Source organism: Panthera pardus, unplaced genomic scaffold (assembly GCF_024362965.1).
Source record: "Panthera pardus isolate Hobbes unplaced genomic scaffold, ASM2436296v1 HiC_scaffold_8, whole genome shotgun sequence".
Lineage (NCBI taxonomy): Eukaryota > Metazoa > Chordata > Mammalia > Carnivora > Felidae > Panthera > Panthera pardus.
The window spans coordinates 50,168,066-50,240,154 of record NW_026527013.1 but is presented as its reverse complement, the minus strand read 5'-3'; positions in this window follow the sequence as shown (position 1 = coordinate 50,240,154).

Sequence of the window (72,089 nt, the reverse complement as noted above, 5' to 3'; positions counted from 1 at the left end):
CCACAGCATTGGTACCTTTGCTGGGTTCTCTCAGACATCTGACAACATAGCACATGTATATTCCAATTTGACTGCAGAAGGAAACTGCACATCTTGGAAAAAGCTGCAGGATTTTGCAAAGATGAAGGGATGATGAAGAATTTCTCTAATCACATGCAAAATAATTGACAAATGAGGATCTGACAGAGTTAGACCAGTTAATAATTGAAGAAGAGAAAAATCGACAAGGAGGATGACACGATAGGCTTCAAAGGAGAATAATTTGATGATTTGAATATCAAAGGATACAGGGAAGCCTTTGGGAAAATTGATGAACTCTCAGTGTTTTTTTTTGCAAGAATGATTCCCTTTACATTGGAGGGTATCATGGGCATGCAGTTACGTAATTCCTTTGGAAAATGATCTCAAATGTTCTTTGTTAATTTTAATAATTGTCAAATAATTGCAGTATAATTTATATTTTTATTAAATGTAAAATTAACTCCCTTTAATACATTTTAGTTTTATTTTCTCAAGATAAAGTCTTAAACTTTGTTGCCCTCTTTTTCCAGGAAATATTAGTTCCTATTTTTAGTGGTCTATTCTGCCATTATTTTTTATTTGTGCAATTATGATTTCATCTACCTATTATTTCCTTCTCCCTTTTAGGCTCAGGGAACCTTTGGAACTACTCCTTATCTGGAGATTTTGGGAACTGAAGCTTCCAGTGGGCCAATGAAAGCAAGAAAATAACAGCACAAGGTCCAGAATCCAGAAGACTGCCCTGGACACTTAGGGGTGAGTTATTTTATGTGACCAGCCAAATGAACTTTTAAAATTCTGGGAAGGTAAGGCAGAGCTGCAAAAACCTATCACAGACTCACTCTTTTTCATAACTTCTGTGTGACTTCATCCAGGAGACATCACTGTGAGCCTTTCCTCCTTTCTAAAGGGGGAATGGTAATATTTACTCTGAAGGAGATTTATGAGGACTGAATGAGATTATAGACAATAAAGTATGTTGGACAATGTTTTCACAGTAGACACTCAAAGAACTTCATTGTGATTTTGTGAATACAAAAGAACTCACTGTGATTTTGTGATTTTGTGATACAGCCATGGTGGCTTGTATCCCACTAGGATGATTCCCTTACTTCTTCATCTCTGACATCCTATGTCTTGAGCATTTGTATGTACACTCTAGAATTTTCCTCTAGATTTTCTTTGTGTCCTGTGCTTGGCCCCACAAAATGTACATTTTGGAGGACAGCATCTTATATCTGTATTTCATTCTTCTATTGGGCAGTGTGGAGGAAGAGCTGCTTTAAAATCCCATTGAGCACACTAAAGGGATAGCAGGAAGGAGGAACGAGGGTCTGGGGGTGCCTGCTGGCACTAGACATAGAAAGAAACTTTGCCTTCTCTACGATTTGTGTTAGCATCCTCTACGTTGGCTTCTTTTCAGCCTTTTACACAAATACTATACCAAATAACACCAGCGTGTCCAGAATAATTTTCAGAACTAGAATCAACTCAGTTATGTTAATTTTGTCATACGTGAACTAACATGACAATAACTCTGTGAGCTAATTATTTTGTAGATAAGGAAAAAAAAAGGTTGATAATTCAGTTTGAGGAACTTATGTGAGGTCACACCTATGGCCAGAGTTGGAGGTGAGATTTAAATCCTGCGGTGACTTCCAAATCCCTTCCTTACATGTAACCACAAAGCTCTACTGCTCAGGGCCAATGAGGGTACCACAGGAAGCACCTTGAGATTTTTATCCCTAGTAGACTATATATGATCATATTTATCAAAAAAAAAAAAAAAAACAACCTTGCATTCCTAATATAAGTTTTCACTTTTTGGTTATTTCACAAGAGAAATGAGGTATAAAGATTTCCATTTTATTAATGAGTTTATGTGATTTATCCAAGGTCACCTATTTAGCTATCAGTGGAGCCAGGACTGTAACCGAATACCCTGACACTTTTAACTGTACTTTATATTTCTCAGTTCTCTTTTTCAAAGCACTTTTCCGAGTCTCAGGATCTTTGTGTTGTGTTTCTGTGGCTTCCAGCTGGGAGATGGTATACCTTCAGAGCAGATAGATGGAAAGGAGGAACTCTGTCCTATGGAGTTGCATCTCCTCTCCACTCCATAGAGCCCCATCCATCAGTTTGTCACTGCAGAGACCCAGCCGATGCATGCCCAGGAAGGCAAAGGATATATAAATATAATGGAAATCAGTCAGGGGCCAATTTTCCCCATTGAAAAGGGAATTGCATTTCTCAGGCATGTGGGCAAAGAGAGGTTGATTAAACATAAAGCATTTCCACAAAGGGGTAGCATAAAGGAGAACTCAATCCCCACATGTTTTGAGAAGGAATTCTCCCACACTAAGCCCGATTGAGTGCCATCTGTGCTTCTGATAATTTCATCTGACTGCCTATCTTGTTATGGGGTTGCTGATTTGAGCAACTTGAAGGCATTTACATGACCCGTGTTCCATGATCTGATCTGTCACAAGATTCTGAAGTGTCCAGAACAGGATGTAAAATGTGAAGTCATCCAAGAAGTAGCAGAGTGGTTCATCCTGTACTTGGTAATGTCACTGGATTTTGACAGAGTTCAGTAGTTTCTTTTAAACATAGCACCATTGGGGGGGGCACCTGGGTGGCTCAGTCGGTTAAGTGTCTGACTTCAGCTCAGGTCATGATCTCATGGTTTGTGAGTTCGAGCCCCGCGTTGGGCTCTGTGCTGACAGCTCGGAGCCTGGAGCCTGCTTCTGATTCTGTGTCTCCTTCTCTCTTTGCCCCTTCCCCATTTGTGCTCTCTCTCTCTCCATCTGTCAAAAATAAATAAATGTAAAAAAAATTTTAAACATAGCACCTTGAGTACTGAATGCTGCTTTACTTCATTAACAGAGTAGTTTTTGTGATTGACAAACAGAGGGTAGAGGGAAATCAATAAATTAGTACTTGATGTTCAGGTAGAGGGAAATCAATAAATTAGTACTTGATGTTCATATAACTGACTTATTCACCACTCAACACATGAGAAATCTAGAGGGTGAACACAGTGAGAGACAATTGAAAGTCATTCTGTAAAAAAGGCAAACAAGGCTAGAGAGTTAATTGTCTGGCCAAGGATTATATGGAACACAGGGTGGCAGTGTTAGGATTTGAATGCAGACCTTCAGTTCCCAAATTCGGCATTCTTTTTATCATTGTATCATGCTACCTCTCATTCTTCTCATACTTATTCTCATATTTATTTCTATCACTACTATCTTATGATTCTTTTTATATTTGTTTTTATCACATGCTGCTTTTGTACCGGCATTTTTTGAGTGCTTTTATGTTTTGACCTTAAATGTCACCATTGCAATTATTTTTCCAAGTCTCTCTGGACCCTGTTACCCAACACTTTCCAGTATAGTGCTAAATATATGACCATGCCACACAGGTGTATTTGTATTGATGGATTTGTTGGTTAAGTGGTCCCTTTATTACTATTATCCCTATTTGGCTCTCTGAAATTACCACGCACCTTTATTCAGCTAATAATTTAATAAACAATAGTTGAGTGCCTATGAGATTAATCATGTGTCTTCTTTTTTTAATTCTTTTTTTAATGTTTATTCATTTTTGAGAGACAGAGCATGAGTGTGGGAGAGGCAGACAGAGGAGGAGACACAGAATGGGAAGAAAGCTCCAGGCTCTGAGCTATCAGCACAGAGCCCGATGCGGGGCTCAAACTCTCGGACCGTGAGACCATGATCTGAGCTGAAGTCGGACACTTAACCGACTGAGCCACCCAGGTGCCCCTTATCTTACATCTTCTGATAAAGCACAGAGAGTAGAGAAAATAACTCATGGCCCAGGGCTGAAAGTATAAGTTTAGGTGAAAGAAAAGCATACACAACAACTAGAAAAGCGTACACAACAAATGTGTCCATTGTTTTTGCTCCATTCCCAAGTTTCTGGATCTCCAAAGACCAGATAGCCACAAATGAAAACAAATGAAATTTATATTTTGACCTTATGTCAGGGTTTTCCATAAAAATAGAAGGAACAGGATGTGTGTGTGTATGTACATTCATATATGTATGTGCACACACAAACACACATGCAGATTGATTGGTTGATTGATTGATTTTAAGGAATTGGCTCATGTGCTTCTGAAGACTCCGTGAATCCACAATCTACCAGATGGCTTGGGAGGCTGGAGACTCAGGGAAGAGTTGCATTTCATTGGACAAAGCAGTCTGTTGGAAGAATTCCTTCTTGCTCAGGGGACCTCAGTCTTTTTTCTCTTAGCTTTTTCTTCTCCTTGAACTGATTGATTGAAGTCCACCTACATTATGGAGGGCAATTTGCTTTACTCACATTCCATCAATTTAAATGTTTATCTTATCCATAAAACATCCTCACAGAAACTTCTGGAATAACATTTAACCAAAAATTTGGATATCATGGTTCAGACAACTTGACATGTAAGGTTAATCATCACAGACATCTTTTAACCACACAGACTCTCTTGCAGGGTACATATTGGAATCACCAGGAAGAAAAAGTAGCTCTTTATTCTTCCCTCACTCCTGCCACCAGTACCCCTGCCATACCAAGAAAAAGAAACAACATGAACATATACCACCATGAGAATGAGTTGATCTGTTAGGAATTTAATGTTAATTTATTATTTTTTTTTGAGAGAGAGAGACAGACAGAGAGAGAGAGAGAGAGAGAGGGAGAGACAGACAGAGAGAGAGAGAGAGAGGGAGAGAGAGAGAATGAACAGGGGAGGAGTAGAGAGAGAGGGAGACACAGAATCTGGAGCAGTCTCCAGCTATGAGCTGTCAGCACAGAGCCTGATGCAGGGCTTGAAACCACAAACTGTGAGATCATGAGCTGAAGTCAGACGCTTAATTGACTGAGCCACTCAGGTGCCCCATCACTTATGAGTTTAAATGCTGAAATGCAATTCACTGGTTTAAAGTAGATGACATGGAATGTGATTTATTCAAGTTTTAATATGGATACATCTAAAAAATAGAATAGTGAGCCAAGGTGCATGCGTGTGTGTGTGTGTGTGTGTGTGTGTGTGTGTGTGTGTGTGTATGTACAACTTGCTTAGAGAATATATTTTAAAACACAAAAAATGTATAGATAACAATAAAAAACACATGTCAATGTAAACTTTAGACTCTGGAGAGTAAATATGTCTTGGAAAGAAGACAGGTGAATGTGTGGTACAGGTGGGGTCCTTAGAGAACATCAATCACATCTCTGATGTTCCCTTTTATTTCTACTAGATCTGATACAAGATAAAATATTAAGATTTGGCAAAGTTTGATAGTGGACGTAAGACTGTTAGTTTTATTATTTGTATACATTTTTATATGCTTGAAATATTTGGTAGTAAAATTGTTAAAATGTTTCCTTTTTTCTCTCAAGAGTCCTTGGCAAATATAAGATGCCTAACCCACCCTCTTTGCCACTGCTTTATTTATCAAGGCCTCAGACCCCACAAGAGTTACAGTGTCTTTTCAGAGTGGGGTGAGAAGGAGAGGTAGAGCCCTTCTTCAGAGGAAAATTCCATCAGGGTTCTGTGTACTAATCTATTCCTGTGGCTGGGCCCAGACTATTTAGTGCTCAGCAGTCAATCTTGAACATCCCAACAGGGACATACTATGTAAATGTTCTGAGGAGAAAACTAGGAATACGTAAGCAGTTAACCCATGTCTCTTCATTCTGAGCCTTCTCAAGTCCCAGATTAAAAAGGCTATAGTGTATCAAGAAAGAAGCTCTATTTAATTTTACTAACCAGAGGATTATATCAGTAATTTTCTGTGTTAAATTACTAACACAACCCAACAAATCCGGGGTATACGATATCAGCCCTAATTCAGTTAGTCATAATTCCATGCATGTAGAATATCAGTATTTACACAGTTATCAGAAGATCAGAGATGTGCCACCATCTTTTTCTTTTTTGGGCAATTATGCTCATCTCTCTTACAATGATGAATTTTGAATTAATCTGTCATAAAATAAATTTAAAAAGAAAACACTTTAAAGTGAAAAGATTAAGAATGGATATTTTTGGAGTCTAATTTGCAAATTTCTATTTGTTTTTTTTAAGTTTATTTATTTTGAGAGAGAGTAAGAGAGCACGTGAACACAGTGTTTGTGGAGGAGAGGCAGAAAGAGGGAGAGAGAGATTCCCAGGCAGGCTCCAGGCTGTCAGCACAGAGCCCAACATAGGTGAGATCATGATCTGAGCCAAAATCAAGAGTCAGATGCTTAACTGACTGAACCACCCAGGATCCCCAGGCAAATTTCAATTTTTTATTCATAAAACAAAAATATTTGCATGCTTTTAAGATGGAAATGAAAAGGCCTGTTTCAGATGAAACCAACTAATACTGAGGTAAAATTCTAATAGAAGGCACTCAGATCACTTGGGTACAGTCCTTTAGCTACATAGGGTAGAAGGCAAAGTATCTACAGGAGCCCTGCAGGTTACCACTGGCCTATTTGGGGGACAATTAACTGTTTCCTCTACTGGAAATAAAGGAAATAAAATTTTGAAAAATTTTAGGGGTGCCTAGGGAGGAGTAAGTTGGTTAAGTGTCCAACTCTTGGTTTCAGCTCATGTCATGATATCATGGTTTGTGAATTTGAGCCCTGCTCTGGGCTCTCTTCTGACAGTGGGGAGCCTTCTTGGGAATCTCTGTCTCTCTCCCTCTCTCAAAATAAATAAGTAAACGTTAAAAAAAATTTTAATGATTTTTTAAAAAGTTTATTTATTTTGAGAGAGAGAGAGAGAGAGCGAGCATGCAACAGCAGGAATGGGGCAAAGAGAGAGGTAGAGAGAGAGAGAATCCAAAGCAGGCTTTATGCTGTCAGTGCAGAGCCCAGTGGAGGGCTTGATCCCAGGTACCGTGAGATCATGACCTGAGCCAAAATCAAGGATTAGATGCTTAACTGACTGAGCCACCCATGTGCTCGTAAAGAAGGTTGATTTTAATCATGCTAATTGTGTATGTGCTTGGGGCCATTGATGAGTAAAGGAATATTAACTTCTTATAATATGAATAACCAACTGCTATTCATTTATTTAAAAAATACTTATTGAACACTTACTATATGCAAAGACTCTTAGGTATTAGTGATAAAGATGATAAATAAAAACAGAATTTTCCCTGTCCTGAGAGAGCTTGGGTAGTCACAAAGCAAATATAAGTTAGATGTCTCAAAAGTGCTATGGGAGGAGGTTGGAAGATGGCGGCATAGGAGGACGCTGGGCTCACTGCGCGTCCTGCTGATCACTTAGATTCCACCTACACCTGCCTAAATAACCCAGAAAACCGCCAGAGGATTAGTAGAACGGAGTCTCCGGAGCCAAGCGCAGACTAGAGGCCCACGGAAGAGGGTAGGAAGGGCGGCAAGGCGGTGCGCGCTCCACGGACTGGCGGGAGGGAGCTGGGGCTGAGGGGCAGCTTGCCAGCCAAGCAGAGCCCCTGAGTCTGGCTGGCAAAAGCGGAGGGGCCGGACGGAGTGTGTTCCGACAGCAAGTGAGACTTAGCCTCTGGGAAGTCATAAGTTAACAGCTCTGCTCAGAAAGCAGGAAGGCTGGAGGACAAAGGGAGGGAGAGTTGCTGAGCCCCCGGAAGACAGAGCTCAACTTGGCGGGGAACAAAGGCGCTCGCCAGCGCCATCTCCCCCGCCCATCCCCCAGCCAAAATCCCAAAGGGAACCAGTTCCTGCCAGGGAACTTGCTCGCTCTGCACAAACACCCAACTCTGTGCTTCTGTGGAGCTAAACCTCCGGCAGTGGATCTGACTCCCTCCCACTGCCACAGGGCCCCTCCTGAAGTGGATCACCTAAGGAGAAGTGAGCTAAGCCTGCTCCTCCTGCCCCCGTGCACTTTGCCTACCCACCCGAGCTAATACGCCATATCCCCAGCACCACAAGCCTGGAAGTGTGCAAGTAGCCCAGATGGGCCACGCCACCCCACAGTGAATCCCACCCCTAGCAGAGGGGAAGAGAAGGCACACACCAGTCTGACTGTGGCCCCAGCGGTGGGCTGGGGGCAGACATCAGGTCGGACTGCGGCCCTGCCCACCAACTCCAATTATACACCACAGCACAGGGGAAGTGCCCTGCAGGTCCTCACCACTCCAGGGACTATCCAAAATGACCAAACGTAAGAATTCCCTCAGAAGAATCTCCAGGAAATAACAACAGCCAATGAACTGATCAAAAAGGATTTAAATAATATAACAGAAAGTGAATTTAGAATAATAGTCATAAAATTAATCGCTGGGCTTGAAAACAGTATAGAGGACAGCAGAGAATCTCTTGCTACAGAGATCAAGGGACTAAGGAACAGTCACGAGGAGCTGAAAAGCACTTTAAACGAAATGCAAAATAAAATGGAAACCACGACAGCTCGGATTGAAGAGGCAGAGGAGAGATAGGTGAACTAGAAGATAAAGTTATGGAAAAAGAGGAAACTGAGAGAAAGAGAGATAAAAAAAACCCAGGAGTATGAGGGGAAAATTAGAGAACTAAGTGATACACTAAAAAGAAATAATATACGCATAATTGGTATCCCAGAGGAGGAAGAGAGAGGGAAAGGTGCTGAAGGGGTACTTGAAGAAATAATAGCTGAGAACTTCCCTGAACTGGGGAAGGAAAAAGGCATTGAAATCCAAAGGCACAGAGAACTCCCTTCAGACGTAACTTGAATCGATCTTCTGCATGACATATCATAGTGAAACTGGCAAAATACAAGGATAAAGAGAAAATTCTGAAAGCAGCAAGGGATAAACGTGCCCTCACATATAAAGGGAGACCTATAAGACTCGTGACTGATCTCTCTTTTGAAACTTGGCAGGCCAGAAAGGATTGGCACGATATCTACAGTGTGCTAAACAGGAAAAATATGCAGCCGAGAATCCTTTATCCAGCAAGTCTGTCATTTAGAATAGAAGGAGAGATAAAGGTCTTCCCAAACAAACAAAAACTGAAGGAATTTGTCACCACGAAACCAGCCCTACAAGAGATCCTAAGGGGGATCCTGTGAGACAAAGTACCAGAGACATCACTACCAGCATAAAACATACAGACATCACAATGACTCTAAACCCATATCTTTCTATAATAACACTGAATGTAAATGGATTAAATGCGCCAACCAAAAGACATAGGGTATCAGAATGGATAAAAAAACAAGACCCATCTATTTGCTGTCTACAAGAGACTCATTTTAGACCTGAGGACACCTTCAGATTGAGAGTGAGGGGATGGAGAACTATTTATCATGCTACTGGAAGCCAAAAGAAAGCTGGAATAGCCATACTTATATCAGACAAACTAGACTTTAAATTAAAGGCTGTAACAAGAGATGAAGAAGGGCATTATATAATAATTACAGGGTCTATCCATCAGGAAGAGCTAACAATTATAAATGTCTATGTGCCGAATATCGGAGCCCCCAAATATATAAAACAATTACTCACAAACATAAGCAACCTTATTGATAAGAATGTGGTAATTGCAGGGGACTTTAACACTCCACTTACAGAAATGGATAGATCATCTAGACACACAGTCAATAAAGAAACAAGGGCCCTGAATGATACATTGGATCAGATGGACTTGACAGATATATTTAGAACTCTGCATCCCAAAGCAACAGAATATACTTTCTTCTCGAGTGCACATGGAACATTCTCCAAGATAGATCATATACTGGGTCACAAAACAGCCCTTCATAAGTTTACAAGAATTGAAATTATACAATGCATACTTTCAGACCACAATGCTATGAAGCTTGAAATCAACCACAGGAAAAAGTCTGGAAAACTTCCAAAAGCATGGAGGTTAAAGAACACCTTACTAAAGAATGAGTGGGTCAACCAGGCAATTAGAGAAGAAATTAAAAAATATGTGGAAACAAACGAAAATGAAAATACAACAATCCAAATGCTCTGGGACGCAGCGAAAGCAGTCCTGAGAGGAAAATACATTGCAATCCAGGCCTATCTCAAGAAACAAGAAAAATCCCAAATACAAAATCTAACAGCACACCTAAAGGAAATAGAAGCAGAACAGCAAAGGCAGCCTAAACCCAGCAGAAGAAGAGAAATAATAAAGATCAGGGCAGAAATAAACAATATAGAATCTAAAAAAACTGTAGAGCAGATCAATGAAACCAAGAGTTGGTTTTTTGAAAAAATAAACAAAATTGGCAAACCTCTAGCCAGGCTTCTCAAAAAGAAAAGGGAGATGACCCAAACAGATAAAATCATGAATGAAAATGGGATTATTACAACCAATCCCTCAGAGATACAAACAATTATCAGGGAATACTATGAAAAATTATATGCCAACAAACTGGACAACCAGGAAGAAATGGACAAATTCCTAAACACCCACACTCTTCCAAAACTCAATCAGGAGGAAATAGAAAGCTTGAACAGACCCATAACCAGCGAAGAAATTGAATCAGTCATCAAAAATCTCCCAACAAATAAGAGTCCAGGACCAGATGACTTCCCAGGGGAGTTCTACCAGACGTTTAAAGCAGAGATAATACCTATCCTTCTCAAGCTATTCCAAGAAATAGAAAGGGAAGGAAAACTTCCAGACTCATTCTATGAAGCCAGTATTACTTTGATTCCTAAACCAGACAGAGACCCAGTAAAAAAAGAGAACTATAGGCCAATATCCCTGATGAATATGGATGCAAAAATTCTCAATAAGATACTAGCAAATCGAATTCAACAGTTTATAAAAAGAATTATTCACCATGATCAAGCGGGATTCATTCCTGGGATGCAGGGCTGGTTCAACATTCGCAAATCGATCAACGTGATACATCACATTAACAAAAAAAAAAAGAGAAGAACCATATGATCCTGTCAATCGATGCAGAAAACACCTTTGACAAAATCCAGCACCCTTTCTTAATAAAAACCCTTGAGAAAGTCGGGATAGAAGGAACATACTTACACATCATAAAAGCCATTTATGAAAAGCCCACAGCTAACATCATCCTCAATGGGGAAAAACTGAGAGCTTTTTCCCTGAGATCAGGAACACGACAGGGATGCCCACTCTCACTGCTGTTGTTTAACATAGTGTTGGAAGTTCTAGCATCAGCAATCAGACAACAAAAGGAAATCAAAGGCATCAAAATTGGCAAAGATGAAGTCAAGCTTTTGCTTTTTGCAGATGACATGATATTATACATGGAAAATCCGATAGACTCCACCAAAAGTCTGCTAGAACTGATACATGAATTCAGCAAAGTTGCACGATACAAAATCAATGTACAGAAATCAGTTGCATTCTTATACACTAACAATGAAGCAACAGAAAGACAAATAAAGAAACTGATCCCATTCACAATTGCACCAAGAAGCATAAAATACCTAGGAATAAATCTAACCAAAGATGTAAAAGATCTGTATGCTGAAAACTATAGAAAGCTTATGAAGGTAATTTAAGAAGATATAAAGAAATGGAAAGACATTCCCTGCTCATGGATTGGAAGAATAAATATTGTCAAAATGTCAATACTACCCAAAGCTATCTACACATTCAATGCAATCCCAATCAAAATTGCACCAGCATTCTTCTCGAAACTAGAACAAGCCATCCTAAAATTCATATGGAACCACAAAAGGCCCCAAATAGCCAAAGTAATTTTGAAGAAGAAGACCAAAGCAGGAGGCATCACAATCCCAGACTTTAGCCTCTACTACAAAGCTGTCATCATCAAGACAGCATGGTATTGGCACAAAAACAGACACATAGACCAATGGAATAGAATAGAAACCCCAGAACTAGACCCACAAACGTATGGCCAACTCATTTTTGACAAAGCAGGAAAGAACATCCAATGGAAAAAAGACAGTCTCTTTAACAAATGGTGCTGGAAGAACTGGACAGCAACATGCAGAAGGTTGAAACTAGACCACTTTCTCACACCATTCACAAAAATAAACTCAAAATGGGTAAAGGACCTGAATGTGAGACAGGAAACCATCAAAACCCTAGAGGAGAAAGCAGGAAAAGACCTCTCTGACATTAGTCGTAGCAATCTCTTACTCAACACATCCCCAAAGGCAAGGGAATTAAAAGCAAAAATGAATTACTGGGACCTTATGAAGATAAAAAGCTTCTGGACAGCAAAGGAAACAACCAACAAAACTAAAAGGCAACCGACGGAATGGGAAAAGATATTTGCAAATGACATATCGGACAAAGGGCTAGTATCCCAAATCTATAAAGAGCTCACCAAACTCCACACCCGAAAAACAAATAACCAAGTGAAGAAATGGGCAGAAAACATGAATAGACACTTCTCTAAAGAAGGCATCCAGATGGCCAACAGGCACATGAAAAGATGTTCAACGTCGCTCCTTATCAGGGAAATACAAATCAAAACCACACTCAGATATCACCTCACGCCAGTCAGAGTGGCCAAAATGAACATATCAGGAGACTATAGATGCTGGAGAGGATGTGGAGAAACGGGAACCCTCTTGCACTGTTGGTGGGATTGCAAATTGGTGCAGCCGCTCTGGAAAGCAGTGTGGAGGTTCCTCAGAAAATTAAAAATAGACCTACCCTATGACCCAGCAATAGCACTGCTAGGAATTTACCTAAGGGATACAGGAGTACTGATGCATAGGGGCACTTGTACCCCAATGTTTATAGCAGCACTCTCAACAATAGCTAAATTATGGAAAGAGCCTAAATGTCCATCAACTGATGAATGGATAAAGAAATTGTGGTTTATATACACAATGGAATACTACGTGGCAATGAGACAGAATGAAATATGGCCTTTTGTAGCAACGTGGATGGAACTGGAGAGTGTGATGCTAAGTGAAATAAGCCATACAGAGAAAGACAGATACCATATGGTTTCACTCTTATGTGGATCCTGAGAAACTTAACAGAAACCCATGGGGAAGGGGAAGGAAAAAAAAAAGACGTTAGAGTGGGAGTGAGCCAAAGCATAGGAGACTGTTAAAAACTGAGAACAAACTGAGGGTTGATGGGGGGTGGGAGGGAGGGGAGGATGCGTGATGGGTATTGAGGAGGTTACCTTTTGGGATGAGCACTGGGTGTTGTATGGAAACCAATTTGACAATAAATTTCATATATTAAAAAAAAAGTGCTATGAAGGAGGGATACTTAGTGGCTCATCCAAGTAAACGTCTGACTCCTGATTTCGGCTCAGGTCATGATCTCCAGGTTGGTGAGATCAAGCCCTGCTTTAGGCTGTGCACTGAGAGCATGGAGCCTGCTTGGGATTCTCTCTCCTCCTCTCTCTCTGTGGTTCACATACACACACTTTCTTAAAATAAATAAACTTTAAAAAACAAGTTCTGTGAAGCAGAGGGACTTTGGGTCTGTCATTAAGGAAATTTACCAGGGAGATCAGTGAGGGTTTTTCTGAGGAAGTGATGTATGAACTATAGCTTCAAGTTTTAGGAGAATGGAAGACCAGCATGACAAGAGCATCTACTTAGTTAACATATTTATTGAGCATCTGTTATATGCTGGGCTTTTTTTTTCTGATTGTGTGGGATACATGAACAAGACACACTAAGATTACAGTCCTTGAGGAGCTAATATATTTGGGAAAGGGAGAGTCAGTGAATAATAAACCTAATAATGAAATTATATAGTACATTAGAAAGTGGCAAGGGAAACAGATGGTGAGGGGTAATGAGAATCATGAGTATCTCCAGGTGGGGGCAACTCCTGCTTTTGAAGGTACTGATAAAGGGGAGCCTCATTATGAAGGTGACAGTCTGAAGGGTGAGGGGTGAACTCCACAGATACCCAGTGAAAAAGTGTTTCAGGTAGAGAACACAGCCAGGTTAAAAGATGGGAGTGTGCTTGTCATGTTCAGGAAAGGTTGCAGGCTGGCATGGTTGGAGCAGAGTGGACCAGGTGGGGAGTTAGTAGGAAATAAGCTAAAAAGATCTGGGTGGTGGTTAGATTACAGAGGGCCTTCTGGTCTTTGTTGGGCTTTGGCTTTTGCTCGGAGTGAAATGGCTACTGAAGGGTTTTCAGCAATCAGGACATGATCTGACTTGCTGTTTAAACAGGATTTATCTTCCTACTCTACTGGAAATAAAGGTTTGGGAGCCAAGGGTGGAAGCCAAGGTAATGAGGAGGCTATTGCAGTAATTCCAACAATAGACAGCTATGGCATAGGCCAGTGGAAGGCAGTGCAGTTAGTGAGAAGTGGTCATTCTTCACTTGTACTCTGAAGGTGAGGCAATAGGGTTAACTGATGGATATGGATGGTGGGTATGGATAGACAGACACTTCTGCAAGATTTCCAGAAGTTTGGATTTGCGTCAACTTATGTGAGAAAAAGTCCAGGGAGAGCAAGATAGAGAAGGAGGGGACTAGGAGTTCGTTGCTGGACATGCCGATAAGATTTGCATTTTATATCCAAGTGGAGATTTCAAGTAGGGAGTGGGGAGGGAACAACTAAAGACCATGAACATGGACAAATCTTTCAAGAAGTTTCATTGCAAAGGAGAGCACAGAAATGGAGCTGAGGCTCACAGGAGGAGGTAGAAGAAGAGGAGAAGAAATTTCATTTTCTTGTAATTTGGAGAAAATATCAGATTTTGTGTAAAGATGGGAATGAGAATGGTGAGTAATGGTTCTAGCAGCCAGGGGAAGGCCAGGCATTGGGCTCTCATTGAATCTTCCAAGGAATGAGGTTTTTGATTGTGGCATTGAAAAACTATTGAGATTTTGAGTGGAATGGTGTGACAAGGTAGAATTTACATTTTGAATGGACACCTCTGGCTAGGAAGCCCAAACGGTTGGAAGCTAGTCAAAGTAGTTGCAGGCAGACTACTTGATTTGTACTAGCAATGTGCTAGACATGTCATCTATCTTAACTAATTTGGTCCTCACAACATAACTTTGTGGTAGGTGACATTCTTACACACCTTTTACAGGTGAGAGCAACAAGTACCACTATCCTGGTCTTTCTGCTATGAGTTGTTGGTCAGACTCATGTACTTTTTGAGTTGGAGGGACTTTTAGAAGTCCCTGCCTAGCCTAGCCCCTCAAGTAAACTAAATTTGAGGTATTGAGAAGAAGTAGCTTGCAAATGGAATTATAGTTTAAATGCACTAGGGGGAGGTTGCTATTTAAAGTCCTCTTCTGGGAAATCCTTTGTAAAGTCGAGAATCTTTTTGTAAAGCAAATAATCCACTTTCCAATTTAGCTGTGGAGAAAATGCTGTTCTTCAAACATCAGCTAAATCTATAAAACTAAAAAGTGCCAGAGAGTGTTCTTATTATTCAGGGAGAGGAACTGTGACAAGGTGGCATGGGGAGATGGGAGAAGAGAAGGGTGCCTGGGGACTAGAAGAGTGGAGTCCTTGGTTTTGTGTGTTGGAGGGTACACCAGGTTCTAGACAGACTCGATGTTATAGTTCAAATATTTCCAATCACGTCAGCACTCAGGGGTCCTAGAATCCACGTAATGAATCTGTGAATCATTGCAGAGGGCATAATGCTACTGTCCGCCCAGTATTCATTTCTCCATCCCAGAACTATTGCTCTCTAGCCCGTCCCCACCAGGTGATTCTGATGGAACTGCCAGTCATAAGGTTTCACCTGCCCCCTGGTCCTTGAATTCAGCACATGATTAGGTCTAGCTAGTCAGAGCCTCCCTAGACTTTTACCTGAGCTATTTTCCTCTGGATTATGAGCAGATAGCCAGCCCAGGGAAGGGGACTTTGAGGATAAATCCATACAGTGAAGAGAAAAGTGGAGCCAGAAATGGATAATAATTAAAGCAGAGTCCTGGTGAGATTGCCTAAAGATCTAGACCAGTCATACCTGAATCCAGTAGGATCATATCCTTGGAATATTTCAGGTACATTAAACAATGAATTCCCTCTGTTGTTCTATGCCTCAGGTTCTCACCTCTAAAATGGAGATACTAATACTACCTACCTCATAGCATGTGGCAAGGATTATATTAAATAATGTGTGTAACACACTTTAGGTAATGCTTGGCACATACCAGTTAACTATTGCTACATAATAAACTACCCCAAAGTTAGTGACTTAAAACAACCATCAATTGAACTTATGATTCTATGGTTGGCCTTTTTTTCTGGGTTCTGCTGGGTGGTTATTCTTGTCTCAGATCTGCTCACTAATGCGTCTGTGGTAAGTTTCTGAGATGGCTTAGTTTATCTCTGCATGGTCCCACATCCTCCAGCAAGCCCTCCCACATCCTTTCTCTCATGGTGCTTAGACCAAGCAAGTCATGAGGCCAACCCTCATCTGTGAAATGGAGAAGTAGACTACCTTTTCATACGAAAATCTGTCACATTGCAAAGAGTTTAAATGGGGGGAGAGCTAGGAGTGATTATGGTCACTTTTTCAATCTACAGTAAGTATTTAATAAATCTCACTATGTGTTGCTATTATTATTATTATTATTATTATTATTATTGCCTATACTAGTTTAACTTTCTTCTTGTCACTTGCTACAGACATGCTCATCCCTGCTGTTAGATGTTTAAAAAGATTATCAGTAAAAGCTCAGCAATCACCTGTCTTTCTTGAACTTCTTTTTTTTAATGTTTATTTATTTATTTTTGAGAGAGACTTTGGTCTTCTCATTGAAACACAAATATAGTTTACCTCTAGAAATATACAGTTTGCCTTCTGAAAATGCTCCAAATGACACTGTTTGTCATTACCAGAGTACTGCAAAAGGGAGGGACTATAAATCCTCATGTTGTAAATAAATAATACTTTATCTGTTCAGCAAACCTTGGAAATTACTAGGCTTTAATGATCTAGTTTACACAATCCATCATTTGTTTGTGAGTTTTTCCTCAGTGGTTTTCATTTTGTAGTTATTAATATTTCTTCGTGGTTGGTTCATCTTTAATTGCCTTATATTTGAGGGAGAAAATATTGAGATCACTCAATTGTTCTTATGAGGCCATAATATTTGTTCTTTTCAGAAATAAAAACATTGTAGACTTTCATGCTTATTAATTTTTGATTGTAGAGAATATAATATTATTCAAGGTGTGTAGTGAATACATTTAAATTTATTACTTAAACAAATTCCATCAACAGTATTAATGCCAATTTGATGATTTTCATTATTATGTCACTAGCATACCGCTACATTTCACTTTCTTTGGTTTCTAAATCCAGCTGAGGATTAGTATAAGCTTTTCCCTTTGTTATTGTAAAGGCAAGCAATGTAGAAAGGACGTGGATTTTTTTGGTGTTGTTGTTTGATAGGTAGTGGTTTTATTGCAGAGTTAGAGGGATCTATAGTAGCTTGTGAAATCAGTATGTCAAAAGAAAATATAAGCATTGCATTTTCCCACTGTAACCAGGAGGGAATAAACTCATTGCCAGCCAATGGTAAAAATGTGCTACTGTGTGCTTTATAAGTTATGGCACCATTATCATTCATAATTAACAAAAACATGCATTTATGTTTTTATCAGATGTTACCTTTGTTTATATTAGATTGAATATCAGTGTTAGTAATTCATAATTGAGCACCACCTCTGCACATTGGCCTATTAACTAGCTAGATACTAGGTAACAAATTATTCAAAAAATTCAGTGGCTTATAGAATAATAATTGACTATTTTATACAACATATGTAGATCAGGTGTTCTGGAGCATCATGACTGTGTAGTTCTGGCTTGAATATATCATGAGATTACATTCAGACATTAGCCAGGATTACAGTCATTTGAAAGTTTGATGGGGGGGGGGGGGTGCCTGGGTGGCTCAGTCGGTTAAGCGTCCGACTTCAGCTCAGGTCACGATCTCACGGTCCGTGAGTTTAGGCCCCGCGTCGGGCTCTGGGCTGATGGCTCAGAGCCTGGAGCCTGCTTCCGATTCTGTGTCTCCCTCTCTCTCTGCCCCTCCCCCGTTCATGCTCTGTCTCTCTCTGTCTCAAAAATAAATAAACGTTAAAAAAAATTAAAAAAAAAAAAAGAAAGTTTGATGGGGACTGGAGGATCCAGTTCTAATTTGGCTCATTCATGTAACTGATAAGTTGATGCTTGCTCTTGCTGAGAGACCTCTGTTCCTCTCCACGTGGGACTTTCTATAGGGCAACTTGAGTGCCCTCTTGACATGGTGGCTAGCTTTCCAGAGTAAGAAATCCAAAAGACCAAGGCAGAGGCCACAACACTTGACCTCCATGACTTAATCTCCATAGCAAAATATTACCACTTCTGTGTTCTGTTGGTCACTCAAGCCTCCCCTGGTTCACTATGCAAAAAGAGTGCAAAAAAGTGTAGAAACCAGAAAGAAGTGGTCATTGGTTGCCATTTTGGAGGCTGGCCACCACATACTGTCACCAAGCGACAATAGAATATCTACTAGGCCAGCTTTCTCAACCATCAAATACTGGGTACACTTTTATGATGTATGTGCTAGGTATGTCCTGCCCCATGCATAACCAGGAAGCCAGTGACTTATATCTTCAGGGCCTCTGTTTGCCTGTAATTGTCTGAGTCCTTTACTATAATAACAACCCTGTGTCTTATCCAGAAGAATACAGGCATTTTCTGGAGCTCTTCCCATAGTAATGGTATCTTTCTCACAATATTTTTAGGGTCAAATAACCTTCCCAGAATCTTTATAGATTAATTTTCAAGAAATTATATTCACACACAATTTTACATATAGTTTTAGTAGATTTAGGAACATCCTCCCCCCTCAAGCAAATTAATACTCAGATTGAGTTAAGAATTTTTTTTCCAGAAGAGGTTGAAAGATTCCTTGTTCTTCCTATCCCATATTCTCTCAAGTGGCTCATTTTCTAACTCCACCCCCTGCTACTTTTTGCTTTCAGCTTGCACACATTTTTCTGTCTTATCTCTTCCTTCTCTTCAGATTTTTAATTTATAAATTGACTTAGCCTTTCTTGTAAAGGACTTTCTTACCTCAACCTCCCTAAGTCTTGTTCTTCCTGCCCCTTCAGTAATGATTCTGTCACAAATCCAAATAACAGTGTGGCCCTGATGTTCTTTCCTGGAGAGTGGTAGGTGTTGCAGGAGCAGTGGGGGAGAGGAAGAAGAGCTGGGGGGTGAATATAGCATTTTCTTTGTCCTCTGGTGGAGAGGGAGGTCTAAAACATTTGATACTTTATTATTTTGGCCTCTTTACATTTAACATTTAGCAACAGTTGATCTGACAGGAAAATACTCAAAGTAGTCCATTTGGAGAGTCGTGCCTCTATGAGTCCCCTAAAGAGTAACCATGTCGCATGAGTGAATGTAGTCTGGATTTTCCTAGTTATCCTGATAAGCTGTCATTCCATGTGTTCCTTGATATATTCTTTTCATAGCAATTTCTGTCCTAGTCAAAATAGGACAGTAAATAAACAACAACAAGAGAACATTGACTCTTGGTATGCATTTAAGTCTCCATTAATCAAGGAACTCTGGGAAAGGTAGCACACCACTTTTCCCAGTTGTATAATACATACCAAAGGCCTGGGTTAGCCAGTTAACTGCATTTTGAGGTTAACTTGAGATGGTCTTTTATCTTTTCATACCCTTGTACTTCAAGGTTAAGAAGGTTGGCAGTGTTGGAAAAGCACTGGGATAGGCAGAATTCTGAGGGCTCTGAAGATCCTGACCCTTAGGTAATCCCCAAGCTGTGACTCTGATATATGCCATGCCATCTTTATGTTATTTATGTGACACAGATGGTTTTACAAAAAGGAACATTATCCTGGACTGACGACCTAGTTAGGTGGGCCCTTAAAACAGCCTAGACTCTTCCAGGGATAGAGATTTGAAATCCAAAAGGATTTTACGTAGGGAGAGTCTCCATTGCTGGCTTTGAAGATAAAGGGAGCTACATGCCACGGTATCAGAGTACCCTCGAGGAGCTGTGAGTGTCCTCTGGTTGGCAGTCAGCAAGGAGATGGAGACCTTAGTCTTAAAATGCAAAGAAATGAATTCTGCCACAGCCATCTGAACGTGGAGAGGACCTTGAGCTCTATATGAAAATACAGGTACCCAACCCCTTGATTTCAGTGCATGAGTATGTGAGCTGAGAACCCAGCCATGCCATACTCCAACTTTGTGACTTACAGAATGATGAGATAATAAAAGAGTATTGCTTTAAGCCACTGAGTTTGCCGTGACTTTTTATGCAGCAAATAAACAAATGAATACAAACCATAATCTCTTTTATTCTGGTATCTTGGGGAGGTGAGACTGCAAAAGGAGAGGCATTGTGTGTGGTATTGAAGAGCTCCGGCACTAGAATCTGAGATCTAGCTTTGTGACCCAATTCTACCCAGTTCTAAGCTATGTGACTTTTACCAAATGTCTCTTCCCTCAGCCTCATTTTGCTCACCTGCAAAAAGAAAACCATTATTAGTCTATCATGGAATTGTTGAGAGACTTACATGAGGTAACAGACTTAAAAAAACTAAAGTGATAGCTGACGCATGTAAGGGGTACATATGCATTAGCTATTATTACCCTGAGAAAAACCATTGGTTTTGAGAGCTGGAGAATAGGAATGATTATTAAACCACCAAGAATCCTGCACTTTTGGCAATTTAACAATATATTTTCATGTTTTATCCCATTTAGTCATTACTACCTGTGAAAAAGATATTAACACCATTTCTTTCAAACTTTTTATCTTATATTTTAGACATATAAGAAGTTGTAAAACTAGTACAAAGAGGTCCCATGTAGCCTTAACCCAATTTATAATGACATCTTACATAACTACATATATTACCAAAACCAGGAAACTGACATTGGTACAATACTGTTAACTAGACTACAGACGTTATTCAAATGTCGCCATTAATAACTTCATTTTTCAGGGCGCCTGGGTGGCTCATTCGGTTAAGCGTCTGACTCTTGATTTTGGCTCAGGTCATGATCTCAGTTTCGTGAGTTTGAACCCCACATTGATTTCTGCACTGACCCTGCAGAACCTGCTTAAGATTCTCTCTCTCTCTCTCTCTCTCTCTCTCTCTCTCTCTCTCTCTCTCTCTGTCTAACTGTCCTCTGCTCATGCTCTCTCTTACTAAAAATAAACAAACTTAAAAAGCTTTTTAAAAAATAACTTTAAATAACTTTATTTTGTAGTGAGAAAAATGAGGTTTATTACAATTGCTGATTTCAAGATTCCCTTGAAAGTTGTGGTCATATTATATGAACTTTCATAGAAAAATCATTTGTCTCTATTGCCTGTTTGCACTCAGTGGTAGATTAGGAAAGAAAATGTAGCATTTACTTGACCCTACCAACTGATTAAGTTTCAACTGTGCTTTTAATTGCGAAGTCTTGCTTTTGATTAGAAACTTTTACTTTTCTGCCAAGGAAGAAAGATGACTTTCCAGATTTTGATTGTTTGAAGGCCAGTTGACACAATCATAACCCCTACAGATGGATGCCCCAAAATTGTGCCCCTGATAGCAACTCCCAGTGGCCTCAAAGATCCAAAGTAATCTAGAAGTAAGCAGCCCCTCAAATGTCTGTGGGAGTTTTCAAGGGCTCGGTGAATTCTTTGCAGGGATTATAATCCCTTGCCCTTGTTTGCCTCAGGAATTCTATTCCCACACGCATTTTTGTGTGTGTGTGTGCTTTTCCGTGTAATTCAATATAAAACTCATTGGATTCCAGGAAAACTATAGTAGCCTAAAGTTTTTTGAGAGGTTTTGTAAGTTTTAGAGGAAAAGAGGAGAGGGTGACATTGCACGCTTGCACGTGAAACAATTTTAACCTTGGATATTAGAATTTCTCCTTCCTAAAATTCTTTAGAGCCAACTTTGTGCCAGTGGCTCTCTTGGCTCATGTCTCTATGCCCAGTATCAGCACTACCTTCCCTATTTCCTTGTTTTCTCATTCATCTCTCCTGCCCTTGGGAGAAAAATCAACTCTTTCCCTTTTCTTTTGCCCTTTTCAGATATCCTGGTCCTAAATCCTTAGGCTTTCACCACCTACTTAAGTCCTTATAAGTCACTTCTCTGATGATTTTAATTCTCTCTCCAATAGTGGTACCAGGTGTTAAGATGAAATGCCACTTTGCTATTAATCACTGTTAATTTTATTAAACATTAATTATTCATTTAACCTTTAAACACCTTTCCTCATTCTCTGAATTCTCTAAAGCTCCTGGAGTTTCTTCATTACCTTTCCATTTCTCCTAGTTTTCTTACCAGGATATTTAGATCAGGGTTACTGTGGATGCTGTATCTTCTATTAATGAATAAATCAATTCTTGTTGCATCTTTGGTTAAGACTTCTGCTTATATCCAAAAGCTACTTCTACTTCACCTTCTAAGAAAGATAGAACATAAACTTGACACTCGCTATCACAAACATTGCAAACCCAGTTTGGATCCACAAAGTTAAAGGGAACATCACTGAAAAATTGCCAAAGAAAGATTTATTTTAGGATCTCATCAACTTGCATTTCAGATGTCAGTTCACCCTCCCAGTCTTGTCATCCCTCCTCCCTCTTGACCCAACTAAGCCTCCAATACTTCATGTAGTGGTGTGCACAGAGTGGGAACTCAACAAATATTTGTTAAATGTATTAATGGAAGAAAGTGTACATTGTAGCAAATAGGCTGAATTGATAACCTTTCGAGGGGCCACAAAATAAACATTTTTCTATCCTCCGTAGCTCCCATATTGACTCCTGTGTGGTGTAAGTAACAGATCAACTGGTCTCTTGGAAAGCAAGGTTGTAATATGAACTGGATATTTGTAACATTTATTATTATGTCAGGGAGTAATGAGTTAAATGGCTCACAAAAAATACTGCATCACTTAATACCATTTGTATCATGATGCTGTCTGGAGGGTACTTTACCTATCCTTTTTATTCCAACCACAAATTTTGAGAAACCACTTTCTTTCCTTCTGCTCTTAAAATGCTTGTGAGCTAAATCTCTCACATCACCAAGAGTGGGTGGTGCACGTATGCTAGCCGTGTCTCATGTCACTTTTTATCATCACACTGTCATCAGGTTTGATGACGAGCTGAGGCTGGAGTGGACATAGCTTCACCTCTGGTGTCAACTGAAGTGACAAGCAGTCTAACGTGATTAGTGTTTGAGCACTGGGGATTTTTCTATATCAGAAGGGGTAAAAAAAGGAATGTAACTTTAAGGCCATCTCTGGGGAAAGAAACTGGATATACTCAGGGCTAGGTAGGTTGGCTGCCTCTCTGTGTGGTGGGAGAGCTAGTGTGACAATTCTAGAAACCCCAGTCTTAAGTGTTTCCCACATATTGTCACCTAAACACTTCCATATCTCTGGGTGGGAGTGGTTGGAGTGATTAGTAGGTGGTCTGTAAGATGTGGTTTCCCTCTTTTACTCCCTTTCCATGTCTAAGGCATTCATTAGTCATTCATTCCTCATCCAGGCATCATTTATCCAGTAACCATTTCTGTACTGTTCTGTACCAAGCACAGTGCTAGGCACTGGCTCTACAGCCCTGGAAAGCATGGAGTCCTGTCCTCTTGCTGTTTATAGGTTAAACTAGAAGATTCAGAGGTGGTTAGTCATAAAGCAGGATGGTAAGTGCAGGGACAGGGGTTATGCTCAGTAAATTAATGGACACATGGAAAAAGCATGTGACACAGTTTGTGGGAGACTCCCTGGGGTTGTTGAGTTTTTGTTTGTCTGTTTACTTATTTATTTTAATGTTTATTTTTAAGAGAGAGAGACAAACAGAGACAGAGTGCGAGCAGGACAGGGGCAGAGAGTGAGGAGGACACAGGTTCCAGGCTCTGAGCTGTCAGCACAGCCTGACATGGGGCTCAAACCCATGAACTGGGAGATCATGACCTGAGCTGAAGTTGGATGCCTAACTGACTGAGCCACCCAGTCACCACTGTGATTGTTGAGGTTTAGAAGACAAGGAGCCAAGCAGGAGAATTGGAAGAGGTTGGTGGGAGGAATGGAAGAAGGGAGAGAATGTCTTCCAGGTGGAGGACACAATGTGAGCAAAGGCCCACAGAAGAGGAACATCATGGTATGCACAGAGTTTTTTTTTTTTTTTTTAATTTATTTTTGGGACAGAGAGAGAGAGAGAAAGAGCATGAATGGGGGAGGGGCAGAGAGAGAGAGGGAGACACAGAATCGGAAACAGGCTCCAGGCTCCGAGCCATCAGCCCAGAGCCTGACGCGGGGCTCGAACTCACGGACCGCGAGATCGTGACCTGGCTGAAGTCGGACGCTTAACCGACTGCGCCACCCAGGCGCCCCGATATGCACAGAGTTTTAAGCAATGTGGAGCTGCTCTATGAGGCAGAGAGTGGTAAGAGATGAGACTAGAGAAAATGGTGGGGTTAGGCCATGGAGGGCCTTGTAGGTTATGCTTAGAGGTTCAGATTTTGTCTTATAGGCTGTGTGGAGTCATTGAAATGGCCTTCAGGGATCTTCCCTTAACATACATATCAGATGGAAACAGGTTTCTTTTGTCTTGACCTACCTGGCTCACTCCAACCTCAATGGTCTCCTCTGTGGTGCTGGAGATTTTTCATTGATTGAAGGAACTGACATCTGTTGCTCAAAGATTTCAGACTTGCCTTGTTACAGTCCTTAGAGAACAGGCTTGTGGGCTTGCTGCTTCTCTTCTTATCTCACATTCACTTCTCCTTGATAATCTGCTTGACTTCTGTGGCACCTATAGGGCACCTGTAGGCGGAGTTTGACGGGCTCTGAGTTCCAGCTATTGTTCTAGGAAAACAACAGACTCCTCTTCCTCATCTCCCAAAGTTGTTCCCAGCATTGTTTTTGTTAATTAACACATGCCAAAGATTCCAGCCTCCATCTTCTAGCCTCTTCCATGAAAAAGCCCAGGAAGCTTTAACTTCATTCTAGTAGTAATGCATGAAACCCTATAGCTTATACCAATTTTCTCTGCCAACATTGTTGGGAACAAAATTCAATATTTGAAAAATCATTTTGCATGCATGCCTTCATATTTTCAGCACTATTGTGAATCCTGTTTCTAAGTGTGAAGTAAGTCATGGAGTTTATGTTTCTTACTTAATAGGTGTAACATTATGGGGGAGTAAAAGAAAAATAAGACCCGAGAGCAAGTTATCTTTGTCCCTGGATGGCATCTCAATGCTATTCATGCTGAAAAATGAAATGAACCCATACTTATTGAGCACCCTTGATATGCCAGGCATTGTGCTAGGTATTTTCATATATTTCATCTTATATAATACTTACCCAATCATACTGTAATAAAAATTTCATTATTTCTCATTTTTATGCATAATGTGACTGAACCTGAATCCATTTGTCTGAGGTACAGCAGAGCCAATCTCTGACACATCAGGTATACAACAAGGGAAGTGTTGATTCAAGAAGCAGCCAGATGAAGAGACAGGAGCACGAGCTTCAAATCCCCCACCCTGAAAGGGGACAAACCAATTTTTTAGAATCATAGGGGTTGAGATGACATACATATTGATGAAAAAGGTCAGGGGACCTTATGACTATTCATAAGGAATGATGGAACATGTACATTGAGCATGTGTTCATGTATGTATGTATGTATGAAACATACATCCTATGTTTACTCTAAGGTGGAGGCAACATAAGAATGAGGCAAAATTTTATCTAGGACAAGGAGAGGAGGCTGTGGGCATGCTCCAAGAGCTGGTATAGACTGGATAGGGTCTTGGGCTTGTTATCTCAGGCTAGGAATATAGGGCCTTGCTTTCTCTGAGGCTGGAACCATTTCACTTAACCTTGAGTCCAGGATTCTGCAGAAATAGCTAGTGGATTTGTTAGTGGGATCTGAAAAGGAAAGATACCTGATCAGGGAGAAACAGTTCTCTGAAAGACAAGCTTTAAATTTTCTGCTAGATTCAACCATTAATCCTATGGGGAATGGTTTCAGTAATACAACAGAGGATCAGAAAGGTAGCCAAATTATGGAAAGATCCCAAATGTCCATCAATAGATGAATGGATAAAGAAGATGTGATGTATGCATATACAACAGAATACTACTCAGCAGTGAAAAAGAATGAAATCTTGCCATTTGCAACAACATGGATGCAACTGGAGGATATTATGCTAAGTGAAATAAGTCACTCAGAGAAAGACAGATATCATATGTTCTCACTCAAATGTGGAATTTGAGAACTTAACAAAAGACGATGGGGGAATGGAAGGGAAAAAATAGTTACAAACTGAGAGAGAGTTAAACCATAAGAGACTCTTAAATACAGAGAACAAACTGAGGATTGATGGGTGCACTAGGGGGGAGGGGAAATTGGTGATGGGTATTGAGGAGGGTACTTGTTGGGATGAACACTGGGTGTTGTATGTAAGTGATGAATCATGGGAATCTACTCCTGAAGCCAAGAGCACACTGTGTACTCTGTATGATAGCTAACTTGACAATAAATTATATTTCAAAAATAAAAAAATAAAAAGACATTCAGTTCTTTTCATGAGAAAGAAAAGAAAAGAAAAGAAAAGAAAAGAAAAGAAAAGTCAGGTGAGTGTTCCCAGGATCCATAGCCAGAGGCTAATGAAGGTGGATTTTGTGCCCTGATCAATCTGACTTCCTGAGCATACTGTAGGGGTCTGGGGGTGGGAGGAGATGGGTGCTAGTGGGATACCTTCAAGGCATTATTAGCAGAATAATAAATGTAATGTCCAGTATCTGAATGAACAATTAGTTTCATCTCTTTTATTAACCTTGGTCAATTAGTACTGGCCATCTGGAGAATGTGGTTGAACAACAGTGCTGAGATTAATTAGCTAGATATGACATAGTGGAGTTAGATAGTGTCTACTCAGATGCCATATATTTGACATCCTAAGTTTATTCATAGAAAAGGTGTGATCACTGTGATACCAGGGAGTAGTATAATGGAATGCCACTGGACAGCAGTCAGAAGACTGGGGTCAGTTTTCACCTAAGGGTGAGAGCTATGCCAATAATTTCTCCTTTCCCTTTTAAATTTGTTTGTGTCAATTCCTCAAAATCTATTGATATACTTACCAAAGGGAAAAATGCTTACACATTTTCCAGTGAGCATCTTCATATGGACATTTTCTAAGGGAGCATACTTTGAGCACATGTGCCTTTTGGTGTTCTGTGTTTGACAGAATTGGATCAGCATTCATTCCAGACAGACTTAATGTACGATGCATAATAATAGTAATTCTGCATGTATAACATCCCCCAGTCCTGTAAGTTGTCACTTGTGAGCCCCATTGTTCTTACCTACCAGGCACCTTTTCTCTTCTTAACCATGTGTTTGGTGGAGAGAGTTCAGCAAATATTACAGGCTTAGAAAGCACAGTAAGAATGCTAATAGAGCCATCAACCCTCAGATACCGCCTTCTGGAAATCTGACTTAGCAAGGTGAGCAGTGCAGCTCATACCTTGTGCCTCCTCCTACATGATTGCAATTAACATTTTATCTGCCCTGTGTCTCAAGTCAAAGCTTTGGCATCATTCCCTGAAGAGTGAGGAAGGACCTTAATTACAGAACAGGTGCACTTACCGCTTCCTGCTGTATTCCGATGTCACCACCTCTGAGCCCCAGAGAGAGGTCAGGCAGATCCTAGGATGTCATGTGGCTCAAATCGAATATTTTAATTTAGAGACTCAGTAAGTTGCTCCATCAATTAAAACTGGCTGTACCTGCAGCCAACTTGCTGGGGCACAGCCAGGAGCTTTGATTCATTTCATTTCTTACTGACCCCATCACACAGTGGAGGGACAGCCAACATTTCAATGGGTGGTGGAGAGTTGCCAGGAGTCAAAAGAAGACTAATGATTGAAGAAGACTTTAAAGGGTAAGATTGGCATTTGAAATGACAGCACATATGTCATTCTGGCTAAATGATGGGGGTGCTTGGTGGGGTCCAGGGAAAGAGGTGTGCATTATTTTATAGTTTGTTAGCAACTAATAAATCCCCCATCTCAGTGAATTATCATAGGACAGTTTGCTTTTTGCTCAAGTAGATTGCAGTGCAACTAAGTGTAAATTCTTATCCATTTGGTTTTTCAGGGGTCCAGACTCTTTCCATCTTTTGATATTATCAGTTCATGGTGCACTCCCGGAGGGAACTAGACAAACAGAGGAAGGTGCTGCCTTTCAGAGGATGAGGTTGGGGCCAACTTTTTCTTCCTTTGATCCTCAGTTCAGGATTAATCCCACAACCTAGGATGAGGTTGAGCCTGCATAAATGTACATGTGGGGGAGGAGGGTTGAATGAGAAGGATGTAGCAGGGCTGAAATTTCTCCACACATGAGCTCAACTGTGGACAGTCAGGGTCAAGGACCATCAAAACCGATCTCCCTTCTTTCCCAAATCCACAAGACACTGCTTTGGCTGCTATGCACTTAGGTTATAATGGGTTCAATCCCTGTTTCCAAATATAAAAACCTTGCAGTTAATGGGTGCTCAATGCATGGAGGCAGCTAATCCTAGTCCTTTGGGGAAATTCTCTCTGGCAAGGTGAGATCCCTGATCACTTCAGAGAGCTGTCCTCGGCTTTAACTACAGGTAGGTCTTTGGAATTGATAACACACAATCAGCTCTTTTCAAAGAAAAACAGAGGCTAATGACTCACTCCCAATATTATTGGTCTCAGATGAAACATAATTTAGAATAAAGTATTGTTTTAGCAGTGATACCATCACTGCTTAAAATATGCAGCAGCTATCATTTACATGTGCTGCATGGTTATTATCTTGCTTATTTACAGAGAAAGTGGCTAGCTGTCACCCTGGCTTTCTTCCACAGTAAACCATGAATAATTTTTTGTTAAAGTTTGTACTTTGAATTTAAATATAACTGGGCCATTAGGACCAGTTGCCACCATAAACACATGTATGATTTGTTTGTCTAGATGAGCAAACCAGCACTGCAAAGAGTGGGGGCCACACAGCAATCCTTTCCTCTGCCTCACCTCCACCACAGAATCAACTACTTACCAAGGAAATCAATTCATAACTAAATGTCTAATTGAAGAGTTAGGACAGGATAATATACAGTTGCCAGAGTGAAGTTTGATATGGAGTTTAAATCTTGTCACAGGCTTGAGACACAGTTGTTGGAAATGCAAATTGTTCCTTTCAAAACTCACTTGCAAACGGAAAGAACAATTCCTGAGTTAATGGACACAATGGGAATTGTATCCTCCCACTGGCAATTTAAGGGGCATATTTATTATCAAGTTATTGGGCCCACTATTCCTTTCTTTGGTACCACCGACGTCCCCAGCAAGGAAGCTGTGTTTGGATTTTATCAAGCTCTTAAACTTACACTTGTATTAACTTTGAATGATTCTAGTGGAGCGTATCACTAGTTGTGACAGGATTATTCATGAGCTAAATGATTCTGACTTGGTTAGAAGAGCACCCAGTCTTCTAGCCCTGGTGGAAGGAAACAGAGTTGACAGGATGGCACCTCAGGGAAGCACATTGTTTGTTGTGCCTTTCTTCATGGAAACTTTCCTCAGAGATCTGACAACATACCCCAACAGCAAGCTGGGCCTGAGGTGGCACTGGTTTGGTAGAGTCCCTTGCTATAGGCATTGGTTATGTGTAGGATGAGAAGTATGTGTGTTTCTGAGTGTGTTCTTTGCTATTCACTTCCAAGTGGCTGCTTTTGATTGCACAATGTATACATGCTTGGAATATCTATAAAGCAGGAGACCCCTCCAAAATGTTCTTTGGAAAAAAATTATGTGAGAAAGCAAGCATCCAGGTATCCATTTAGGAAAACTAAGAACTCTCCTGGATGTTTTCATGCTTCTTTTCTGGTTTGGTATTTTAATTGTCATTGGGTTCGGTTGAAGTGTGTCCATTAAATCTTAACATTGCTTGAGACCCTAAATGTCTTTCTCAGATTTTGCTCATGTCCCAGCTCCCTACTGTGAACCCAGTTGTGTGATTGAATGATCCCAGGGGGGAAGAAAGATAAGAGTGATCCACTGACAGAAAGACTGAGAGCCCAGAGGCTAAGCTGCTATGACTCCTTATGTAACACCCATCCTAGTTTGTGTAAAATCATAGTGCAACTGAAGGCAAAGGCCCCTAGACTAGAAGTTAGAGGTACGGGGTCTGACTTCTGTCTTTGTCTGACTTAAGACCTCAGACTGTTCACTGTAGTCCTATGTAGATACTGCACCCTCCTCATTTACAACTTGTCCTCTTTCCCTTTTTGGGTTGTGCTGAGGATGTACTGAGAGGGAAGCCATGAAAGCACTTTGAGAAATAAAGAATGCTCAATAGCATATGTGATATACCTCAGAAATACAAGCTAGGTCCTCTGAATCCAAATCCTCCACTGTAGCAAATATATAAGAGAGAGAGTTTCATTCTTAGGCACTTATTGGAAAAATATTTTAACTATCCTTATTATATACAAATGGATATGACATCAGAATTATACTATGCCAGAATAATTTCTTCTGAAATGGTTTAGAAGATGAGGACCAGATTCAAACTAGATTACATCTGTTCATCTGATTTTGTTGGATTTTGTGTGTGTGTGGGGGGTGGGGGGTGGGGGATGTTGTCTCAAAGGATAATTGCGATTAATAAGGATCTGGTCTCTTTCTCAATTAAGCTAATGATTTATGGAACAGGACAAGTACAAACCTGGGCTGTAACATAGTGACTAGGAGAAATAAATGGTTTCAAGCCAGCAGCATGACAAATGGTCAAAACAAGCATGCACCCTCTGGTTATTACCCTCTCTATTATGATATATCATTAAGCAACCTAGTGTTTTATGTAATGTAGAAGTTATTAACCCACCAGAAACAAGGGAAGATGCTGCGTCTTCCAACTTCCCTGGAAATTTAAATGGCAATTGAATAGGCAGACCTTTTAAATTATGCCTGAGTAACTTGTATCTTCTTCCCCCTTGTTATATATTGGGAAAAAGAAAAAAAAAAAAAAAAACAAAACTACACGCTTGGCCCCAGAAGGAAAGAAACCTTGGAGTCAATCCAGTCTGTACCCTTTGCACAGATGAAGATAATATGACGTCTCAGGTAGTGGAAGTTGAAAACATGACTATACCTTGGCCTATACAGATGAATTAAATATTTTCCACATAGTAGATGCTAAATAAATACTTAATGATAAGCCTTAGTGATGAGGAACTTCAATAACAAAATACCAAGAGGTAGGAAAATAAGAGGGTTGACCAGAGCTCACAGGGTTGCACCTCAGGTCAGGCAATCTGAGTTCTAGCCCTAGTTTTACCATGTATAGCTTATGCAATGTTTGTTATTTCCTTTACTCTGAGTTTCCTCTATTTCCATGGTAAGTAATATTTTCTGTTCTACCTTAAAGTAGTACTTTTGAGTGAGTGGGAAATGAGGTATAAATGCACTTTGGAAAATGTCCACTAGCTTCCTCTACAGCTTATAAACCTGTCTTGTAGATAAATGAGTAAGATCAGGCTCTCTTTGAGGAAAGACCCACAAAGCAACAGGAAACAGTGAAGTGAGATATTCTACTGATAATTGGAGTGCTTAGTTGTTATTTATTCCTCCTCACCTCTGGTGTATGAACTTGCTTGTCTAGGTCAGGGCTGTGCCATGGAAATCACTGTGGGCTATTTTGATCATTAGGGCATATCTTTTATGAGTCTTTTAAGATAAAATGATAGGCTAAGGTACAATTTCAATTTTCTAGGAGTTCAGAATCTAAGACTCTCAAAACAATACTGCCAGGAGAATAGGACAACAGTAATGAACCCATCAGAGAGAGAGAGAGAGAGAGAATCCCTTATATTTAAAAATCTCTCACTCAGTTTTAAAAAGTATCCTTAAGCATTTCTCTCTTTCTTCTTAGTGCTTCAGAAGTCAGAGAGTCAAACTGTATTGTTTGGAAGGCCAGATGTAACAAAACAGTTGAGGAATGAATATTAATATTTTACTATAAAATTCAGCCAAATAACCAACTATCGTAGGGTATTTAGAAATATAAACCAGCAAATTAAAATCTTATTGACATTCTATAATTTGACATTTGCATACCTGTGTTTGTTGTAATGGTGTAGAAAATCCATTAATTTTTTTCCCATTTCAAAGTAGTCAGATAGCCACAGCTTTCCTTAAATCAATTAAAGTAGAATTCAGGTAATTGTAATGTGAGCTTTACTCCAAGACAATTCCCTATAATTGATAATAGATTGAAAACACTGACTATTGTATCTCCTGTATTTCCAATATTAGGATATTCTTCTGGTTCCCATTGGTCATGCCATGGTTGTAATAGGATGCCATAGTTTAGATTTTAAGAAGTTTTAATATTTATTTTTGAGAGAGAGAGAGAGAATGAATGAATGAGAAGGCGAGTGGGGGAGAGGCAGAGAGAGAGGGAGACACAGAATCTGAAACAGCCTCCAGATTGTTAGCTTAGAGCGTGGCACAGGACTCGAACCTGTGGACTATGAGGTCATGACCTGAGCCAAAATCAGACGCTTAACAAACTGAGCCATGTAGCCACCCCAGAATGCTGTAGTTTAGAATTCAGTCCCATCTCCAAAGATAATTTCTTTCTTTTTTAAGTTTATTTACTTATTGAACGAAAGAGAGAGAGAGAGAGAGAGAGAGAGAAAGAGAAAGAGAAAGAGAAGGGAAAAGAGAGACAGAAAGAACACCAAATAGGTTCTGTGCTGTCAGCACACAGTCTGATGCAGGGATCAATCCCATGAATTATGAGATCATGACTTGAGCCAAAATCTAGAATTGGATGTTTAACTGACTAAGCCACTCAGGACCCCTGGTAATTTCTTTATATAGAAAGGAAAACAGTCCACTTGGCCGCTATATGTGTGAACACTTTCTTTTAGGAATGGTTTTCCTACAATGAAGACTTTCTTAAGACCGAATATGATTCCCAAAGTCCCATTCATTTACACCCCCATCTCATCTGACTAAGACCTTTCATGGACAGTAACCATAACTAAGTATAGGTGATGTCCAGTATTTCCAGCAGAAGCTTGAAGTGACCTAAATATCAGGATGTAAAATTTAATAGTTATTACACATAATAATTATATTTTATTAATGAAAACAAATGTTTGTCTTTATCCTTTTGTTTCCCCACTCCAAGTTTGGAAGAAGTATATTCTGTCTTATGCTATCTGGACTTTCTAAGTGTGCATCTTTTCTTAAGGGAAAATGGTTTCCTTAGTCCACTGTTTGTCAAATTGAGGTCCAAGGATTCCCTGTAGTTAAAAATGCAGATTCTTGGATTCTACCTCAGATTACTAAATTAGAACCACTAGGGTGGAGACTTAAAAACCTAAACATATAACTGACTTTCCATGTAATTCTTATGCATGCTTAATGTTTGAAAACCACAACTATTGGCTTTGATGGAATGTCATGTGTGTAAGGTTTCTATGTTATGGAGGAAATCGATGATGGAGAGGGGGAGAACATCCTCTGAAGCGTAGAAACGTGCTCAAGGAGAGTCCTGTGTTTCTATATATCTATACAGAGGACTTCTTTTCTTCCTAGAAAAGTCTCTTTGGTTTGCTGTTCACCTTCTGTTCACTTTACTATTTAGGCAGCCATTATCCAATTGGATGCATTGCCCCAGTGCTGCAGGTGCCTAAGGTATATATGTGGGGTGAAGGACTGGATACAAGAATATCAGCACTCACCTTTCCTCTAGTGTCAACAGAGCATTTCCTTTGCAAGATTAATTTTTCTCACTGAGGCTTTATAAATGTGAACATTCTTCTCTTGTCTGAAGAAACACATTAAATTTGACCCTGTGCCTTCCATAGGTGGGTGAGTATGGGCTTCCTAATGTGCTAAAATCCTACGTTAGCTCTGTTACACTACTTTTGACTCTCTCACCCAACACAAATCCATCAAAACCCACTCTTTTCCCTCAGCACTCACCCCATGGTGAGATAGGAAAGAATTTGCCTCCCTTAGTAATGTTTTGAATTTTTCTCATTCCCAACTTAGAAAAATGTGCTACTTGATTACTCTGGTTGTCATGGCTACAGGTCTAATTTCCCTTCAGATCTGATCTGTCTTTTGGTGTCACACGTTCCCTATAGTTTGGTCTGTAAGGGAGCTTTTCAGAAATTCATCTACTAGGTGTCATAATATATTAGGACATCAAAGAAGGCCGTTCATAAGCTTAGCATCAGAGAATAATCACTAGCATTCCTGATGGTATATTTAGAAAGAAAATACTGAAAAACACATCTTCCTGAATTCTCCTATTGGCTGTCTACACTCTCTTTCCTTCTCTCCCTGAATATTTTCAGCATTTTCTCATAATGTTTATAGTCAACTTTTATCTAATGAATCTTAGTGAACCTATAAATATTTGTGAAAGCTTCTGATCTCCATTGGGAGGTAAACTGGCTTTATTTATTTTTTTAGGATGAGAATTCAGATTGTCTTCGCAGTACTCAACAATGTATACTATTAACAAAATGTTAGCTGTTTTTAAATCATCATCTTTAGTCTCTTCTCACAGGGGCAGTCAAGTGGCCTAGATTGCTCAGAGAATTCCCCAGATATTCAGTTAGAAGCAGTAATCGTTCACTATTTTTTTCTTTTTTTATTTGATGCAATCTGGCCCTAATATGTTGATTCAAAAACATCTCACTTGCCTAAGAGAATTTTTGCCTTGAAGGATTCCAACACACTCAAATAATCAAATTTAGAACTACCAAATGCATTGACACTGCACACATCAACCTTTCCACAAGGCAAACATTTTTCAGTGATGTGGATACCTGTTTTAAAAGATTACCACCCTATTTTTTGTCCCTCATTTTGGTGCTCATTTTAAAGAAATAATCTACAGATTTGAAAAGAAAAGACAACTGAATGTCAAATTTATGGATAATTGGGGCTTGACATAATATGGGAGGATAATTTGTTCCTACACTGGCCAGAGTGGACATGAGATTTCAGAGTTCTTTAAGGAGATGTTTCACAAAAGCACAATTAGAATGATTAGTGCAGTCATTTGAAAACAACTAAGTTTTTTTTTTTTTATCTCACCTTGTGTCTTTACAGATTTACCTATTCATGCACATGAGTAGAGCCAGGCTGACAGACTTGTCAAATTATGAAAGGCATGTGGTAGAAGGCTTTTTAATGCTTGATGAAGCATGAACCCAAATGGAACGAGATGAATAAATTCATTCTTGGGATTTGTAAATAAATGCATTAAATGTCTTGAATATTTAGTTCACTTGTTCCCAATAATATTTGTTGACATGGAAGATAATAAAGCGTAATGACTCCTAACCTCCTAAATGGGAATAATCCCTAGGAGCTGTCATTAATATGGAAAATTTTAGAAGGTTGGGTTTCAGTGGCTAATAATAAATGTGCTGCCTGCTTGAAATAGTGTTTGATGGATGTTACAACCTTCTCTTGGAAGGAAAATTTGAAAAAGAAGCATTTGTATATTCCTTAGACATAGTATTCTTTCACTTTGTTGAATATCTTTTGCCCATTGTGTCCACTCTGGAGTTTTTAGCCTCAGAATATTAATTTTAAAGACAATCACAATGATGTGTTAGAGAAACTATATTTGAGAAAATACAAGAAAAACTCAACACACTTAAAAGTATCAAATGATTTTCTCTGAATTAATTCATCTAACAACAGAACAAATTGTCTTCCAAATCTGATTTTCTAGAAACACCATTAAGAAATTCTGCAATGGTAAAAGAGCTTAGCAGTCTACATGGGGGCTGGGGTGGGGGGGAAAATATCATTACAGAAATCAATAACTGGCTTTTTCCCTGTATCAATATAACTTTGTGGTGAAGGGAATATATTATTACTGAGTTAAAACTAGGAGAGACCCAGGCCTCTGTCACCGTCATTTTAAAGATGGCAACATGGAGGTCCGATGTAGCTGAGTACAAGTTAACAGAGATTTTGCAGGAACTTGATTTCAGGGGGAGAAATAAGAATAAAGGAATAATTTGGCTTGCTGGATTTCTCTGAGTTCCTGCCATATCCTGAATTTCTCTAAATCACAAGAGAAAGTAAATTACCTTGAGTGTTACTTAATTTTATCATATTTCTTTGAACGTTGGACATTTTAATAGGTAATAAAATTCTAACTAATCAAAACGTTGGTTAACCAGAAGACCTCAGTGTGGACCATGATGGGTGATAGAGGATTTCCCTTTGTGCTTTGTTGTTTTGCCCAGTATCTTCTTCCAGCAGGGTCTTTCCTGCATTTTCTCATTTACTAACATTTACAGTATTCTTCAAATGTTTTTCTGGAGGGGTTTCTCGTTTTTCCTTTCTTCAGTGTGAGAAATTGTTGACCTTTTGAGTACACAGCGTTTAATGAGGTCCCCTGCCTGCTATATGAACTGAGATTCAAATGCTGACCATTCAGATGATTGGGAAGAGAAATGTGCAGCTAGGCTATTCAACTCAGACCCCAAAGAAGTGTGTCCTCTGAAGGAACTAGAATTAGTCCTATGTAACTTACAATGTCCTTAAATCTGGGCCTCCATTCTGCATTGTGTCAAGGTATACAGTCTCTTAATAGTTCCTGAGATGGTAGAGATGATTATATGGTAGAGCAATGCTTCATAAGTTATTTGGGAAGGTAAATAGAAATAGAGAAAAAAAGCCCATATTTTGTTTGTGGTCTTTGAATTCCATGACCAGGAAATAGTCTTTGGAATCTATATCGTTGTATTGCAGTATCATAAATTTAGCTGAGTTTCACACTGCTCTAAAAGTACAAACCTGCTGTAATGTTATATATTATCACAAGGATTCAGATATTCTCTGGGTCAAGTTATGGTTGCTGAAAATACCTCCACAGAAAGTTCTTGGATATTAACTTAGAAAGAAGTTTTTTATTTTTCTTATTTTCGGAATAGAAATGGATTTCATTGTGCCTTACCCAAGGAAAAGAAAGATGTTCTCTATTTTAAAAATAGAACACTATTCCATCTTATAATATTTATCTGAAGGGATGGTTACAGTTGTTTCAAAGCTTCATGCCTTTCCTGGAAGAATGAGAGCAAATGGTGTCTATCCTTTCTAGATATTTCATGTAATGTTCTATCCTGCTGTCATCTTGGATATTAAATGCACCAAGATCCTTGGTGGATTAAAGGCAAACAAATATTAATTTATTCAAAGAACATACTAAGTGCCACATATCTACCAGTTACTGAACTCTATAAGCAGGATCAAAAAAGACATAGTTCCTTCCCTTGGAAAGCTTGGAGTAGAGAGTAAAATCTGCCAATGGTGAAAACAAAGTTAATTAATGACAATAGAAACCACAGGGGCTATAGAGAGAGGTACCATATTTTTTTGGTGAAAGTTGGGAAGAAAGAGTCAGCAAAGCTTCCTGGATGAAATGATAACTAATTTGGATAATGAAAAGCAAATAGAAAATAGTTAACAAGAGAATGGAACATAGGGAAGGTTCATGCAAAGGACCACTTGATAGAGAATATACAGAAAACTACAGTGGTTCAACAAAATTGGGGGGCCAGTTGCCTCGAGGGAAATAAGAGAGGTAGGTAGGGGCTATGTCTTGATCACTTTATTTCCCTTGCTAAAGAATTTGGGCTGTATTTTGGGTGCCAGGGGAGCCTCCTGACACAGTTTAGTGTGGCATAATCAAATTTGTATTTTAGAAAGATGTCTGTTTAGAATGAATTGTAGGGGAGCAGGATGAGAGGTAGGGGGACCTTTGGAGGTAGGAGATAGTGGTGGTCTATGTTGAAATAGGAATCGATTGGATGTAAGAGAAGAGTGAAGGAGAATGCTTAGGTATTGATTAGGACATCTGGGTAAATAGTAGGGCCAGAATCAGACCTAAAGATGGTGGTCATGAGTTTGGAGTCTGAAGTTTGAGTTTTGATTTTGAAGATATTTTGTGATATTCTTTAAGGAGAAGGGACTAATGAATGATTAGATGTTATTTGTGTGTGTGTGTGTGTGTGTGTGTGTGTGTGTGTGTGTGTGTATCTTATTGTAGCTAATAACCCCAGAACACACATGTTATGGGCAAAAGATAGAGTAGTGCAGACCAACAATCTAGATGGTGAAGAAACTATCTGAGAGGAGCTGGTGGAAATTGAAGACCAGATTTTGAAGATAAGGAGCAAAGTACATAGCTATGAGGATTGGACTGGATTCCTGGTTAGCCTTATCTACTCCTCAACTCCTTTGGCTGTATTTCCTAGGCAAGAAGCCAAATGGGAGGCTGGTCAGTGTCTATGATTTTAACCCAAGCACTGAAAAGTTGGAGATATATGCATCAACATTGATTGATAATGATAATATACCCCACATTAATCACTAATGCATACTAATTAGTAGGGATAGAATATCAATAAGACTTTCTGGATGGAATGGCATCTGTGTGGATTCTTGGATGACAACAGCAAAGGTGGCTAAAAATGGTGAAGGAGATATTCTAGGCAGAGGAATATTTCCAAAGGACCATTTTTTTAATGCTAGGAGAATTTTCCCTGTGTGCCTAGAAGGAAGTTATTTATTTATTTATTTATTTATTTATTTATTTATTTATTTGTTTGTTTATTTATTATAATTTATTATCAAATTGGCTAACATACAGTGTGTAAAGCATGCTGTTGGTTTTTGGGGGTAGATTCCCATGGTTCATTGCTTACATACAACACCTAGTGCTCATCCCAACAAGTGCCCTCTTCAATGCCCATCACCCATTTTCCTCTCTCCCCACTATCCCCGCCCCCATCCACCATCAGTTTGTTCTCTGAATTTAAGATTCTCTTATGGTTCGCCTCCCTCCCTCTCTGTTTGTAACTATTTTTTCCCTTCCCTTTCCCCATGGTCTTCTGTTAAGTTTCTCAAGATCCACATATGAGTGAAAACATGATACTTGCCCTTCTCTGACTGACTTATTTCACTCAGTATAATACCTTCCAGTTACATTTACAATGCTGCAAATGGCATGATTTCATTCTTTCTTATTGCCAAGTAGTATTCCATTGTGTATAGAAACCACATCTTCTTTATCCATTCATCAGGTGATGGGAATCTCAACACATGAAAAACAAATAATCCAGTGAAAAAATGGGCAGAAGACATGAATAGACACTTTTCCCAAGAAGACATCCAGATGGCCAGCAGACATATGAAAAGATGCTCAATGTCACTTATCATCAGGGAAATACAAATCAAAACAACACTGAGATACCACCTCACACCGGTCAGGGTGGCTAAAATGCACAACTCAGGAAACAACAGATGCTGGTGAGGATGTGGAGAAATGGGAAACCTCTTGCACTGTTGGTGGGAATACAAACTGGTGCAGCCGCTCTGGAAAACAGTGTGGAGGTTCCTCAAAAAATTAAAAATAGATCTACCCTACAACCCAGCAATAGCATTACTAGGAATTTATCCAAGGGATACAGGAATACTGATTCATAGGGGCACATGTACCCCAATGTTTATAGCAGTGCCTAAAACAATAGCCAAATTTAGCCAAATAGCTAGAAGTTATTTAAAAACATATTTAACCCATCACAAAGAAGATAGAGCCTTCAGAAATCAGTACAAAAGTTGTAAAATATTACTGGAAAAAATAAAAGTTGATAATAAATTTGAAAGGATCATTTACATCCTCTTACGCAGTGGTTCTTAGAATAGTCCAACACAGCAATGGAAAGATTATGGGCTCTGAGAATGGACTGCCTAGGTTGAGACCCCAGCTTTCCACTTCATGGATGTATGTCCCCTGGAAAGTTTTGTTTTGTTTTTAATCATTTTTGGGCCTCGATTTCCTTAGCTATGAAGACAAGATAATACCTGACTTCCAGAGTTGTAAAGTGCTAAGCAACTACTCCATACATGTTAGCCAATGTTGTTATGTTTTTATTTTTTCCTAACACATATCCATGGATCAGTTTGTTTAGAAACACTAAGAGAGGTTTTGGAAAATATAGTTTCCTGATTCCCCAATGTCAGGATTTTTCATTCGTTAGAGGTAAAATAACAGAAATAATGAGCTTTCAGCAAACATGAACAATTTGGGGATCTAGTGCACATTGTGAATGTGCACAAGAAATTTGACCCAGAGAGATTAAGTTACTTATGCAAGGTGAAACAGAAAATCAAGATGGAGACAACTCCAGAAACCAGGTCTGCTCACTGAAAGTTCTGAAATACCCACCTCCTTGCCCCACCCACCAACCTATCAAAACATTTTAAGCCAAACTATTATGGATAGAACGCAGTGATTATGTTAAAGCAGCCAGAGTAAGAAAGAAATAGGTTTACACTAATGAAAAAAAAAACCATAAAGTCAGAAACATAGGTATATCTAAAATGGAGAACGTCTGAAGGAGAGAGTCCAGAACAGTGAAGTATGGAGAAAATATCTGACTTGAGAAAATTTTGAAGACGTCAGACTAAGGGGACACATTCATGTTTGGTTGGAGGGGGGTAAGTAAGGGATCTGTCCGGGCAGCTGAGCACAGATCAGTGCATCCAAATTAAAATGATTCTAGTGGAGTTTGGACGTGCCCCACTGACAGGGACTCAAAACAGATGGATGCATTTGACGAGGGTTGAATTTAGTAATGCCTAAGATCTTCTTCATAATTCTTTGGTGGAGAAATAGGAAACTGAGTCTATAGACACTTAGTGGCAAACATTTTGGTATTAAGAATTTATTATTTTGAAAAGTTGATGGACTATGGTCTGGTAGAGGAAAAGAAGTACTATCTGCAATTCCCTGCATATATCATGTTTACTGATCATTCTAGAAACAAGAGGAGCCAAGCAAAAGACGGCAAGATTTCATCAGTGTAGCCAAATTCTAATGAAAATTACCAGGAATGAGAAAAGAAATCGATGAGGGAAACACCACAATTTGATCAGATATGTTTATCACTGATATTTGCAAGGCGTATGTGATATGTGTTAATTATTCTTTTTCTCCCTTTACCTCTGATTATGGATAATTCAAAAGTTCCATCTAAATTCGCTGTGCTCAGCCTCACAGGCAGATGAAGGCTTAATTGCAGCCCTGCTTTGGTCCCACATTTGATGGTGGCACTTGTTCTTGTTCAGGTGTTTCTCAGTGTGTATTGATGGTGAAACCCTCATCCTGTCCAATCCCGGGGCACCATGGCATCAGAACTGAAGCTAAGGGCATCTTTAGTTTTTCTCCCTCCTTTTATTTTATTATGAAGTATTTTAAATGCTCAAAAAATTGCAGGGAATAATAAACTCCTATGTATTCATTACCTAGATTTAGCATTTCATCATATTTCCTTTATCTCCCCTCTAATTCTTTAAATGAATAAAAAATAACAGATAATTGCCCACTTTGAGGAGCACTTGCTGGCAACTAGAAATGAGATGAAAAACACAGTGCAAAGGAGTGCTTTTTCATCACCACATTTAATTTCATTGGAGGAAAGAAAATACACATTTTACAGCACCTCCTGTATGTTTGATGCTAGGCCAAATACTTCCACATATATTCAGTGGTATGCTCGTGATCTGGCTCTCAGAGGAAAAAAAGAAAAAAAACAATAACCTGATGTGCAGTATTTTCTGATCTTGTAGTGTGTAAAGACCACCCATTATGGCTGGTTTTGAGCTACCAACAGTTTAACAAGTGGCTTGCAAAATTCCTGAATATTTAACAATATGCTCTTGTGAGGCAGGGCAAGCTGGTTCCAGCATACACCCACATCTATTCATTCACTGAACAGACCTTTGTGGGGACACTTGATGTGCTGTAAATTTTGTGCAAGTAGCATCTCTCTATGAGGTTGGCTTTCTTTTGGACTCTTGTCCTGAGAGATTGAGATATTATTATCTTCCCTTTGTGGATGTGGAAATTGAGGCCCCAAGAAGTTAGGTATATATAGCTTTCTTTGTATGGAGATTTCTATTGATTAGATGCCCTTATCCCCTTGGCACCTACCTTTTCTATGCGTGCAGCCTAATTTATATGTGCTTATACCTATGATGCTATCTGTGGCTCACCTGAGCTTTCTCTGCCTGGAAATAGGGCAGGTAGAGGAGTCTGGTGAATTAACATCCCTCGGAGCTACCTTCATCCAGTGACTGACTGATGGGAATAGTGGATAAACACCCCACCTCCTTCACCCTTTGAATGGTATAAACTTGAAGTCCATGTTTCACCCTGGATTCTCTAGTAGGATTAAGCTCACAGGGTTTAGTTCCTTAGTAATTGACTTGAAAACACACCCTTTTTGACTGCCTTCCCTTTCTCCCATCTTTACACCCTTACCTGGGTTTCTTGCAGTCACCTCCCAGATACACTACTTGCCCTGGAATCCCTGACTTAGGCTGTGCTTCTGGGGGAAACCCAAACTAAAACAGGTACCTGGTTGGTCGAGTCCAGAGTTTGCTTACTTTTCTGCCTATTATCCTGCTTCCTAGAGTTCACTCTTACCTTAATATTTGTGGTTCATGCTAAAATGCCAAGATCTCTGGAAGAGCTGTCTTCCTTCTCCCACTGATGTTCCTAATCCATGCCTTTGGGGGAAAATCCAGCTTCACTAGAGATTGGGTCCACAGGACAATGCAGCCAAATAACCACATTTATTCCTGGTCCAAGCACATATCCCGAGTCGGTTCTCTTACCTGCTAGACTGAGCAGACTTGGAAAATCAAGAAGGGTGATTAAAGATAACAATTTATCTCTCACCTGTAAATCCAGACTGTGGAGTCACTTTGAGGAGCCTGGCATGTCTTCATGCTAACCATCTTCCCACCCCTTCCCACTGAGCCTTTGTAGCCACACTCAGGAATCTGGAGCCAAAAGTACTTTCTAAATAAAAGGCCTTTCAGGTACATAATTCTTTCTTGAGTTTTACTATTTCATGGTGGCTGTATCAGTCATCTAGTCTTGGAGCAGCACCTGTGTCTCCCCTATGATACCCATTGCTGTTTTAATTTCAAATCATTATCATTTCTCTGCTTATTTCATACCTGTGTCCCCTCACCCCACCCCAACAGACTGAGAGCACACCAATGAGGATCTCTGTTTTTGCTCTCCAGGGATCTTTAACATCTAACATGGTGTGTGGGATATAGTAAATGTCAAATAAACTTTTGAATTAATACATAGAAGAGGGGAAAAAGTGAAGAATAACTCTGCTTACTCTATGTTCAGGGTGACCCCAGATGCTGACTCTACCCATACTATTCATTTTCACATCTCCCTATGACCTCCTGCACTCAAATATATTTGAATATTAAAGAACATCAACCTAGCGTGAGAGACCAGAGCAGGGACTCCGGAATCAAATGCCTAGTTTCAGGTCCTGGTTCAGCTATTGGCCAGCTGTGTGACCTTTGGAAACTCGCTGAACCTCTCCATTCTTCAGTTTTCTCATTAGCAAAATGACAAAAGAGTACCTAGCTGTAAGAGTTGTTTTGAGGAGTAAAAGCCTAACTTAAGTAAAGTGCTTGTAACAGTTACTGGCATATAGTAATAACAGCAAATGCAATGTTCACTCAATAGCAAGTTCTCAGTTAACTTTTAACTATTGTTACTTTTTTTTTTTTTCGGTAAAGTGAATTGTGCATTTCCTCTAAAGAAAACCTTTCTGTGCTTTAGGATAGATTCTCTGCTCTGACCTAAATTGCCTCTACCGGCCTTTTGCCTTCATTTACTGCTTACCTCCCCTCTGCTGTCTAAGCTGCAGGCTCCCTGGCTGATTTCCTTTTCTTCCAACGTAAGATTTTTTTCCTGTTTCTGTGCCTTTTTCCACACTGTTCTCTCTGATTAGAGTGCTCTCATCTTTGCCTCTGTGAGTTGCATCTTTTGGGAGTCACCTCTTCCATGGAGTCTTGCCTGATCTAGAGAAGCTCAGTGCCCAGCCACTCTATCTTGGAGCACTTATTATTGAGTGCGATGACCTAACATAGCTGTTTCATTTCTCTTTCTACCAGAACATCAACTCTATGAGTGTGCTGATCCGTGCACCCAGGATTGTGTGTCAGTATGCATGTAGAATCAGTGAACATTGAGGCACACACAGCATTTGGTTGCAGATTTCAAGATCTGCCCATGGCTCCCATGTTGCCCCCACATGGCCACTCTGTCTCCTCTTGTTTCTGTATTGTGCCTGCCCAACCCTCCCTGACCTCATGCCCTGAAGCCAGCATCCCACTTTGGAGCACTGACCACATGCTATGGCTACTAATCTCAATTCTTCCCAGCCTCCAGGCCCTATTGAAATCCTGTTAGTTTCTCACTACAAATCACCCAGTGGCTTCTCATCAGACTTATCTTAACATGAGAAGGTCTTCTTATTGTCTGTGTCTTTCTGCCTCCCTCTTGCTCATTGGTATCCAGCCAGATGACCTTCTTTTGTTTCTCAAACATGCCATGCCTATGTCCACCTCAGGGGTTTTCACTTGCTCTTCCTTCCTGCAGTGCCTGTCCCTCACCTCAGACCTTAGCAGGGTCTTTTTCTTAACTTATCTTTAAGTTTAGTGAAACCTTCCCTTACCACTTATGTTACATGACACTCAGAGATAGGTGTATTAGCCTGTGTTGTTACCTGTTTTGTTTTCTTCATAGTTCTTACCATTATTTTTAATCATCTGCAAATCTGCAAACCTTCCTACCTATCTCCTATACCTGAACATGCACTTGTTACAGCAGGAAACTTTACTGTTCCTCTTATTCATCACTATATAACTAGTGCCTGGTATAGTGCCTGGTACAAAATAGGTTCTTAATAAATATTTATGGAATGAGTAAATGACAGAATGCATGAACTAATGTCCTTGTCTGTTCTTCCTTGGAGACACAGTGGCTTTCCCCAGAATGCCTGTTTATTGGGTGGAGTTTGAGCCCTCCTGCCTGACCCCTGATACTCCTGATAAAGAATAGCCACCCTATTATTGGCTTAGGGGTCCTCAATGAACTTTGCTCTCCTCCCTTCCTTTCCTTTCCTGGATGATGTCCTGCTGTGAGTCTGTCTTTAACCTTTTGAGACAACAATTTCAGAGGGCAGCCAGTGTGGCTTTACATGCTGGCAAATCTAGGTTCAAATCCAGGACCTTCCACTTAAGAACTCTGGCCTTGACTAAATCACTTTGCCTCTCTGAGCCAGAGCTTTCTCAGCTATGAATAGATACCATGGAGAGAAACTGCAAATAGCCATTGTCTCAGAGGGTCCCTGGGAAAATTACATGAGATAATATATCAAAAGGGTTTGGCACGACAGTAAATTGTACACTAACAGACATTTTGACAGCCGGTACAGTTTCAATTTGTCTTGTCTTTAAGACCCTGTATCTTCTCTGCTCCATGAATTTTCACACTCCTGACACTACAACCTGGTCCCAGACAAGTCCCCATGCTTGGAATGACCAGTGAATTAATGACCATGCATCGTTTTGAGTGACAGCCTTGCAGGTCTGCAGAAACTTTGAATGTGACCCGAGCAAAGAAGCAGCTCTCCATGTTGCCTCATCAACGTACTGACCTCAGAATTCTCTTACACAGTCTTTCTGGTGGGGAAGGGGGTCAGATGCTGGCCCGTCACCATCACAGATGGCTGTGACGTCACAGATGGCTGACACCCCATCTCTCGTGATGCATGTTGATTCAGTTATCATATTCACTTTCTGAAAACCCATACAAGGAAAAATAAACCCTTTGAACCTAATGACAGGGTCTAATAGTAACCGTGGATCTAATTTACTTAGCAAGCGGACCACAAAGAAACTGATACATTTTAACACCTAGCACCAGCTTTTCTAGAACTGAATATGGAGACACACTTACCCAGGACAAGCCTCACTTGCTCCTTTACAGCAGTGGTAGTAAATACTATGTCCTGTCCCTCCCATCTCCTGGTGTTTATGTAAGTAAAGTCAGGTCTTTAATAACTCTAGATCCTTGTCTCTCTGATATAAGCTATTGTCACTCACGTTTCAGCCCTTATACACCGTTCAAAGTGAATTTCTCATCACTTGCTTTTCTAGCAAGACCTGAATATAAGTTAGAAATCCCTCTCAGAAGGTGAAAGCTAGTGTGGGAAAACAAAATAATAAAATGCCCACACATAGTCATTAGGACTTGTGGAGGACAGTAAGTGTCTATTGCTTAGTGCATGTATCTCGATTCAGTAAATTGGAATATAAACCAGCGATGTTAAGCAAGCAATTGCTTAGGAACCAACAATGACTCATCTCCCATGAAGGTTAAAATCTTTGGAGGAACTTGTGAGCATTTAGTAAAGCCATTTACCTGTCATTGGCCTCTCTCTAATTCCTTGGTATGAAGTGATGTCTTTGCAAACATCCGATGAAAAGAAATTAGAAAGAGACAGAGATGCATTGTATCAATAGGAAATAAATAATTCATGTTCTGGAAACACAACTTCATTGAGAATTTCACTGCTCCATGCTAATTACTCTATTATGGATAAAAAGCTTTATGATTGAATATGTAGGATAGTCCTAAGTCATCATTAAATGTGAATGTCTATTTCTCCCCTTAATGACTTAAAAAAAATCTCTAGAATAATGAAAAGCCTGTTTGTGGCAAGAACTTCAGCCAAATGCATCATCTTATAAAGAAGTATATAAATTTCATGTTTAAAAACTGGATTATTGCAAATATTCCATTCTGATTTTTTAAAGGTAAGGTTGGTGGAAAGCCCTTCTCGAAAACCCTAACCTTCACAATTGTACTGGTTATTTTCTTGTGGATTTTGTAAGGCCTACAGATGTGCACATGTAAAAACATTACTATATTAGTTATCTGCAGGTATTTAGCAAATTACCCCCAAAATCATGACTTAAAGCAACCCACATTTATTATCTCATAGCTTCTGTGGTCACAACTCTGGGCGTGACCTAGTGGAGTCCTCTGGGTTCCTAACAAGTCTTCAATGAAGGCATTGGCTGAAATTGCTGTCTTGTCTTAAGGCTTGACCCCTGTGACTTGACAATACAAGACCTACCATCTACTGGTAGATGATGGGCTTCCATGTGTCTGTTTCAAATTCAGTATGAGAGTTTACGTAAAATCCCATCTACTCTGGTGAAGAGTAGTAAAAGTTTGAGCAACTTCCTAGTGCATTCTGTCACTCCTCCTGGTCAACAAGAGTTATGAAAGTCCATTAGTTTATTTCTTGTGGGAGATACAGATAACAGAGTTATTAAGAGCAGAGCCCTGGAAGAGACTACATTCAGATTTGAGATGTACCACAAATGATCTCTATGACCTTTGGCATATCAGGGAAGTTTTTGGAGTCTCAGATGGCACATCTGTGAGATGGAGATAAAATGGTAACTAAAACACTTAGCACCTCTTGAAAGCTACTAAACTCACAAGCAATGTTGATAATATTAGCATTCTTCTTCATATGAACTTTTGTCTCTCACTTGTCAGTGGATGGATGTTGGCTCAGCCCTTTTATACCTTGTCTTTGAAACCCAATTTGTAGTAGATGAAACACTTGTACAAAAATAGAGTGGAATAAAGACGAAAAAAAAAAAACAAGTTTTAAAGCTCTAAGTTATTTGCTATGTGAAAAAATAGAATGTTTCCAAAACCTTTCTACATCTAAATGTGGTTCCATCACTGCAACGTTAGACATGCAGTTCCCTATGGCTTTTGCCCACAACTCTTGGCTTTAACGGGCTATTGACTCAAGCTTAATTTGGCTTCCAGGATATGGTTTCTGTATGTGATGTACGGTCTGCAAGGAACATAGGCCAGTTTTGTTTTAGGAAATGAAGATTAATAACCAGCAGCTGGCTCATTAATAACCTTGGGTATATGGGACAAAAACAAATTTTTAGATAAATTTGTAATCACATAAATATTGGTGAAGCAGTAAACTTCTGATTCTAAATTAGTTAAGTTTCTAAGGCTATAAAACACTTTTACTGCTGACTTCCTTTTCTAAAATATCCATCTGGGACCTTCAAAGAATAATGTTGACCATCTTCTTTTAAACCAATTTTATCTTTATAGTATTTGTAGAGTATGGATTTGTATTAATACTCTACTTCTTCCTTGACGGATCACAATAAACCAGTAACTACTGAAGTGGCACCATCTAATATTAACACATGTTTGTGTCATGTAGTTATCCTTTTTCAAGTCTGAGTAATCTCCTCGGGTGGAATATTTTCACTTTGCATTCTCAGTGTGATTTTCTCTTCTATGTTCAGATCTGGTTTTAGTCTTGGAACGTTACCTTTTCTGTACTTGAGAATCAGAAATAATTGCTTTTGCCTGGTGCTTTAGAGTTTACAACTCATTTTCCTGTCTTTTGTTCTTTGACCTCAAACCACTCTTTACAATCAGTATTATCAGCCCTTGATGAGGAAAACAAGATTTAAAGGTTTTAAGTCACTCACTGAAAATTAACACTAACAGAAAGTGGTAGAGCTGTAAGATATTGAGGTTCCAAATCTCATGTTCTTTTCCTTATGATAGAGATGAGAAGGCTTTGGGTTACACACATGATCTCTGCACAGTTGTGTTGTGGGCTATTTCTTACAGACAGTGGTTCTCATATGTCTTCTCTCTGTATTTTGTGTTCTTTCATGGGAGCGCCTACTAGTCCCTCTCCCCCTCCTCCTGCTGCCTTCTAGAAACATTTTTTATCAATCATTTTCTTTTTTTTACCCAGTCATTTCCTAAATTTGAGTCCCCCACCCCAAACAGATCTGGACAAAAGATTTGGGTGCAAGTTGTTTATTTGAGAGATGATTCCATGTAGTGCAGTGAGGGAATGTGGAGGCAAGATGGGAAGGGAGGAACAGTAAAGGTAGTTTCAGTGAGTGAGTTACTACTGTGGGAGAGCAGGACTTTGTTCTACTAGATAGACTTTTTAAAACCCAAATCAGAATGATCCCACTGAGGGGTGGCAACTCATATCCTTCATTGGTTAAAGTTTGCTTCTCGGTACATTATCTTCCCCATTTTGCCATGTGTATGGAATGGCCATGATCCTGTGACTAGAGAAAGTCCTCAGGCAGAAATTTGGGCAATTGAGGAAACCATCAGCCTGTATGACTTTTGTCCACTGAAGTTACAGTTTCACCTCCACCTGGGTGGAAGTCTGGATATAGCAGGTGGGGTTGGGGGAGGCACCATCTGTGTCTGCTATAGCCCTTTATTTTTTTACTGTAAATTTTACTCATATGGTAACACTTCCTTCAAGGCATTTGTACTCTCTCTCGGGTCTCATGGTTTAAGTAACAGTAAACTGAACTCAAACTGGCTTTATGCACAAAAGGAACTTATTGGATCACATAAAAAGAAAGTCCAGATGAAGGTCTGTTTTAGGTGCTAAATGATGAAGGGGTTCATGTATCCAGTTGTCTCCATTTCCTCTGTGTGGTAGCTTTCTTCAAAAAGGCTCTTTCTGCATAGTCATAGTGGCTGCTAGCAGCCCAGGTCCTCTATTCTTCTAGGTTCAAATACAGTGGAAGAGTGAACATTTTATTTAGAAGACCCAGCAAAAGTTCCGAACCTCACTCTTACCAAATTGCTCTGCGTCACATGCCCACTTCTGAGCCATTCACAATGGGCCAGAGTATGTGACACACCAGCTATCTCAGGTCCACACCGTTTGTCACACCACAAGTCCAGATTCTATGGTGAAGCTGGGGAGAAGTGGGTCCCCAAATGAAAGTTAAGGCTGTCCCCTGTAGAAGAGACAATGAATGTGGAGAGGCCAGAGAATAAGTATCCAGGGAAATTACCCAGGAGAATTAGATATCAATATTTATCTCTAAATGTTCTTTCTTGAAAGAGTTTTTAGATGTCAGGGAGCGCAAGTGGGACAGGGATGTAGTGGATAGTACTCAGATAGCTCAAGGGATGGTGGATCCGGCTCCCTGCTTCTGTTTCCTGTTTTTTTTCCCCCAATCTTTGGCTCCTGGTATGCATGTCTAGGAAATCCCTCACCCAGTTTGCACCTGTGGAATTCAGACACAATTCAAAGAGGCTTCCTTGAGCACATACTATGTGCAAGGCTTATGTTCTCTGCCAACCATTTTTACCCACTAGCAAGTGTTCTATCCCTAAGTTTCTCTTCCTTCATTCTCTGTTCTGGATGAATCATATAATGTCCTGTAGTCTTTAATGGCCCCAAGAGAACACAGGCAAAGAATGCCACATTTTTCATTTCTATACTCATCCATTCATTCATGAATCCAGCCAGCCATTCAATCATCAGTGATTGGATGCCTTCTGTGTGCCACAAAGGAAGCAAAGACTAATCAGAATAAATATTTTGACTTCAAGGAGCCGAAAATCTAGAAGGGGATGTGTTAGGGGAGATAAGACATTAAGAGAGATAAGATATGATAACTGTATAGAAATATCTCTAATGTGAGCCAGGAGTTGACCACTGCCATTAGTTATAGATAGATAAATCCCTGTTTAGTTCAGACAAAGAAATGACTTATTTTCTGAGGTGGAATCAAGATGGAATCTGATGAAACAGGGGGAATAATTAAAATTAAGTTATTGTAGGGGCACCTGGGTGGTTTGGTTGGCTAAGCATCTGATTCTTGATTTTGGCTCAGGTCATGATCTGGTCCTTGAGATAGCTCTGTTCTGATAGTGGAACCTGCTTGGGATTCTCTCTGTCTCTGTCTCTGTCTCTGTCTCCCTTCCTCCCTTCCTCCCTCTCCCACCCTCCCCCTCTCTCTCCATGCCCCTACACCTCTCTGTCTCTCTGTCTTTCTCTCTCTCTCTCTCCCCCTGTTTTTCTCAAAATGAATAAGCATTAAAAAATTAAATAAAGAAAACTCAGTTATTGTTTGAATTTTGGAATACTTGAAATGCTTGGCATGATCAAAGTTTTTATTCCAATAAATCCAATGTATCTATTTAAAATGGCAACTCTTTCTCATTGCCACGTAGTATTCCATTGTGTATATAAACCACAATTTCTTTATCCATCCATCCGTTGATGGACATTTAGGCTCCTTCCATAATTTGGCTATTGTTGAAAGTGCTGCTATAAACATTGGGGTACAAGTGCCCCTATGCATCAGCACTCCTGTATCCCTTCAGAAAATTCCTAGCAGTGCTATTGCTGGGTCATGGGATAGATCTATTTTTAATTTTTTGAGGAACCTCCACACTGTTTTCCAGAGCGGCTGCACCAGTTTGCATTCCGACCAACAGTGTAAGAGGGTTCCCATTTCTCCACATCCTCTCCAGCATCTATAGTTTCCTGATTTGTTCATTTTAGCCACTCTGACTGGCATGAGGTGGTATCTGAGTGTGGTTTAGGTTTGTATTTCCCTGATGAGGAGAGATGTTGAGCATCTTTTCATGTGCCTGTTGGCCATCTGGATGTCTTCTTTAGAGAAGTGTCTATGTTTTCTGCCCATTTCTTCACTGGGTTATTTGTTTTTCGGGTGTGGAGTTTGGTGACCTCTTTATAGATTTTGGATACTAGCCCTTTGTCCGATATGTCATTTGCAAGTATCTTTTCCCATTCCGTTGGTTGCCTTTTAGTTTTGTTGGTTGTTTCCTTTGCAGTGCAGAAGCTTTTTATCTTCATGAGGTCCTGATAGTTCATTTTTGCTTTTAATTCCCTTGCCTTTGGGGATGTGTCAAGCAAGAAATTGCTGCGGCTGAGGTCAGAGAGGTGTTTTCCCACTTCCTCCTCTAGGGTTTTGGTGGTATCCTGTCTCACATTCAGGTCCTTTATCCATTTTGAGTTCATTTTTGTGAATGGTGTAAGAAAGTGGTCTAGTTTCATCCTTCTGCTTGTTGCTGTCCAGTTCTCTCAGCACCATTTGTTAAAGAGACTTTTTTCCATTGGATCTTCTTTCCTGCTTTGTCAAAGATTAGTTGGCCATACTTTTGTGGGTCTAATTCTGGGGTTTCTATTCTATTCCATTGGTCTATGTGTCTGTTTCTATGCCAATACCATGCTGTGTTGATGATTACAGCTTTGTAGTAGAGGCTAAAGTCTGGGATTGTGATGCCTCCCGCTTTGGTTTTCTTCTTCAAAATGACTTTGGCTATTCAGGGTCTTTTGTAGTTCCATACAAATTTTAGGATTGCTTGTTCTAGCTTTGAGAAGAATTCTGGTGCAATTTTGATTGGGATTGCATTGAATGTGTAGATTACTTGTGGTTTATATATACACTGGAATACTACTTGGCAATGAGAAAGAATAAAATATGGCCTTTTGTAGTAACGTGGATGGAACTGGAGAGTGCTTTGCTAAGTGAAATAAGTCATACAGAGAAAGACAGATACCATATGTTTTCACTCTTATGTGGATCCTGAGAAACTTATCAGAAGACCATGGGGGAGGGGAAGGAAAAAAAAAAGGTTAGAGAGGGAGGGAGCCAAACCATAAGAGATTCTTAAAAACTGAGAACAAACAGGGTTGATGGGGGGTGGGATGGGTATTGAGGAGGGCACCTGGTGGGATGAGTACTGGGTGTTGTATGGAAACCAATTTGACAATAAATTTCACATTAAAAAAATAAAAAATAAATAAAATGGCAAATCTTGCAGTTCAGATTATTCAAGATTATGCTTGATGTTTAACAACATCTCTAGGAATGTGATTTTTTTGTTTTACTAAAGTGAAGATATCTAATTTAGTTCTTACGTTTTTGCCTGATGTGGTCCCTATAGGACAAATGTCAGTATTTATTCTCTAGCAAAGACTTGATGTTTTGCATATAAATGCGTCGGTGGAACAATGTAGCCCTTGGGACTGCTACTAACATGTCCATTCTGGAATAAATCAAACATAAGACTGAGGTAAAGATAAGATTAGATTTTAAGGTAAGGACTTATGAGCCAGAAAGTTGAATAATAAGGACACATTAGATCATTAGACCATACACCCTTTTGCAGCAGGGACTGCGGCTTATTCCTTAATGTACCTTACCGCACTCTGGGTTCAATCCTGGGCACATGAGTAGGTGTTCAGTAAAGGCATTTTGAATTAATTCCTTGGCTCTCTTCAGGATACCACCATTCATGAGGAATCATTGGTGCCACCAACAACCCCCATCCTTCTGTGAACTCCTAGAAGGCAGGGACCAGCTCTGCTTGCTCTGTTCATCATTGCTCCTATGTGCACCTTGACACACATCGAGGTTACAAATTGTAGAAGTGAAATGCCAGGGATAACTTTCAACATTCTCTAACATTCCTTAAGAACTAGAAGGTAATCTTGGTCATTTGGACTATTAACATTTTCAATTCCATCTCTCAGTGAATACTCTTCAAGGGAGCCTTCATTTTCCTGAGCCATAAAATTACAAGGTGGACAGAAGGAAGATAATACATAACAACTTCATAAGACGGTTGTATGGTTGGCACGAGTTACTGTGTGGAAATAGGTAGCAGAGGGTTCGGCACATATTGGGAATTCAGTAAATAACAGCTGGATCTATAAACAAGAGCAAATCTTATTTTCATATCTAGATTTTATCTGTGAATCACATGATAAGACTATATGAATATGGTGACTTTTAAACACATTACCAGTTTCTCTATTTTAAGCTGCTACAGGTTTTATAGTTGAGGCTTTGCGTAGACTAACAGAGAATTTGATTCTGCACAGGGAATCAATGTGAGAAAGATCTGGATAAGGTTAAATGTTTTGGGGTCAACAAATTGATTATAGAAGATGCTTGTGGTGCCCTAGTCGAGACCTCCTTTGCCCAGGTGGTGCATCCTTCCACGCCCCCCCCCGCCCCCCAGTGCAGGGAGGGTTAGCTGCTGATAGCCCACAACTATACCCTTTGCTGGAGAATTGGCCTTGACAGAGCTGCTTTACCTGGAAATGCCTGGGGTATTACATCACTTCCACCTACCTCACAGACAGTGACAGATGTAGAGGTGCTAAAGACCCCTTTGCTTTAAGTGAAGATGACCTTATGATATCATTCATATTTCAGAGCTCCCCAGGGGATCAGGCTGGGGCTGGATGGTAGCTGAAACCTCATCTTTCCTTGGTTTCTCCTCCTTCCCTTTTCTCTTTTCCTCCCCAAGAAGCATGCTGGTTTCAGACTCTCCTAGGGATGCCAGCCTAAGTCAGAGATAACTTGAAGACACATCACAGAGATGAAATGTTGTGTTTTTTTAAGTTTATTTATTTTTGAGAAAGAGAGAGGAAGAGAGGCAGAGATAATCCCAAGCAATCTCCAGAGTGTCAGCACAGAGCCCAACATAGGGCTCTAACTCATGAACTGTGAGATCATGACTTGAGCCAAAATCAAGAGTCGGGCATTGAGGAGGGCACCTGTTTGGATGAGCACTGGGCATTGTATGGAAACCAATTTGACAATAAATTACATACACACACACACACACACCCCAAAATCAAGAGTCGGACACTTAACCAACTGAGCCACCCAGGTGCCCTGAGAGATGCAATGTTTTATGTATGGTTTGAGATAAAATGCAATGTTCTGTTAATAATGGCACCTGATGCACATATTTCACTGTGTGTATAGTGTTTTTCACATGCCACCTTTCTCTCAAAATGGTTCTGCTAAGGAGCTATTATTACTTTCCCATTTTACAATGAGAAAAACAAGACCCAAGTTGGTTAAGAAGCTAGAATAAGCTCATGAACCTAGGTGTTCTGGCCCCTTGCTTCATGCTTGTCAACCTCTTAGTCTGACTTTCTCTCCTGATGTATTTTTTTCAGTTGAATTCCTCCTTTTGTGGATACAGAATCCCTGACAATGCTTTGCAATTCACTTTTAACGAATAGAAGCTTCTGGATCACCTTGGATTCCTTTCAACCAAAAAAAAAAAAAAAACATGAAACAACCCATTTGAAATATTTGGATATTTGACTCCATCTAAATGTCAGAATTGTATTGCTTTGGGCACAGGCTATTAGAAAACTTCCAGACCAAAGATAAAAAGTTGCAATGTGTTCTGTAATAAAGGTTATGGTATTTCATACAAAACTGAATGAAATAAAGTCTGCATATACAAATAAATTCTCAGAGTTTATTTTTCCGACAAGATAGTGCCAAGAGAAACATGCTAAGTTACCTCTATTCTGTTAACATTTAAAGAGAGAAAGAGTAGCTAACATTTAAAAATATTAGTGCTATTTAATATTATCACCTAGAAATTTTCAATTTGGCTCTAATATACATTATACTATAGTTTGCAGACTCCAGAAATAATAGTTTTCTGAGAGATAGGAGAAATGTAATACATATCTTTAGATGCCTATAAAATATTTTTATTTATACTATTAATGATTTCTGGATAACCCTGCCTCTGACAAAATCATAGTAAATTTGTATCATGTGTTTTGTGTAACAGTTTTGACATGTGGTCAAATTACTACAAAATGGAGATAAAATATTTAGGAATATGTTTTAAATCATAACAGCCTGAGAGAGCAAGCAAGCTAGTGTTACAGGGAGAGAGATTGATTGGTCTAGGAAAGATGGCTAAAAGATTCTTTGCCAAAATGCTGTCCTTGCACTTAGGTGGTACTTCTTTATTTTTAGTTGTTATTTTGTCTGTAATGATTCGCTGCACCATAATAAAAGATAATTAGCTCCTGCTGTAGCATACAGGCTCTGAAATGTTATCCGTTATGCTGTGTGGCAGAATAATAATTTGATATGTTAGCTGGTATGTGTTTATCCTCAGGAAATAATTTTTTAAATCCATTGCCTGCCAGGAAACTTGAAGCATCCGTTGGTTTAGCACATGATGGTTTGGGCACATCTCAGGTAACACCAAAGTCAGATCTTGGCTTTTGAGTTTTAAAACACACTTTTCAAGTACATTACAGACAGAGAAGTTCTGAGAAGAAAGGCTTTTCAATTGTAAGGACCTGATCTTCAAAATGAAGTCCAGAGACCTCAGGGCCTGAATTTTCAAACCTAAACAATTAAGTGCAGAAAAAGGTATGACTGGGCAGAGCCAGGTTTCCTGTCCTCTTGGACTAGATAATGAGCCCATAAGAGACATCTGGTTTGAGCACAGCAGCTGAAAGTTTCTCAGAGAGACAAATAAAAATTTCACCTTTAGTGGAAGGAGATTGCTGAAGCCCCACACAATGACGTAGGTGGAAAGACAGACCCACGAAATAGAGGTATAGCAGGGGTGCAGTTAAGAAACTGAAGGTCTCAGGAAAAGCCTGGGAAGGATGATTCTAGAAGCCAAGCAAGCAGACTTTGATGTCAACCAAAAAATTACTTGAGAGTAGGGTTGGCAAACAGGGCCATGGCTGACAGATGGAGTTGCCCTGAATTTAATCTCAGTCTGAGACATTAAGGAGGTGAGTCTAAGCAAAGAATCACACAGAGAAAGCCATGTTTGCAGACAGAAGTTTGTCACTGAGGTAGTGGAAGAAAAGAGAGAATTAAAGTATGAACAGTCTCATTGCCCCCCCGCCCCCACTTTTTTCTTGCCTGGAGAGATGTAAAGGCCATACAAACTCACATATAAACCCCTTTTTCCCTGGAGAGATGTAAAGGCCAAACAAACTCACAAATAAACACTTGAGTGGAAGAAAAATTTCCCGCTCACCTGAAACACACCCTTGTTCCCTTCTCTATAGATGGTTAAGGAAAACTTACTCTTTCAATGATGAATAACAAAGAACCAGCACACAACTATAAAAAATCCTGTGAGGGAGAAAACAGGAGGAAGAGAACAGGAGGAACAAATGACAGTTTAAGATTGTAGAGAGAGGCGGGATGCCTGAGGGGAAGCTAGGGTAATTTGCTAGCAAGCCTCCTGAGAATGAGCCTGGCTCTCAGAATTCTTCCTTCCACACCCTCTGCAATCTTGCTCCCATCGAGTTCTGGCAAGGGGCTGGGGATGGGAACATAAGTTTGGGGACCCCAAGCCAAAGCATCCTGGGCTGAGGCTGGTGAGGTTCCCCCGTACTCAGTATGGTGAGGGAGTTGTACCACAGAAAGGCTGCCATGACATGCTTAGGCACAGAGGGTCACACACACCTCACAGAGCCTCTTCTGGTTCCAGAGATACACAAGAGAACCACCAGTGTTCCATCCCTCCTACAGGGGCACAGAGAAAACAGATATTTTCATGGAATCCTCTATTTTGAGGAAGTGTGACTGGAGGCCAGAGGCAACAGTTTTACTTCCAAGGATTCCAAAGCAAGTAGGTCAATGTTCGAGTTTTTTCAGAGAAATGGAACCAATAGGATGGAAAGAGAGAGTGAGAAGGAGAGAGGGAGTGGGAGAGGAAGAAGAAGAGAAGTATTGATTGATTTTAAGGAACTGGCTCATGTGACTATAGAAACTGGCAAGTCCAGATTCTGGCAGGCTGGGGACCCAAGGAGGAGTTGATGCAGCTCGAGCCTGGAGGCAGTCTGGAGACAAAATTCCCTCTTCCTTTTGGGAGTTCCATCTTTCTTCTCTATGGCCTCCATATTATGAAGGGTAATCTGTTTTACTCAAAAGTCTATTGATTTAAGTATTAATTTCATTTAAAAATTACCTTGTCTGTGACATCTAGACTGGTATTTGGTCAAATATCCAGGCACCACTTCCTACCAAGTTGGGACATAAAATTAATCATCAGGACCTGAAACCACCGAACCAGATACTTTCACCTTACCTGTTGCCTTTGGAGCTTCTGCAAATCCCTGTAGTGAGAAGGCAGTGGGGAGGTGGGGGCGGTGGGGGACCTAAGTTGATTTTCTTTCACCCAGTGGATGGCCCAAAGGAAAAACTAAATTCAGCTATTGGAGAAATAGTCACATGTCTAAAACACCCAGGTATGTGAATTGACATCTGTCTCCACTGCCCGTCTATGCTTTGTGTAAGCTGGCTCCAGGGCCTGCAATGCCATTCTCCATCATCTCTGCTTGGCAAGGCTCCTGTTGACCGTCACTTCCTCAGGATGTCTCCTGAAGCTCTGACAGAGGGCTTTGCCCTCCTCTGTGCTGGTTGGTGGCTCATGCCTGCCTTTGCTACTCACACTGCCACACAATCTCCTTTTCCAGAGGCTGTCTCTCCCAGGGTTCCCAGGAGGACTGAGTCCATTTGTCTTCAGTGATGATTTGCTTGTTAGGACCCTTTTCTTTTGCCTTCCTTCTCTTCCCTGTCTCTTCTCCCTTTCCTCTACTTTGATTCCTGGCATCATGTCCCAAAGCAATTACATGCCCCCAACCTTTTCTTTGGGATCTGCTGAGGAAACTCAAATATAAACAATGTCCCTCCCAAGAGCTTTCTTCTTCTTTTTTCACAGCATAAGTGCTTGATGAACAGTCAACATGGGAGATTTAAGTCAGACACTGAGAAGTTTATGCAACCTCAGATTCTGAAAAAGATTTTAAGAGTTACATATGCATTTAGACACATTTTCTTCTTGTCTTTTTTTAATGGAGAGTTTACTTTTTCATTTTATCATTTTATTTGTTTAAGTGTACTTCTTTATTTTTGAGACAAAGGTCGGGGGGGGGAGAGAGAGAGAGAAAGAGAGAGAGAGAGAGAGAGAGAGAGAAAACATGTGTGGGGGAGGGGCAGAGAGAGAGGGAGAGAAGGAGAATCTCAAGCAGGCTCCATGCTCAGCATGGATCCCTATGAGGGACTCGATCCCATGACTTCGAGATCATGACCTGAGCAGAAATCAAGAGTCAGATGCTTAACCAACTGAACCACCCAAATGCCCCTCTTGTCTTTCTTACTTGCCTTACTGACAGTGGTAAGTCAGAACTCACATCTGAGCTTACAGTTTCAATAACCGTGTATCTGCCAATGTCAGAGACTTCCCCATATTTTCCTGTTACAGAAGTGATCAATATGTGAGATTTTTATAGTGGAGTTGTCCATAATCTATCCATGGCATATGTTTAGATTCCTTATTGGAATTATTTTAAATAAGGTATATTTAACAACTACTCAAACACTACATATATAGATATCCTCTTTATCAGTTCAACAAATATTATTTAGTTCTGTAAGAGCTGGGGATTTGACAGCAAATCAAGCAAGCAAATCCTTTCCTGTGTGAAGAGTCACACTAAAAGATAATGTTTAAACAAAGAATGAAAGAGGCATAGGGTAGGCATGCACAAATCAGGGAGAAAGTTCCAGCAAAGGAAACCTCAAGTGTAAAGGCCCTACACACACACACACACACACACACACACACACACACAGTCGGTATGTCCAGAAAGGAGGCCAGTGAGGCTGTATCAGGATGAATGAGGAGAGGGATAGCAGATGAGGTCTGAGAGTTGAGGAGGAGTCAGGGAGCAGGTCATGTAGGGCATGATTTTTACCCTCGTTGTGGTGGGAAACAGTTTTGAGCAAAGCAGTGACATGATCTGTCATATGGATTCAAAGGATCACTCTAGCTGCTGTGTAGGGCAGAAAAAAAGTGCAAAGAAATAAACTGAGAAGGCTTTGGCATGATTACACGTGCAATAGTTGGTTATTAATCTGTAACATCATTTAGATGGAAAACAAACTTTAGAACAATAAGCCAATAGATTCTTCAGGCTATGGCGGTAGGGATAAGCTGCTTAAGTATACTATATAATTTTTCTAAACCGGAAAGGAGCTTAATTGTGCAGTGGCAGCTGAAGACCATTGTTAACCAAACAACAAAACAATTCCAATGAAGAGATAGAGGAATCCCTAGCCAGTGAAACAGTCAGTTCTCATGGGGAATTTCCTTAGAAGCCATTCTTGCTGCTCTGCTTTCTTTCAGAGCTATCCTATTTTGTGTGTGAAATGAGACTTTGTTTCCTACCGGCATCTGAACATTAAATGACTCCAAGCTGGGAGTTAGAGAACTGGTTTCTCAGTGTGGCTCTGTTGCAACCTTGTTGGGTGACCTTGGGATGCCTCTCAGTTGCTCTGGCCTCTGGTCTGCAAGTCTGTAGAATGTAGGGGTGATACTGCTCCTTTTCTATGTTTCACCAGTGTGTCTGAAGGCCTCCTGAGATGATACATTTGAAAGCATCTTGTGGCTGAGAAACAGTACTCAATGCAGGGGCATCATCATTAGCTTTGCCCTAACGCAAAAGAACAATGCTTGTCATTGGAAGGGGGATGTGGTAAATTGACAAATGGAGAAAAACAAAGTGATAACTGTCATACATTTGCTTTGTACAACAGTGGCAAGCACTGTCCTCTTATTAAGATTCATAAACATCACATGATGAAATAAATGTTCATATAAAAGGCAGCACATGCAAAGGCTCGGGGATGTTTGGTGCCATGTGCACAACTGCATGCATGGGGGGAGTGGCAGGGATTCTAAGTTGGACAGGTCTGTCCAGCATGCCTGTGGTGGGCAGCTTCTGTGGTCAGAGGAAGGCTCTCTGGAAGAGATGTGACCTGAGTGAGACATGCATGGTCAGAAGAAGACATGTTGGAGTCTGGGAGGTGGGTGCTCAAGGCAGAGGGACAGTTAGTGCAGAAGTACACATGTCCCCTTAGCACTTGCATTGATGTAAATGTGCAAAGCAGTTAGTTCATTGTGAGGTTATAGCACAGCATATTAATAGAGATTAATACTGATAAGAGAGATTTAGTGTAGCAGGCCCAGCTGACGCTGGTCCTGTTTCCTCTTGGCCCACTTCTGGGTTACCCGCACAGAAGGTGGACATTTATCCTGAACACTATGAAAGCTTCTCACCTCAACTGCCTGCATTTGTCTGCTCCTCTCTCTTCAGGCATTGCTCTCCAACATCAGAAAAGCCTGCTCCATCTTTCACAGGGCAATCAGCAGTGCTCCTGGAAATAGCCCTCAGCCAAGGGGGGACCATGCTAGGGCAAATGCCCCAGCCTTTCCATCTCTGGCAACACAATTCTGAGGTGTGTTCCCATTGGTTTCTCAGAGAGACCTCAGCAGGACTGAGCCCCATTTGCCAACAACAGTGGCCCCTTCGTTCATTCAAACATCCAGTATTCTTTTCCTGGGATTGCCATAAAAAGAGACCACAGACCACAGACAGAAATGTATCTGCTCCTTCTAGAGGCTGGAAGTCCAAGATCAAAGTGTCAGCAGGGGTTGATTTCTTCTGAGTCCTCTCTGCTTGACTGGCTGATGGCCGCCTTCTCCCTGTGTCCTCACATGGTCTTTCCTCTGTATGTGTCTGTGTCCTGATCTCCAATTCTTATAAGGGTAGTAGTCATTATTGGATCAGGGCCCACAGATGTCACCTTGTGTTACCTTACTTACTCTTGAAAGACCCCCTAGCCATATGCAGTCACTTTCTGAGGTACTGGGGGCTAGGACTGGATCATGGGGATTTGGGGAGACACAGTTCATCCCATAACATACTCTTTATTGGCATTGCTCTCCTCCCTGTCTCAGTCTCCCCACTGTCTCACAGCCTCCAAGATCCTCTCCCAGATGAAACACCTGTATTCAAGTCCTTGTCTTGGATCTGTTTTGGGGGAATCAAGCTGAAACAATGGGAAGTCATAAAAAACTAACAACAACAAAAGTATATGGATAACTAGAGAGTATAAATCACCTAAAAACATTTAAATGTTTAAATTCACTTTAGAAAAAAACAACAAATGAAGAAGCAAAAAGCACTGTGCAGGCCATGAAAAACACTTCCACAATCCCAGTCTCGGTTAGTTGTCTGTGCAGTCTCTGGGCCAGATAATTTCTAGATTCATGTGTGTGTGTGTTGTGGAAGGAGGCTGTCCCCTGACGTGTAGGAAATACACATAGTTTAAAATAAAAAGGTAGATATGTTATCTGTGACATAATTCTGCATCCTGAGGCTTTAAGGAGGCTCTTACATCTTAATCTGGGGATGTGACCCAGTGTTTCAATAATGCTGAGTTAGGCCAAGGCAGATCAGAGTTTATGCGTGGCAATTCACACCCTGTCAGGAAGGACTATGAGCGACATCCTGTCACTCAGCGCAACTTTCAGGGCATGATGCCAGTTTTTCCCACTAGAGGGCATCACAGCTACAGAAACAAGAGAAGAGGTGGGTTTTTTGGCCCAAAACTATTGAATTAGGAAGCTCGCTGCACGGAGATTGCATTTCCAGTTGAGATCACAGAAAACCCTCCCTTACTGAGGGGTGAATTACATCCATCACGGCCTTGGGCAGGATGCTGGAACAGATGCCTGGTTCATAAATGATCACCACAAGATTGGGAGTGTGATTTTCTGAGACAATAGGCAGGTTATAGTAATAATATATCTTCTTTCCCCAGGCTCTGCTCCCAGTAAGAGTGGACCACAGTGAGATGGGAAGGCAGTCAGAGATGAAGGCTGGATCTCAGGGTTTGACTTTTGGCTCTGGCCCTTTTTAGCACTTTGAATTTAAACAAGTTGTTTAAGTGTGATGTCTCCCTATTTCCTACTCTGCAAAGCAGGGATAGTGAACAAGCCCACAGAGAAGTTTTGATAAATAAAAAGTTCAAGGATTTTATAAATTTTAAATGACTAGCAACCATACGAGAGATATTATTATTGAGGCTGACTACATTATTCTGTGTGTTTTAAGAACCCTTGATGGTGGTATATATCCTAAAATTCTACTCTTAGATGTTCCTTCCTCTCTTTGGATTCTCTGTGAGGCAAGAGTGGGTTCTTTTTGTTCACTTGTTTACATTTGTTATATGATACATTTTAAGTGCTCAGTACATAAATGAATGAAGGAGTGAAGAAATATAGGAAACCATTTTAATTTAGGGCAAGATTTTCTAAGTATGTTCCTTGGCCCACTCCCATCAGAGTCATCTGATTCTTTCCTTTGCTAATAAGCACATACAATGCATGTGACACTGTTCTAATTACTTTTCATAAACTAAGTTAATCTTCACTCAGTCCTATGAGATAGGTGCTATTATTCTTCTTCTCATTTTTCAGATGAGGAAACAAAGGTTCAGAGTGGCTAAGTCACTTGCTCAAGGTCACACAGCTAGTTAATGGCAAAGATGAAATATCAACTCAGACACTCTAGCCCAAGAGTCAGGGCTGAAAATCATTTCATTATGTGGCTTCCTTCTACCTAGAAAGAATGAGACACATCAGCATCTGCTGATAAGACAGAACCAACACCTTATATTTTTTAGTGAAATAAAGAAAAAGCAAGATACTGGTTAATGTCTTTAACAAGCTATCATCTGTGTCCAGGGAAAAAGAGATTTAGGTATTTGTGTATACACAGACTCCCAAGAAGGAAAGAAAAGATATCAGGGCTAATGGGTCAACTTGGAGAGGGGAGTTTGAGGAATGGGGGGTCAGGAATGGGAAGGATACATATATTTTGCTGCATGATCTTTTGTAGTGGTTCCAAAATTTTTAGTTCAATTTAAAAACTTATTTTCTTTCATTCTGTAGCTTTAATTTATGTGTTTATTTTAAATTATATACAAGCATTTCTGCCAATTTATGTATTGAACATTAGTAAAGTGTATTTCCTTGGAATCAGGGCTGACATTTTTTTCTTGCAGTCCTGCTGGCAGTGCATGATCCCACCTTCGAGACTCTTCAGTAGTCATATCGGTGATTTTCCAACGTCTATCCTGCCCACCCATATGACGATCCCTGAGACCCATCTCAGATCCTTGAGATTAGAACCTCTTGGTTTCTGGCTAATTTGCATGGTTTACAAAGACTAGGTAATTCTTTTGTACCCCCATGTTTGAGAATGATTATGCTAGTTCAGGGCCAGAGAATTTAACTCTAATAGGAGATTTAGGTGCTTTCCTACAAGATTTTCCCCCCTTACCTTTTAACTACATGAATTCTCTTTGGCAGAAAGGAGAAAGATGAGCACACACTGGGTCAGGCTTCTCTCCAGGGTGGTTAACCACACTGTAGATAGAGTCCATGCAACAGGCCTCTTTATATCCCTTCCTCATTTCCTTTTTCTGCATTATCAAAAGACCAAAAAAAATTCTCCCCTACTTTCACTCTGTGTATCTCTCTCTAAAAATGAATAAACATTAAAAAATTTTTAAAAAATAAAAAAAGAGTGATATAAGTTATCCAAATCTTGCCTTACTATATGGCAGGTGATACATAATGACTTAATTTGATATTGATTATGAGGTTCAAGTATGAAGAACTACCAGAAGAAACAACCAAGGGTCAGTAATGTTTTGCCAAACAGGACTGAGGTTGTGAAGGGTGGGTGAACATTCGTTCAAAGGAATGTATTACTTTGATTTTAAAACTTTTTAATTAAAAAAATCTTCACTTAGGTCGCTGATTGATCTGCTGCTATGACTTCAACAAAATGAGGTTCTGGAAGGTGTTTCACTTCCCCGCTCTCTACTCACAGACAGTATCCAGAATGCTTCATTCTTTTCCTCTCTCTCATGGAATTAAAAATAAAGTAATTGGATCATAAGAGGCCTTTCCTCATCCACTCAACAGGTATTTAATAGCTCAGGATCTTGAGTCACATTACCTGGACTTCCATCTTACCTTTTTTATTTCATAGGTGTGTACCTTTGGAAAAATCACTACCTCTATGAGCCTTTACAATGTGGGGGGGAAAAGTAATGGTAATAACACCCTCAAGGGTGTTAGGATGATTCCAAGAATTAATTAATTTAAAGTGATTGGAATCGTGCCTGGAAAATGAGGAATACTCAGTAACTGCTGGCTGTCTTCATCACCATCATCCTAATCCTCATCCTCATCACCATCCTCATCACCATCCTCATCCTCATCTTCATTACCATCCTCATCACCATCCTCATCCTCATCACCATCCTCATCACCATCCTCATCCTCATCACCATCCTCATCACCAAACTCATCCTCATCTTCATCACCATTCTCATCACCATCCTCATCACCAAACTCATCCTCATCTTCATCACCATTCTTATCACCAAACTCATCCTCATCTCATCACCATCCTCATCACCATCCTCATCACCATCCTCATCACCATCCTCATCCTCATCACCATCCTCATCCTCATCTTCATTACCATCCTCATCACCATTCTTATCACCAAACTCATCCTCATCTCATCACCATTCTCCTCACCATCCTCATCACTATCTTCATCACCATCCTCATCACCATTCTCATCACTTTCTTTTAACTTTTTTTAACGTTTGTTTATTTTTGAGACAGAGAGAGACAGAGTATGAATGGGGGAGGGTCAGAGAGAGGGAGAGACAGAATCCGAAACAGGCTTCAGGCTCTGAGCTGTCAGCACAGAGCCCGACGCGGGGCTCGAGCTCACTGACCGCCAGATCATGACCTGAGCCGAAGTCGGCCGCTTAACCGACTGAGCCACCCAGGCACCCTGTCATCACTAAACTTGTCCCCATCCCCATCCTCATCCCCATCCTCATCCCCATCCCCATCCCCATCCCCATCCTCATCCTCATGTGAAAAGCATTTTTCTGGGCCTTGTGATTTCAAAGGTAAGTGAGAAACATTTGGTCTCTGTCCTTGCAGAACTTAGAATCCGGTAAAGGAAAGAGAAGTGATCCAGCAAGTATAAAACAGGAAGGTAAGTGTTCGTGAAGGGCAATGCCCAGGGTTGCTGATTGGTGTCACCCTTTTTGTCATGCATTGAATATTCCTATCATCCTTCTGCCTCAGGTTCACAGCCACATGACTTTCTCTGACATTCAGTGAAACAAAAAAGCTAGTTTTTAGTAACCTTCCACCAAGTACTTGTGACACCTATAAGACCTTCCTATCCCCTTATGTATATAATCTCATTTCCTGAATCTCCTAGGTGCCGTGAATTATATTTATGATGTTCCTCCAGACACAAACACTGTTAAAAGTATTTGGAATTTCAAGATTAAGGGCACGCCCAGATGTGGCCCCTGTTAGAAGAATTGATATGGTCTTTTTGGGTCTCTCACTACATCCCATTTCAGGATGACCATAGTCCAGTTATTTTCCAAGCCAGAGGCTCTTGCTTTGCATTTGTTTCAAATCTCTGCACTTTAAAAAATACCATGACATTTTGATTTCAAGACAAAAGTCAAATGCCAAAAATACCACCTATACAAATGTTGAGTATTAAAAACTTAATTTATAAATGCAAACAAGATCAGCTGCCAAGATGCCAACACAGTTACTAAGTTTGCAGACTTGGATGTGGTAGACAATATTCCTCATACCTGTTAAACACCTGTGTGTTTGCTGCCTTATCTGGGATTATGAAAGCTGTCCCAGAAAAAAAAGCCTCCACTGGCATCCTTTCCTGTCTGAATACGTAAATGCAGCTGGTGGGCTTGAAGTGACAGCTCTGGAATTTATTAAGAGAGAAAACAGTAAGTGAGATGCTGTATGGTACATCAATTGTTCTGTGTGCTTGAAACACCTGTATTCTTTGGAAAACTGTCCCTCCCTCATTCCATGATGTCTGAATGGGACCATCAGTCACAGTGTGAACTCCTTGCCACGGCCCCATGGTGGTGAGTATCTAGTCCAGATCATTCCAGGCATAGTATCCCTTCTCCCCGGGAATAGCTCAGGCACATAAATAGCTGCTTTCTAAGAACAAGGGTTTTGTCTTGTTAGCTGTGGAACAGTGCTTTGAAGATCATAAGAGCTCAATAAGTACTTACGGAATGGATAAGAGTTTTAAATATTAGCCAAAAGACCATTTGTGAGTTTGTGTAAGGGTGTTTGGAGAGACAAGGGTCCTCATTCCCAAAGGACTTGCTAAGTGGGAGGTAAAGTTGAGAGTGTTGAAAGCCGTCTTCCCCTCCTGGGAAAGGCAGTCAGCAGAAAACATGGAGGGAGACAGAGGGAAGGCAAGAGACCAAGCCCTACTGTTATAGCACATAAATATTGGTCTTTCCCAAAGGTGGTACCACACCTGCACTTTCCCATTGCCTGACCCAATACACTTTCTTTTTAGTTAAGGTATTTTGAATCAGGTTTTTGTCACTTGTGTTAAAAAATGGTGTGGCTGTCTTTTTAATTCCCATCACATCCACCATCCAGACCCTTCCAGTGATGCAAGAGGAAGGAACAGAGCTGAAAGGTGCATGTGCAAGTTGAGAAGGCAACTAGAGAAACACATTTTTTTCCAGATGATGCTAGTGTGAGCTTAGACTTCTAGATGTGGTCCCCCACTCTCAATCATCTGGAGTGGACACTCTGGCTCAATTTACACATGTCTGTCTCTCTCTACCTTCCATCCCTTCTGATAGTAGTGTGTAGCTTTTAGCTCTTAACTTTGGTTGTTAGGACACAAATCTTGCTGATTTGCTGAGATGATAGCAACCATCCATAACAGAAGGCTAAACATGGGTTTGAGATTTGAGGACAGTCATGTAAATGGGCAGTAATTCCATAGCTTCACTGTCCTCAGCAACCCCTGTGGCTTCAGGCTAGAGCTTCCCCTCTGCCCCTGGTAGGCATCACCCCATGGTTGTCAAGTCTCTGTCTTTCTGGTCATCCCTCTGCGAATGTGGGATTGTGGCTCTCTTCTTAGTTGGCCACCCCAGAAGAGCCTCAAATCTCAGAGAGCACTACTACCTTTTCAGACTCTGTTCCCAGCAACCCAGAAACGAGAGGACTAGAACCTGCCCACATCCCTAGCACATCAAAAATGGGATTTCCATGAAGCCTGCATGCATGGTTCAAGCAGTCAGCTCAAGCCCTGGACAGTGTGTTTGTCCCAAGTTCTCCAGACCTTTGCTAGACCTTGCAGACTCATGCTCTCTGCTGGTGGAGAGTTCCTGCTCCTACTGAGCAGTTGAGTTTCCTTGAATCTCACTTCCTATTGCCTGTTCTCCTTGCCACCTACTCCTAGAACTCAGTACCTTTACCTTGATTTTACCTCAAACCCATACACAAGGCTGTGTGCTTTGTAGACTTGGCTGAGAGTTAGAGGCTCTGGAGGTTCCTTATATTGGCACAACCACAAACACATAAAACAAGCTAAATACCTAAAATGTCTGCTTTTAAAACTCCTCTCATGTTTTTCACTAACATTCCTCTCTTCTCCAGTCTTCTCTTCTCTCTCTTCTGTCCCACCCCCACATGCTATTTATTTCCTCTTCAGAACAGTATGTTCTTCTCCGTCCCATTCCATCAAAGAGTCACCTTTTCAAAAGGCTCAGCAGCCCAAAGACAGTTTCTTTTCCAACCAAAATTCTTATAATTGTTATTTGATTGTCATTTCTACCACTTCACTGACAGGGACTTTAATTGATGTATAGATGCACAGTATTCATTCTTTTTCTCCATGTATGTATGTGTGTACATGTGTATATATGTGTGAATAAGATATATCCTGTACATGTACCTTGACTTCTTTTGCTCAAAATGTCTTCTTTTATAAAGTTAGGGATAGATACTAGGTGTTTTTAATGCTCCATTTAGTTCTAGTTGTTTTTAGTATGTATACTGTGTTTTTATGTGTATATATACATCTGTATATACACACACATATGCATACATACATATACACTATGACATATATTAGGTAGTTAAAACAGTATTCATTTTTGTGTTTGGCTTATGATTTTTCCATTGTTTTTAATGTTAAAATAGAGTGTCTTCGCTTTTTCAATTATAGAATTATCTTGAACTCTAAAACATAAGGTTTCTATTTTTGTCTTTGGGGTCACTAGAAGAATTAGCTACCTGAGCTAAACTGAACTAGAGCACGACTCACTACCTAAAGTAGAAAAGCTGACCCCCTGCATTCAAATGTCCCATGGAGTTTAAGTGACTCATTATGTCCATCATTGACCTTCCCCCAGTGGTCAGCTAAACATGTGTGTAATTTCATCGTCAGGTGGATCTAGATCAGCCAGGGTTTCATGGACAGACCCAGAGGCTCACGATGCCCCCTGATGGCGTCATAAAATACTATGAGATAATACACTTTTTGGATGGAACATTACCTTTTAGAGCATCTAAGTATGTCTGAAGTTGTCTGTATAGGTGAATCTGATTTGTTTTGCAGAAAATACATCAATTCTTAATTATATGTTAATGTTAAAAAAACCTCAAGTGTGAGGAATTATTTCACAACCATGACAGAGTTGAACATACTGTTTGTTTAACCTGATTTGATTTTTGTGAATTCGAGTTTTTCTGCATTTATGAAAATTATCTCATCAGTAGAGTGGAGGGAAAAAGACCCTTTTAGGCTCTAATCATAGTAGTGGCTTCTTTAGCTATGTAACCTTGGAAATTCAGCTCAATCTTTCAAAGCAGTAGCTTCTCGTTGCTTACCTTGAAGGTTGTTCTTCAATCCTTGAGGATAATAATACCCAGAAGGATTGATCTAAGGATTAATTAAAAATCCTAGACATTCAAGTGGTAAACAAATGTTAGTGACATTTATACCTGTCCTTCTTCCCTAATCCTCCTCTTACCTTGTCCAATTGAAATCTAGAATGAGCACAAGCATAATTACTATTTCCTAGGAATACAGAGCAATCCTTCTTCCCCTGGCTCTGGCCCTGTCCCGGGAAATGATGACAAAATTGCTGCATTCCCCTTCCTGAAGGGCAGGTTTATCATATAGGGGTCTAGGAAACAGAACTTGCCAGCAATTTAATACCATGAATAAAATGGCAGCAACTTCTTAGAAAGCTGCTGGGAGGGCTCAAAAGCCAAATGGTATGAGACACCTCAGAGTTTAACAATCACAGGAATCCACTGTCACTTCAAAGCTTGAAGAACAAACAGAGGAGGTGGTGTGACCAGAGCCAAGGAGCCAGGGCTGCTCAGTGCTAAGTGTAATCATGGTGGAAACACAGCCTCTGCCAGAGATACTGCCTGTGACAGAGAGAGAAGAGGAGAGTGCCTTGGCTTTTCCCACAGGATCCTCCCACTGGCTGAACCTAATGGAAAGCCACTTGGCAAATAAACTTGAGAAATGTAGTTTATAGAGTCATCCCCAAACAGTGGACAGAAGAGTAAGGATAGGGAAGGAACTGATTAGAAGGCGAATGGGCAAAGACTGGAGGAGAGCCAAGTGGGGAAGCTTTCCCCTTTATTTGTAGTCCCAGTTTTTGCCTCTGAGTCCGTTAGCCACTTTGACCATAAATTATATTTAAAAAAAAAAAAGAAAATTCGTCCCCAAGTTAGCACCTTTTGTGAGACCCTTCCTTAGGTACTTTTCATTACAAGTGTGTTAATGTATGGTGCTACCTATCAGCAAGGGTACCCTGGCTAACAAACACACTTGCAGCAAATATTCTAGTACCTGTGTTCACGGAGGAGCAAAAGCTAGGATGTCAAAGGACTTAGAATGCAGGATGGATTATACTTTGATGGGGAACATTTGGTAGGCACATGGGGATACTCCACCCCTCTTGGCTGCTACAGGAGGAACACTGCATGTCTGAGGCTTAGGAAGAGAGTTCTGGGCTATAGTGGTAAAGAGATGGTCCAGAAGCTAGTATCATGCAATTTCTTAAACAGCTGGAAACCAGTCTTGGCTGCACAGGATAATTAAAGGAGGGGGAAAAGAGTGCCCATCAGTGATTTAATTCATGCACCATCTTATTTAAGTTTATTCATTAACTATTTGTTGAAGACCTACGACACGTTCTCGAGCACTTCAAACATAGAAATCGACTCTGTTTTAGCTCTTGTTGCTACTAATAATGATTATATTATTAACATTGTACAAGGTAATCATAGAGAAAGGGCGCCAGCTTCACCTGAGGTGAGTCAATAAAGGCTTCAAACGGTTCTGAGTCTCAGGAGTTCACAAGGCAACATGTAAAAAGGCCTTTCAAGCAAAGAGAACAGCAGGAAAAAAATGTTTGAAAATGTGGAAAAATGTAAAACCTGCCAAAACTATTCCTGCTCCCCCAAAACTCTGGGGCTCATTACTGACCCTGATTTTATGAAACCATACTAAGATTGTCATGAAAGGTAAATAAAAATACAGGGTACCCAGTTAAATTTGATATTCAGATGAACAAAACAATAATGTTTTAAGGTGAGTATGACCAATGAAATATTTGGGATATGCTTATATGAAAACATTATTTTTCATTTATCAGAAATTCAAATTTAACTGGGCATGTTTTATTTTATCTGGCAACCCTAAACCATAGGCCAATCGTAGACTACATTATGCACACAAAATATAAAAGAACAAAATTATGATTCTTAGCCCCAGGTATCTTTTCAAAAATAGCCCAACCAGATGGCATCTTTAGAAGAGCGGTTGACAAACTTTCTATGTAAAAGGCCAGGTAGTAAATATTTTAGGTTTTGTGGTCCATATGGTCTCTATGGCTGTCATTCAACTCCACATTTGTAGTATAAAAGCTGCTGTAGGCTGTGCATTGACCAATGAACGTGACTGTAGTCTGATAAGACTTTATTTACAATAGGCACAGAGCCCATTGTCATAGTTTGCCAAGCCCTGTTTTAAGAAATTTTTTCCTTGTTGTGAAAAGATACCTGGAATTCAACAACAAAAATCAGACCTAGTTTAAAAAATGGACAACAGACTTGAATAGGTATTTCTCTAAAGAAGATCTACAAATAACCAATAAAGACACAAAAAAATTGTTCAACATCACTAACAATTAGGAAAATGCAAATCAGAACCACAGTGAGATCCCACTTCATACCTAGCATGAAAAAAAAACAAACAAACAAAACCAAAAACAAACACAAAAACAAAAAAAACCCCAAACAAACCAAGCATCAATAATAATTGTTGTGAAAAACATCAATACATTGGAACTCTTGTGTGTTGTTGGTGGGAATATAAAGTGGTGCAGCCACTGTGGAAAAAAGATGTGGTGGTTCCTAAAAATAAACAAACCAACAAACATAATATTAACACAGGATTAGAACTAGAAACTCCACTTCTAGGTATTTGTCCAAAATAAAGCAAGGAGTAGAACAGATATTTATACAACAATTTTCATAGCAGCATTATTCACAAAAGCCAAAAGGTACCCACAGCCTAAATGTCCATTGATGGGTGAATATATAAGTGAAATGTGGTGCACACACACACACACACAGGCACATATGCACAAGAATATTATTCTGCCTTAAAAATGAATGAAATTCTGTTATAACATAGATAAACCTTGGAAAGAGTATTGTAAGTGAAATAAACCAGACAC